Source organism: Saimiri boliviensis, chromosome 4 (assembly GCF_048565385.1).
Source record: "Saimiri boliviensis isolate mSaiBol1 chromosome 4, mSaiBol1.pri, whole genome shotgun sequence".
In the NCBI taxonomy this organism is placed as follows: Eukaryota; Metazoa; Chordata; class Mammalia; order Primates; family Cebidae; genus Saimiri; species Saimiri boliviensis.
In genome coordinates, this window is record NC_133452.1 from 47,827,825 (window position 1) to 47,899,913 (window position 72,089).

A 72,089-nucleotide genomic window follows, 5' to 3' on the forward strand; every position below is an offset into this window, starting at 1 on the left:
CCTCAGAAATCAAGATGTTTAATTGATATTTATTTAGTTTTATGATCCACACCTGCAAATCCTACAGATATCAGCTATTAATTCTAACATTTTGAAGGGTTTTTGTTTTTTGTGGGGTTTACTTAGAAGTAGGCAAGCAATTATGAAGATAGAAACTCTAGTCACAAAAATCTTGAAAATACACTTCTTTCTTATCATTCATCTGGCTCAGAACTTGAAAGCGTTTTCAAAAGATGCTTTCCTGCCCATGAGTTGATGTTAGAGTCTGATAATGATATTCTGGTTTCATTATGGAGGATTGTTTTTCCAATGGACTCCCTTAGAAGAAACTATATTCTTTTGGGGCACATTTGTGAAAGACAGAAACATGCACAGTATCACCAAGTCCTCAGAATCTTTCCACTGAATATGAAAGCAGAAGATGGTTTCTTAGTTCCTCAAGGGATGTTACAGAAATGTCTGGTTCTCAGTGAGAGGTAAACTGTGTCTTGCTCTTATCAGTGAAGGACATTGAATAAGAAATATTGTATACCTGTGCTAGTTACTAACAGATATAAGTTTTGTATGAGGTAGCCACTTGCTCTGCAATATACCTAGTAATTGTATTTCACCATGTGTTTCCAGATGCCAAGCAACTGTTGCTTATTTTATTATAGATTCACTCCCTGCCAGTTTATTGTGTTTCAAACAATAGATGATGCAGACCATGGGAACTTCAGTTAAAATGTATTCCCTAACCGTGTCCGGATGTCACACGTAGATTTTTGGTGGGAAAACAAGGTAGATAAAGTAGTATCATTGACCATGACAAATAATATTTAAAGGTACTGAATTAGTATGAGGAAGTTTATGCTAAATTAAGATGTTTGGTTGGGGTAGGAAATGCTATGTATTTTAACATGGAAAGAACAAATAATTTCTTCTCTCTGGGGATTTAATGGAGAAAAATGTTCAGGTCTGCCAGGTGTTTGTCAGAGTTAAATTGGTTTTTCATTAAGTTTCCATCCTTCTATTCTAATCATGTTCATTTTATTTTGTTTCATTCTAAGAATACAACTTTTATTTTTTTTTTTAATGTCCAGAACCTTTTTGTGTTACAAGAGGTGGTAGTTAAAGGTATGTTTCCACCAGACTATTTTTCAAAGGAACACCAAAGTAAATAAAAAGCAGCACCTTATCAAATCATTAAAAAGGAGGATCTTTTTAAAGAAGGATTGTCATTTAATAATTTATTAAAAGTAGAAGAATATCATATAGTTTAATTTCTTTATTGTGACAGAACACTGGTCAGGTATATATAGCTAATATTAATACAAAAAATTAAAATTCTTCCTTACATCTGAGAAAAAGTAAATGATTTATGTCATATTAATGTTTCAGCATTAAAGGTGATTAAAATAAATATTTCAGAAATTATCGATGTAAGTAAAACTTTCAGGAGATAACATTTAGCTTTAAGAGTATGTAGTGCTGCTTAAAATGACCTCTCCTTATTTTTTATATTGCTTGCTGCCTCAAATTTTTATGTAATATAAAATCATACTCACTTTTCATTAGTTACTCTATGTCAGTATACTCTCCATACTCAAAATAAATGCAAGCCAGCTGAGCTAATTCACGTGCTCACTTCACTGAATGTCAGGAAAACAGCTACCAAATCCACTGGGATTTAGTTCATATTCAAAGGAAGGTAACAACTTCCCTAGTCTGACTGAATCTGTCTCACCGCAACCAATTTCTTTAAGGCATTGAGAAACATCGCACTTCTATTTAGCTTGCCAAGGGCTAGGTATTGTAGGTCATATTTGAGCCAAATAACATTTCTCGTGTGACCCAATGCATACATTTAAGTATATGTAACTAGAATGCATTTCAATTACACAGTCAATTTAAACAAGTGACCTACCTTTAAAAGTTACTGTACTTTAATAGAAAGAAATGCATTTAGTGGCTATTTAGTTTAAAAATTTCTTATAATTTTTTAAAAAGAAAAAGGCTTAAAATGCTAAAACCTACATTTTAAACCTATAATATTAGGATATGGGAATGCACAGATGAGTGGAGGGATAAATTAATGGATGGAGTCAATAGTGTATTTATAAAAGAAATCTCACCTTTTGCAGTGATTCTTTTTTGGTCTCAATAGTTTGACCAATTCAAACTTCTTAACTAGATGGGAATGAAGCAAACAGAAGATTTTAAGCTGAAGAATTAAAACTCATTGTTCTATTAAAGAACTTCAAAAAAATAAAATAAAACATCTCCAATAATTACAATGTAATCAATACAATTATGGCTTACTTGTCTAAAAAGTCAAGTTTTATTTGAATTTTTGGGAACCTAGGTATAAATAAGCCCGTGAGAAATACATGATACCTATCTGAAGAGGAAGCACCTGCTTTTATTTAATATCCAACTTTTATTTATAAAGTAAAAATGGGCAGGTGATATGAACTATTGGAAAGTTCTTATGATGGGCTAGGGAGTTGATTAATACAATTTTATTTTGTCTACCCCCAAAATTTATGAGATGCAATTATTACCTCCATTTTATGGTTTTGGAAACCTTAAATAGCTATGACTTTATGATATAACAAAGAAATAAGGAGCTTTCTCATGCCATGCAGCATTCTGTTTGTTACCATTATTGTCAAGCTGATAGAAACTTTCCCATATGGTTGTTCGAATCAATGGTTTCTGAACATTCAGTTTTTATAGCTCTGTGGAAATAATTCAAGCAAGTAATCAAAAAATATTTTGAACACTGGCTTAATTTTTTATTGGCAAAGTCAAACCATTTTAAAAATTGTAATCTACTATCACAATTCCATTTTAAAATGTGAAAAAAGGTAAAAGACTAGAACCTCAAAATAAAAGACAGACTGTAAACTGATAAATGTAGTTTTAAGAAAATCAATTACATTGCATTGTCCGATGCAGTCTCATTTCAATTGGACTGGTAAAAACCTGTTCTGGTCCTCAAATTGGCACCAGAAAAAAATACTGCTTTGGACTATATATTAGGAAAAAAAAAAATCTAACATCTGACATTCAAACTGCTGCATTTTATAAGGAAAAAGGACCAAGTTATGCTACATATCCAAAACTGATTTTAATAATCTTAACCTTGAACTGCTTAAAAGCAGTTTTTCAACATTCATGAAGAAAATAGAAGCTCTTCCTGGATTGAGTAAGGGGCTAGAAAGAGTCAAAGAAAATGTAGCATGCGTGCTAACCAGTTCTGCAAAAAGCAGAGGCCTGGAAGAACCACCCACAAATATTTGAGTTAAATAACAAATGGCATGGAGTGAGGACATCATCTCAGAGACCCAGACACTGATGCCCAACAGCCAAGCTCAGGTGCACTAGCCAGTCCTTGTACAGACGTTAACCTAGACCAGTAGATGGCACAAAGACCAGAGCCCTCTCTCAATACTAGCATTATATGTCCATGACCATAGATATTAGATAACCCAAGGAGAAGAGCAGGAACTGATATTTCATGACATTTTTTCTCTAGAACTATCTTAGATACTTAGAGGAACAGAGGAGAGCAAATGCTTTCTCAAAGGCAAACTATTCAATTATAGAAATATGAAGTTATAATTTAGGATATCTAAGGTAGGGCCAACATTTGTAAACCACTCACAAATATTTGAGTTAAATCAATTATTAGAAAGAAGAATTGGAACATGATATCTTGCTTTTCCTATTCTGAAGAAATGTTTATGGTGAGATCAGTAAATACCATAGCAGTTTGGCTGGAAGTTAAAAAAGACTCAGAGAATTAGCTAATTATTCAGATCACTTATTTTAGTCCCTTACAAACATCAACCAATAGTAGCAGCAAATTTTTAGTATCTTTTCTCTGTCTTAAGAAAATTTTGGAAGAAAAATGGTAGTTTCAATTTCTTATAGGTTCTATTCAGAGAAGGGCATGAAAAACCTTAACCTATTTCTCACCAGAAGGAGAAAGGAAAGAAGAAAATTAAGTGCTGTTTGTTCATCTTTTGTAGTTCAGAATATTGGTTAGTTTAAAAATTCTACTTGATATTTCTCTTGCCTGATTATTCTTCTGCCTAGGACAAAGGAGGCTTTTTAAAAAGATATCATCATCTGAGAAAAATCTGGGTTAAGGTAAATTGAATGTTGATCCTTAGTTTAGTTTTTGAATTGTTAAGTTTTAAAAACAGAGTAATTCCAAGCCCCAAAAAAAAAAAAATGTTTCTAAAGGACAAAATTTTTTCTTAATGATAAAAGGGCCTTGAATGATGTATTAGTTTGTTCTCAAGCTGCTAATAAGATATAACTGAGACTGAAAAATTTACGAAAGAGAGAGGTTTAATGGGTTCACAGCTCCACATGGCTGGGGAGGTCTCACAATCATGGCAGAAGGTGAAAGGCACATCTCACAAGGCAGTGGACAAAAGAAGAGAACTTAGCAGGGAAGCTCCCCTTTATAAAACCATCAGATCTCATGAGACTTGTTCACTATCACGAGACCAGCACACGAAAGACCTGCTCATGATTCAATCACCTTCCAGTGGTTCCTTCCCACAACAGGTGGGAATCGTGGGAGCTATAATTGAAGAGGAGATGTGAGCCAAACCATATCAAATGTTTAGTCTCTAACTTCTCTTTTTCCCTCTTCTGAAATGCTATACTTACTTCAAGGCAAGCACTGATAGACTGTGCTACATGGTTGTGTAAGAAAGAGCATGGGCTCTCAAGGCACAGAATCCTAAGGTAAAATCACTTCTCTATTGGCCAAGCATAGCAAATAAAATACTTAGTCTTCTAGACTTGATTTTACACATTTATTCTCAACATTATCATAGATGACCCTTCATTCTGCCCCTGAGTTCCCACCGACAAGATGGAAAAGACAAAAACAAACGCAGTCCACAGTGTTTACAACTCTTGCCCAGCAAATTCTGTGTATTAGTTAGATACTGCTGTATAACAAATCATTTCAAAACTTAGTGGCTTAAAACAGCAACCCTTTATTATAGTTCACAAATCACGGGAAAGCTGAGTGGCCCTGTAAGTCTTCGCTGGGCTCCCTCATGTGTCTTTCATCAACGAAGTATTGACTATGCGTCAGCTTTGCTGATCTTGTATGCTCTATCCAATGTGCTTCTGTATCTGATGTGTTTATGGCTTTGCTTGGAACAACTGAGGTGGCTTGGCTCTGATCCACCGACTCTCTCATTCTCCATCAGGTTAGCCTGGGCTTATTTATATGCAAGAGGCAGAGATTCCAAGAGACAAGAGGAGAGTGACATTTATGTTATGTTCTATTAGTTAAAGCAAGTCACAGGGCCAGCTGGGGAGAAGCCATAAAGTTTCATTTCAAAATACATGGATATAAGAGAGCCAGGCGTGGTGGGTCACGCCTGTAATCCCAGAACTTTGGGAGGCTGAGGCAGGCGGATCACAAGGTCAAGAGATCAAGAACATCCTGGCCAACATGGTGAAACCCCGTCCCTTAAAAAAAAAAAGAAAAAAAAAAGAAAAAAAAAAAAGAAAAAGGATATAAGAAAGGGTAGATAATTGTAATCATTTTTATCATCAACTATAGCATGTGTTTAATATTTAGGAGAAAGGAGCAAAACAATACTCGTGCTGATACTATTAGCCATTGTGCAATGAATACATACCAGGTGTATGTGATTATGCTTCAAAAATTCTATGAAGTAAGTTTTATTACTCTTATTTTACCAATACGGAAACTAAGGCAATGCAAGATGATATTTGTGTTGGACAAAAAGTAACCTTGGACTATTATGAGTCCTCAGAATCAATTGTTAGAAAAAACAGGAAGAGGTATCTCCCCACTTTGATTCTAATACTCAAAATAGAAATTCTGTCACCTCTTTCTGGCTCTCAAATAATTGTCTTTGTTTTAATAGGCTATTAAACTGTTGAGCAGCAATATTCATACCTAGGTGTCTTCTTGTCTACATAAGTGCTACAGCAAATTTCTACCCATGTACTGTCTTTCATAGATTTTGCCAGAACGTTTTGAGTGAGATTGAACAATGGTACCATTTGCCAGCACCTATTTTTGTTTTTGTGCAAAGTACATTTGCATCAAATATCTATTTTTAACTGTTCTTATACTGATTGACTCACTTAGCTGCCATCAGTTCATATGCCAGAGGAATGAGAGAAGAAGGGAGGAGGCACAAAGTTACTGAAAGTTGAGTGGGTGATATATTAAGCTAAGAATGCTGTAAACTTGCATAATCATAAAATATAGACAGTACCATGAAAAGAATTTATCACTGTGTTATTTAGTAAGAACAAGATTAATTTTTTAGTAGATTACCTAGTTTGTCTTAAAATTCCATTGTTTGGCACACATGTTTAATTTTACCCTAAGGTTCGTGGACACTAAGAATTAGAGAGATTGAGTGAAAATATCCTTAATTAGAAGTCAGAAGACGATTCTGAACCTGATTCTCCATGACAAACCGTGTGATTTTTTACAAGCTAACGAATCTTTGAGAGTCTCATTTTCCTCATTTATTATATTGAAATAATGCTACCTGCCCTCCCATCCTAACTGCATTTTTGCAAATTTGAAAGTTGATAATGTGGGGATAGGCCTTTTTCAACTGAAAAGCACTAAACAGATATAAGGCATGGCTGCTGTAACAATGTGACATACTTAAAGTCACCCCTGCTGCACATGTCTCCATTATGAAAGTTTAGGAGGATGCCTTCTTCAAATGTGCCCGTAACCTTGTTCCAATTTAGACAGTGTTCTATCATGTTCATGGTAATAATATAGAGGAACAGATCAAAACATCTATATCATTAGACAATAATAAAAGTAGAGCCTCCATTTGTATAGGTCTGTGCTATAGAAATGGAAAGTTATGAATCACAAATAGATATATAGATATATATCTGCAAATTTCTCTCTTCTTTTGCAACAGTTTGATGAAGGGACATCATGGCAGAATTTATGACCTTCTAAGCAAGGTAGAATATAAGTAATTTGATAAAAACAGAAAATACAGCATGTGATAAATCTAAGAGAGGCAGTTTTGCCTGGAAAATCATCTGAAGTTTTAGGGGTCTTGCTTGGTGGAAGGGAATGTAAGTTTGAGCTAAGAAAATGTAATCCATCATTGATGATAATATCAGTAGCAGCTGTTGTGTATGAAGCGTGTCCTCTGTATTATCTCTTTACATGTACTGTCCTGTTTTTTCTTAATATCAGTATGGAGTATTCTCCCTTTACAAATAAAAAAAAAACAGACTTGTAGAGTTTATATATCCTGACCAATGCCATGCAGCTATTCAGCGACAGGACTTCACCTGTTGCTGAATAGTCACGTGGGATTGGTCAGAATATGTAACCTCTATAAGTCTGTTACAGTCTGAGATAGTAACTCATCTCTACACAAAGATTCAAGGCATATTGAGAATATATCTATCTTATATTTCCTTTACCAATTCATTCTGATGTTATAATACATAGAATGATTACATGTCTTATATCTGTATAGTGCTTTTCAGCTACGTAGTTCAGTGAAAAGAAAATTCTTCCTCCCGTCTGGAGAAGTTTGCCTATGAAGAAAATTAAATGTTTTCAAGTGTGAGTGTTGAAGACTGTTCCTTACTCCAATTAAGTTTGCACATGATCAGTAATAATGTTTAAGATGTTCTAGAGCCACTATTCAGTGCCTTTGCCAGGCACTATAGAGAAAAGAAAAGGAATTATATTAATTACTCATTTTTGAGGAAGTATGGCTTTCTTGGTAAGAACACACACACACACAAATAATAGCAATGCAAGGCGATGTTTACTAAAAGCCAAAAAGAGAAAGGAAATTTCTAATGAGAGGTCAGAGAAAAGAATCAAGTAGGGAAAGAATGGATTCTAAAGGCTTGGCTGTTTCAACAGCATTACAGCTGACATTTCATGGATGAAGATGGAGGGAAATTATTCCTGGCAAAAAGATGTACTTGGGTTATAGAGACAATAAATGGTGGAGCATCCTCATTTTTCAGGTGGAGGAGTAGCAACCAGTAAAGTTGAAGAGATAGTAGAGGTTCTTAAAGGCTGTGATAAGAAATTTCAGTTATATTAGTGTACAATGATAGAGTCCGAATGAGAATCTAAAAAGAATAGAACGATGTTTTCTAAGAACTCACCTGCTGGTATGCATGAAGGATAAAAGACTGATATGAGAGGCCTAAGAAATAATTTTTTTGAGGGATCCAGCAGGCATTGAATATTTGGGATTTGCCTCTCAGCATAATTGGAGTTCACTAACATGGATTTGGAAGTTACACGTAAAATTGACTTTTTAAAGTCTTGGAAGAAAATAATGAAGAAGATAGAAAGGAAATGAAGATGAAAGAGGAAACTATTTGAAATGCTTGCATATCGTTGTGAGAAGAAAGAGTAGAGGCCATGAAGGAAAAAAGAAGAACTGTTTTTAAAATTCAAAGCACAGGATTTTACATTCTAAGGACTAAGGTAGAAGACTGTATTAATTGTTGTAAAGTGCAGCAGAAGTGCCATACAAATCAGACTAGAAACTGGATTCTACTTTTGGACTGGTAGTCTTTGAGGGGATATTTACAGTGCAGCATCGGAGCCAAATTTACTTATTAAAGGATGTGCAGAGAGAAGAAAAGAAGGACTTTATATAAAGAGAGCCAATCCAGCTAATTTGATTTACTAATTAGACATTTTGGGAAGGCTGAAAGATTGAGCACAAGTTATACTTTGCTAAAATCAAATAAATAATTTCCAAGACTTCTTTCCTTTAAGCCATGCACATGCAGCCAAAGAGTTCAAGCCTGACTCAGAATCAGATTTGAATTAATAAAAATGCTTATCCAGTGAAACGTTAGACATAAACTTGTGGTCTTTCAACATAGGAACAAAAGAATAAAGAAACCAATCGAGTTCCAAAACTTGCCCTTTTTAATGCTGTTCCACAGAAAGGAAACAAAGAATAAGCCAGTTTTCCAAAGTAGAAATAAAGGTGGAAGGACTTGCCCTAGGATGGATGTCACAGGAAGTCCAACATAAATATGGTAGAAGTTATTGAAGGGAGAAATAAAGACTATAACCTAGTGATTATTACGGATCATAAGTATAACATTTATTTAAAAAAAAAATTGTAAGGAATTCGTCTTTGCTCATTTGAAGTGCAAAGCCCATAGGAAATTATAGAAAATTGGGGAAATTGCAGGCAACTGCCATTTGTGGTCTTTAACTGACACTGTTGACCCTCTATAAAGGAATACCCAAATGTAAACGAAGAGAAGCAACTTGCCAATGTTTCTTGTCCTTTTAAAGACAGTAGAGGGAGGCTGCGTGCACTATTGCTTAAGTCCCTAAAATAGACTTGCAAATTATCCAAGAAATTCACAGTGTAAAACAGTTAAGTGAAGCATCAAAAGCACCAGTGTGGTATTCCTTCCATGGCATAAAGACTGGAACCAAGCATCTGCTTGTTAGGAGTGTCATACCCTACCTACATGTGACTCTTCACCTGTTTATGCTTCTCAGTTACATGAAATTACAAAATCACACCACTGATTGAAAACACACACACACACATGCACACGACACACGCGCACGTGCGCGCGCGCGCGCGCACACACACACACACACACACACACACAGTTTCCTTGATGGTTAAATCGATTATGTGAATAAAGAAAATTATTTTTCGCAAATGAGCATTCATTTCTCTGCCAACTGAGTCATATTTCTTTGTGTCGTAAGTACGTGATAGAACACCTAAATCACACTGACTTAAGTATAAATCAAATCTAGTCATTAGTAATTTAAAAATCCAGGTACACATATTTAATTCCATGTGAGATTTTATCCAGTGGCTCAAATGGTAGGCCCATTCTTTTCCATCTCTCTCCTCTGCCTTTTGTGGTAATGATTTTTATCTTTAGGCTTCAAAATCAGTCTCACTAGCAGTTTTAGTTTCTCTTCGTAGAGAAGGTAGCATAGCTTCTGCAGGTCCTGACTTCACCTGCTCATACATGCCTCTTAGAGGAAGAAATGGAGACATTTTCTACTGACTGGCCTCACCAAATGTCCTCATATATCATCAACTCTGATGGACCTATTTGTCAATCCAAGGTTTGGATATGCCAATGGCTTAACCAAGATCACTGGAATAGAGAATGGAGTAGATAGTGAAATCAATTTCACCACCATCACTTATCATAAAAATAGAAAAGAGTGATTCCCCGGAGAACCAACATAGTGTTATTTTACCTCTTTTTCTTTCGAACAAAAAACAAAAAATGAAAAAGAGGGCATGAAATAATACTAAGTGACAAAAACGCAATGTGTTCACTACAATCTCTCTTAGATTATTTAGTTGAGGGATGGTCAATGTAAGAGTTTATCCCTGACCAGAGACAATTACTTACTCATGTTATACAATGTAAAGATCACAGCAAATTTCAGGCTCACTTAATCTATCACTCAGATAGTAATAGTGAATCAGAAGAAAAGAAGAGAGTTTGGAAGATGGAGTATTGTTTTCTTGGCATTCGCCTAAAAAGAAAGTTTCTACGAGCCAGAATAATGCTCTAGTAGGTTTATCTCCCAAGCCAGATACATTTTTTTTTTCTGTTTCTGTATGCTTTTCAGTACATCCCCGTCATATTACAGTATTTAGTATATTAGTATACCTTTCAGACCGTGTTTAATTTTTATATATGAGCTAGATGTCCCTAGCAAGAAAATATTTTTTATAGCATTGGTTATTAAATTAGTTGTCTGGAAAAAGTCAATATCTGGAAAAAGTGACTGGCCTAGGTTTTTACCTGGCCCAATCAACCCTTTACAATCAATAAACAAACAGACAGTATTACTGAATACTTGCTATGACTTGGCTGCCCACCTGATTTTAAAATCTGTATTGCTGTGAGGCTGGCCTATGTGAAACTCAAATGAAAGAAAAGACATGAAGCCTCTTCTGACTTTTAACCTGTATGCAGCACTCCTATAAGAAATGTTCTACCTCTACAGTAAGCAGTATGCTGAAAACTTTAGGAAATAGAAGAGCTTATATTTCTAACCAAAACTTTCTCAGACACTTATGAATTCAGCAAAGATTCATGAGGAGGAGGAAAGGATGTTTGATAAGTGATGGTAACACCATTCCAAAGTAAAATTAATCTTTAAATATTGATTTTAATTTTAAATAATGCTACAGGGAAATTGGGGAGGACAACTAATCTCTCTACTATTATAGTAACCTGAGCAGAACACTCATTTTGAAAACTCAGTCTCATAAATATTGATTCTTATAAATCATGGGTTCTAGATTTCCTGGAGGAGTATAGAGTTGTTTTATGTCTTCAGTGGTTGAAAAAAATTAGTACTAATTCTAATACCTGTTACCGTTCCTTGAAGATGATACAGTAACGGAAATAGCTTTCTGATATATGTACAAAGTTTAACTATACATAATTCAAATGAGTAATATTTAATGGTAAAAATAGAACAGTACTAATATTCCAAGGTAATTCTTAAAAACCTTAAATAAAGTTAATAATTTTAGCACTTACTGTTTTCAACTTAAATAATATTTAATTTGATACAAGTGGTAGGCAAGAGAGGCTCGGCTATATTTTGATGAGGTCTTTGCAGAGAAGACCAAAAAAAAATTTTTTTTTCTATTATAATAAAAAATAAAGGTTTGTATATAACTGGCAAGATCTCCATGTCTTAAAAACAGTGTTTAGTTTTTTTTCTTTATTATCAACCATGGTGGCTGTTGTTTTTAACTCTGCTTATGTCATATCTTTCCAGGACATGCTTCACTTTTCAGTTAGTTTTAGCATCATTTTCTACTTGCACATGCATGTTTATAGCAGCATAATTTTCAATTACAGAAATATGAAACCAGACCAAATGCCCAACAATCAATGAGTAGATAAAGAAAATGTGATATATTTATACCATGTAATAAAACTCAGCCATAAAAAGGAAGAAAATAATGACATTTGCAGCAACCTGAATGGATTTGGAGACCATTATTCTTTTTTTATTATCATTATATTTAAGTTCTGGGGTACATGTGCCCCAGAACGTGCGGGTTTGTTACATAAGTTTACACATGCCATGGTAGTTTGCTGCATCCATAACCCTGTCATCTACATTAGGTATTTCTCCTAATGCTAATCCTCTCCTAGGCTTCCCAACTAAAAAAAATTCATAAAAAACAATGTTCTATCACAAGATCTTACAAGATTTTTTTAATTTGTATCCCCTGATGAAAGATCTGTGTTTTCCTAATGATTAATGATGTTGAACATCTTTCCATCCGTATATGTTTTGGGGAGGTAATGTCAGTTCAAATTTTTTCTCAATTGTTAATTGGGTTATATTTTTATTATTATGTAAGTTCTTTTTATATTCTGGACACCAGTCTCTTACCAGATATATGGTTTACCAATAATTGTTTCCCATTCTGTGTGTTGTCTTTTTGTTTTTGTTTTAACAGCAAACTGTAGATAGAATTTTTTTGGTTGCCTCATATATCCAAAAATCTGAATAGTGCAATTAACTATAAATAACTTCAATCTTCTCATTCAAGGAGTTGCACATAAACTTTAAATACAAACTTTAAATTGCTCTGGGTTTACATTTTTAAGGACACTCTTTGATTTATTGAGAGAGCATATTGAAAACCAGATCTAAAATGTTAAGGTATAAATTTTAATTATTAGATCTACTCTTCTGCCCCTTAAAAGCCAGTTCTGCATGACAGGATAGCTCATTTCACTCCAACCTACAGCTAAATAATGAAGTAAAACAGATACACTAAATCTTGTGTTAAGTACTGAAAGAAGCGTTGCAATAATTTAGGGTGAAAAAGTTATCTGTGTCAATATCCTACATAATTCCACTCCTTCCTTCGAGAGAAGCAATTCAGTGGCTTAGCTCTTTACCCAAGGTTTAAAATGCATTGCAATCCACCTCTCTGCCTGCAAGTCCTTCTTCCAGGAAAATGTAAAACTAATTATTTCCATGATGGCCGCTGGCTAGGCACAGGAGATCTGTGGCTGTCCCTGGGCTCCAGGAGCCTGGGAAAACAAAGAGGATTTCCAGCCATAGTCCTCTGTAACACTGAGCATCACCTCCACCACTATAATTTTCTTGATGGTATCATTTGCAGCATGCAAGTTCTTAATCTTGATGCAATCCAATTTATCTATTAGTTTTTTTTTTCTTTTGTCACTTGTACCTTCATTTCATATCTAAGAAACCATTGCCTAACCCAAGTAAATTAAAATGTACTCCTACATTTTCTTCTAAGAATCCTGTAGTTTAATCTTTTATATTTTGGTCTGTGATTGATTTTGAATGTTCTCATGTGTTGTTTAAGGGAAGAGTCCAGCTTCATTCTTCGACATGTGAATATTCAGTTGTTTCCAGCATCATTTGTTAATAAGACTATTCTTCCCCTCATGAATTGTCTTGACATCCTTGTCAAAAATGAATTGATTATAAATGTAAGAGTTTGTTTCTGGACTCTCAATTATACTCCATTGACCTATACGTATATTTGTATGCTAGTATATGTTGCCTTGATTACTGCAGCTGTGTACAGTAATAAGTTTTGAAATCAAGAAGTGTGAACTCTCCAACCTTGTTCTTTTTCAAGAATTTGTGTGTGTGTATGGCTATTGTGGGTCCTTTGCATTTCAATGTTAACTTTATCTTGTCAATTTCTACAAAAAAAGTCAGTGGGGCTTTTGATAGAAATTGCATTTCATTATTTCTTCAACAATATTGTGTAATTTTCAGTGTACACATCTTGAACTGAGTTTGTTAAATTTATTCAGAGGAGTAGTATGTTTTTGATGCTAATGTTAGTGGAATTGTATTCTTAATTTTGTTTGCAGATTGTCATTGCTAGTGGATAGAAGTACAACTGGTTTTTGCTTATTTATCTTGTATCCCACAACCTTGATAAACTCACTTATTAGACCTTCTTCACAGAGCTCTAACAGTTTTTAAATGAATTTCTTAAGGTTTTCTGTAGACAAGATCATACCTATTATGAATGCAGATAGTTTTACTCCTTCCTTTCCAATTTGGGAACATTTTATATCTTTTATTTGCCCAATTGTCTTAATTGGTACAATGTTGACTGAAAATGATGAGAGAAGATATTTTGGCTTTATTTCTTAACTTAAAGTGAAAGCATTTGATCTTTTTATCCTTAATTATGATGTTAGCTGTGGGTTTTTTTTTTCTTTTTTAGACATTCTTTATCAGGTTAGGAAAGTTTTCTTGTAATTTTAGTTTGTTGAGTGTGTTTTATCATGAAAGTGGGTTGAATTTGTTGAAATGTTTTTTCTGCATCTATTGAGATTATCATGTGGTTTTGCCCTTTATTCTATTAATATAACATATCAGATTGATTGATTTCTATATGCTAATTCAACCTTGTATTCATGGGATAAATCCTATTTGGCCATGTTGTACAATCCCTTTTTTCTGCTGCTAGATTAAACTTCCTAGAATTTTGTTAATGATTTTTTAATCTATATTTATAAAGCATATTGGTCTACAATTTTATTTTGATGTCTTTGCCTGCCAGCAGTGTCAGAGTAATGAGTAACTCCTGAAATAAATTTGGAAATGTTCCCTTTTCTTTTTTTGTTTCAAAGAGTTTGTGAAGGATTGGCATTAATTCTATATATATTTGGCAATTTTCACTAGTTGAATATGTAGATTAATGTTTTTCATCAAATTTAAGTTCTCAGCCATTGTTTCTTTAAAAATTTTCTGTCTTTCTCTTTTTTTAATCTGGTACTTCTATTATGTCTTTGTTGATGTGCTTAATGGTATCAAATATTTCTTTGCCAAACTGTTCATTTTTCTTCATTCCTTTTTCTCTTTGTTCTTTCAAATTGCATAATATCTAATACTAGAATTAGATATTAATTATTCCTTGTATTTCTTTCTTCTGCCAGCTCAAATCTATTGTTGAGTACCTGTTGTCCATTTTTTATTTGGTTGTTTTACTTTTTAGGTCCAGAATTTCCATTTGGGCTTTTTAAAGTACACAATTTTTATCTTTTTACTTCTATTTTGTAACATTGTCATTACAACTTTCTTTAATACCTTATGCATGGTCTCCTCTTGTTCTTTGCATATGTTTATAATGGCTATTTTCAAGTCTTACCTATTAAGTTCCACATCTAGACCCCTTCAAAAGGCTGCCTGCTTTTCTTCTGGTGTATGGGTTACCTTTTTTTTTTTTTTTTTTTTTTGCATATCTAATGATTTTTGGCAGAAAAGTTTAAATGATATGTTGTAACAGCTTCTGGATACCGATTCCCACCACACACAAAGTACCACCACCATAGGTTGATTTTGCTGCCGTTTGCTTAGTGCTTTATTTATTTGTTTAATAAGTTGACTGAACTGGTCCTGCGAACATCTATATTCCCTCTATGTACAGCATCTGATGTCCCTATCAGATATTCTAAGTCTATCTTCTATCCTGGCTGCCTAGAGGCTGCCTCTGAGACAGTATGAGCCATTTATTATTAAAAGCTGTGCTTAGGTTCCTTTGGCCAGTTAGATTTTTACACCTTACCATTGTATAATTGTGGCTTGGAGGCCACTATCATAGTTTAAGTTTATGTCTCTGCCCCATGTTCCACCAAGGATTAGTAGCTTTGATTTTACCCCTCTGATAATTCCTGAGAAGGCACAGTTTGGGGCATGCAAATAGTCTACACTGCAAAGAATGAGTATTATTTTATTGTTCAAACTGGCTTCTTAGGAGTTACCCCTAGGTAAGTGTATCTTATAATTCAGTCAGTGGTTGCTCAGGTTGTGCTTAAGCACTATTGTCACTGAGGTTCTGCTCTTCATTGATTGATTTGTGTGCTGCCTGAGAATCATTTCCAAGTCTGCTTCACTCCCTGCTCTATTGCTTTTAAATGTGTGATGTCTAGAGTTTTCATACAGCACTTTTTTTTTATTGCATTTTAGGTTTTGGGGTACATGTGAAGAACATGCAAGATTGTTGGATAGGTACACACATGGCAGTGTGATTTGATGCCTTCCTCCCCATCACCTATGTCTGGGGTTTCTCCCCATGCTATCTCTCCCCAACTCCCCACCCCCCACCATCCCTCCCCCATTTTCCCCCAACTGACCCCAGTGTGTAGCGCTCCCCTCCCTGTATCCATGTGTTCTCATTGTTCAACACCCGCCTATGAGTGAGAACATGCGGTGTTTGATTTTCTACTCTTGTATCAATTTGCTGAGAATGATGGTTTCCGGGTTCATCCATGTCCCTACAAAGGACACAAACTCATCGTTTTTTATGGCTGCATAATATTCCATGGTGTATATGTGCCACAAATTGCCCTCTGGAGGCAGAGACAGTGGCCTGCACCTACAGAGTGACATTTCTGGTGTGCAAGTGAATATGACGCACTCACTGAGGGCATGATATAATGGTCCCTAGTCATCTTGACTTGCCACTCCCGGGTGGATTCTCTACCTTAGAAGTGAGCTGGAGCCAGAGATATTGAAGCATTGTTGTATGATTGGCCTGGTGTGCGTGAGTACAGCTGCTGTCCTATGAATGAGGCTTGAGAAGGGGAATAGAAGCCTGGTCCTGTCAGCCACACTTGCCTAGAATAAAGTTTCTATATCATAAGGCTAAGGAAGATGAGAAAAAGCTGGCAGCCTACTCCTCACAAGGCCAAAAGATGATGGGAGCTCTCTATCCTCACAGGTCCCAGAATTAGGGCTACTGGGGGCAGTTTTCATAAGATGGAAGGGGTGAGAAGAGGAAGGGAGTATGTTGTGGTTCAAATGTCACAGACTCTTCGGCCCTTACCAAGATTTAGTAGATTTTTTTGAATGAATATTTCTCCATTCTCTGTATGCCCTTGGACAATATCCAAATACTTCATGTGATTGTTTTTCTAATTTTCCCCAGTTAAATTGTTGTTTGTTGGGGAGACAGTATGCCTTGCCACTCACTCCTCCATTTCAGACTGAGCTTACAAAATACTTTCGATGTTGAAAGTTGAGAACATAAATATTCTAGTAAAAATGTTTTAAAAGAACATTGGTGAGCCTGTTTGGAAAAAAATGATTTATTACAGGTCATAAACCAGAGTTTTCTCTGGCTGTTTGAGTAGAGTTATGCTTTGTTTTAGAACAACACGTCGAATGCCTCTAAAGCATGCTTTTGGTCACTGAAAGTCAGAGGGAAGAGGGACTGGGCAAACTTCACTCTTTCTAACGTTACTCCTATGTTCAGCACCATGATATTAAAGACAAGGGAACAATATAACATCCATTTGATCCTTAAGGAAGGGTCTCATCTAGACTTGGTAAGGCTAAACACAGACTGTCAAATAACAGGGACCACTGTGTGTGAAACTGCTTAAGCATCCTGAATGAGTTCTGCCCATGCTCTGCAATTTCATTCCAATAACTGGTAACCTTATGGCATCTGATTATCTCGAAAATTTGCTGCTATTTCAATACTAGAAATCAAACTATTGTGGGAGAGGGTGGGGCTTCATTTTATTGCCCAAGCTGAGTGCGGGGGTATGATCACAGCTCACTACAGCCTCAATCTCCTAGGCTCAAACTATCTCCACTCCAGTGTCCTGAGTAGCTGGGATTACAGGCACATACCAAAACACCTAGCTAATTTTTTAATTTTTTGTGGAGACAGGATCTTGATATGTTGGCTAGGCTCGTCTTGAACTGCTGGATGCAAGCAATCCTACGGCCTTGACTTTCCGAAGTGCTGGGATCACAGGCATGAGCCATCACGCCTGACCAAAAATCAAACTGTTGAGGTGATCATCTCTCGCTAAGGCCTGATTGCGAAGAACAATCAGTGTCATATGCATTCAGTGGTTCAGAGTCAGGTAGAATTTTTAGGGAATGCTAATAGGATGCCATAAATTATGGCAAACTTCAGGCCCACTTACCTCCCTGGAACCTGTCTCATTCCTTCATAACAAGTCAGGCTTAAGACATTATCTCATAGATTCACAGGACAGAAAAACTAAAAATTAGTTGAAATGATGTAGTGGACACAAAAATAGCCCCACAAAAATGTCCGTATCTCAATCCCTAGAAACTATAAATATGTTACATTACATAGCAAAGAGGAACTAAATCTGCAGGTGGATTTAATGTGCTAATTAACTGGCCTTAAAATCATGAACTATCTGGATTATCTAGATGTCCCCAATGTAATCAAAATGGTCCTTAAAAGGAGAGAGAGGAGGCAGAAGAGTTTCAAAGTGATATAACATGAAATAGACTTGACAAAGGGTGCAAAATTTCAGTTAAACAGGAGGAATTCAAGATCTCTACTGTATATCATGGTGATTATACTTAATAACAATATCGTATACTTGAAAATTGCTAGGAGAGTAGATTTCAAGTGTTCTCACCACAAAAGAAAATGATATGTGAGGTAATACATGTGATTAGGCATTCCACAATATATACGTGTTTCAGAACATCATGTGTTCCGAATACAATTTTCACTTGTCAATTTAAAAACAAAATATACTTTAAAAAAGAAAAGAATGGCTTTGAAGATAGAGGGAAGCCATAATACAAAGAATGAAGTAGGTTTTAGAAGCCAGAAAAGCAATTTCTGGTCAGAGGCTCCAGAAAGAATGTGGCCCTGCTGACACCTCGATTTTAGCCTATTGAGACTCATGTTGGACTTCTGACTTTTAGACCAGAAGATAATAAATTTATGTTGTTTTAAGCCACGAAGTTTGTGGTAATGTGTTATAACAGCAATAGAAAACAAAATAAAGTCACTGAATTCTAAACTCTCATTTTACAAATGAGGATACAGAAGAGGGAAGAGACTGCAAAAAATCCCACAGGTAGTGGGATTTGCCCAACACAAATAAGTTTATACACTCCATACACTGTAATTATCTATGTATTTTTTTCATTTCTCCGCAGACCAGTGAAAACTTCTTTAAGGGTTGGCACGTGTCTTTGGAACTATTTAGTAACCACTGTTGTAATTGGTCTAATTATGTCCAACATCCTAGATATACATTTGTTTATCCATTCAAATATGGATTAAGCAGTTCGATAACACATTTTATGTTTTCTCCATTCTCTGGGATATGATATATCAAGGAGGGAGAACTTGAAACACTTCAAGGCCATCATGTTTACAAATTTCTCACCCATATTGTGTTTTAGTTTCCCTTTTCAACATTTACTTTACCTTTAATGCAAAAGCCTTCTTCGTTGATAGTGAAGATAGAGGCAAAATAGTACCATATGGCCTCATCTGTATACATCACATACATGTCTGTAAAACACATAGGCCCTAGATCACTTTAATTTACTAAATTATTATAGATGAGAGGGACCTGTTAATCTACTAAACAAAGGTACTACTCTGGATTGAAAAGATGAAACCTACGGTTTCTGCACTTCAGTATTTATAGGCTGCATTGGCACACTGTAACTCTTAAAAATTAAGAGATTTCACATTTGCAGCTCATTTTGAGAACGTGGAGGATCCTTCATTACCAGGACTCAGATTCTGTAGGGTAATACTGATATTGTTGAGTAACTGCCCCACCTTCTGATGGGACAGGCTCTCTCCAGTTTGTCTCAGTCCCTGATGTTCCCGAGGGTGGCTAGACAGTGAGGCTGTGTCAGTTGCCTCCCACATGCAATATCTCTACAGCACTACCAGAAACTGAGAATGGTAATCTTGACTGACTTTCTTAAAACTGGCCTCCTTGCATTCACTTATGTTACTGATATAGATCAGCAGCATACTACATACAGGAGGTATACCCATCTCAAAGAGCCACAGCTTTCAGTTTAGTTCAGTGTAGCTGTGTTTACGAGTCCAAGAGATGCTGTGAATTCTATTAAATAAGTTGCCTGGTAAACTGGTTTCTGGCCATGGCTGCAATGTCAGCTAAACTGTAGTCTTTTCCACAGTGAAACAAGGGTGTGCTTTGTCCCACCCAGGGACTGAATATTTCAAGGGTCATGGATTTGCTTCTCACAGGTGCTAGTTTCAGTCTTCTTGGTGTATGTCATATTCTGGAGGGAGGTTCTGAATGAAAATTTTCAAGGCTGAAAATAGAGCCTAGAAAAACATGAAAACAATGTGCCCTTGTAGATTCGGATTTCTTCTTCTGGAAAGAATTCTAACATTTCTACCACATTCCCAGCAGGAAAGACTTCTTTTCTTCCTCTTTTTTTCTGCTTACTAACATGGAATGTCAAGCATTCCAGGGAACTGCCAATTTCAGAATCATGATAATTTGTAGTTTCCTTGGTTGGTGAGGTGGGATTGACTAGGATGCCAAAAGAGAAAATAATTCCCTTTGGACTTTGCATTTTTCTCACATGCTTTAAGGAAACACAGGTGCAAAGACTTTGCAGTCAGAAAAAAACACCATTTATATATGTCTGAAGCCAAGACCACCTTCTTTGAAGTAAGGTTACATTATCTGAGGTATGAACTAACTTACATGTGGATAGAACAAAACTGAGACCCTTGTATTTTTTGTGAGTCATAGCTAACAGTCAAAAGTTCTCTCTCAGTCACAGCCCTTGCCTAAGGCCTCTGCAGATAACAGAAATGTTAGCTACTTAGAGCGCGTCTATTAATCACATGCCCATCAACTAAGCAGAGGAGGGGCTCTCACTCCTTTGTGCAGGTCCTCCTTTGCTAAGTTTAGATCTTTTATCCGACTGCAACTAACAACTGAATAAGATGAAACAGGCATGTGTGAAGATTGTGTAAACAACCCTAGACTTTCTCCCTAAGTTTCAGTTTCAGCACAGTGTCCTTTCTGTTTCCCTGCAGGTTCCAGCTCTTAAAATAGTCACACACCAATTCTGATTAACTCATTCAAATGTAAGGTATCCTAGCCTAGAGTCAGAGGTTATGTTATGGTCTTTCATGGGCATCCTCACTTGACAAATATTGTAGATTTTCAAGGAGATTATCTTGTTTTCATCACAATGTTTCTTGCACTTACTTTTCCTTAAGATACATAGATCTTCCGATCAGCATGATCTCCACTCTCTGTGCCTCACACCTAACCTCTAATCATTGTCCTCAGAAACAACTTATACTTCATGGTCTTCAATATATGGTGCTGGCTTTCTTGGTTTTCCCTTTGGTGAAAAACTCAAAATAGGTTGTAAATTTGTAGTCTTCTAAGTTTTCATATTTATCAATTCTTTATCCCTTTCCCATTAATGAACACACCTTAATTAGTAAGTTTAATAAAACTAAGAACTCATTTGCAGAAATTCTTCCAGCCTCATACTAGATAGAGCCTTGCATAATAAGGAGAATTACATAAAATTACACAAAAGATTAATCTCTTCTTGCCTAATCTTCTCTTTTATCTTTTTTTTTTTTTTTTTTTTTTTTTTTTTTTTTTTTTTTTTTTTTTTTTTGTGACAGCCTGACTCTATAGCCTAAGCTGAGTATGTATCACTGAGTATTACGGTAGTATGATCTCAGCTCATTGTGACCTCCACCTCTGGGACTTAAGTGATCCTCCCAGTGATCCTCCAACCGCAGTCTCCCCAGTAGTTGAGACTATAGACATATCACTATGCCCAGCTAATTTTTGTAAATATACAATTTTGCCATGTTGAGAAGGCTGGACTTGAACTCCTAGGCTTAAGTAATCTGCATGTCTCAGTCTCCCAAAGTGCTAGGTTTACAGATGTGAGCCACCTCTCCTGGCCTCTAAATGATGATATTATGATACTTTGTCATGTACCTTTAAACCCAGTTGACTGTTAATAAATTTCAAATTATACAAGATCTTTAGGTGTGACTGTAAACCAAGTACCTGGAGAGATAGAAGAAATAATTGTGGTAATGGGGCTGAATTTTTAACTAAAACATTGGTTATCATAAGCTTGTGAGATCATATAATTATATACATTATTTTTATGGAAACTACATTTATAGTTTTGGAATATTCTACCTGAGAGAAGATATTTGCAAACAGAGCAAATGGAAGTGTAATTATCTTGCCCAATGGGTATATAATAATTTATAGGTACACATTGGTAGGATATAAGGATATAAAGATAAGGAAGAAAAATTCCTGCCATGAAAAAGCAATTGAAAGGAGATGCAGAATATCAAGAGGTATAGAAATAAAATATGTCTTGCACTTTCTTTATGCAAAGGATTGTCCCAGTTACATGATACCTACCATAAAGGTGAAAAGGTCAATAGAAAATCTGTATCAAGCAAAATTAGAAAGAATAGAATTTCGTATTCTTTGTGCTTTTGAAAAACTGGAGCAAACAGTTATTAAGATGAAACATAGCAACTGTTCTTTGATTGAGGAATCGTGTAACTAAATTAAGCAATTTGTTTTACCTCTCTTACCTACCCATCTCCAACACACAAACACACACACATCATTTCCAACTATGTGTGGAATGGATATTTGGAGTTCTTTGCCTCAAAATATTATGCAATCTCAGGGTTTAGGTCTTAAAAATATCAGAAGTTGTTTTCTCTCTCTCTCTCTCTCTTTTTTTTTTTTTCCTCCTATGCTTGCATTTGACTCTTTGCAGCTTATCTTAAGAATTCTAAGACGTTGGTAAAATTTCAAATAAAAAATGATGGTTGCCTAGGAAATGTCCATGAGCTACATAGGTATCTCATTTCAGCTAATTTGATAACAGAATAAACAGCAAGGAGTGCAGATGTATGATTTGTTCTGTTTTCGTTCTCTTGCCTTTGTGATAATGGCAGTCAGTTTATGTGTGTACATGGAGCAGCATTTTTCTTTCCCCCTTTCTTTTCGTTTAACAAAGACAGTGAGATACTAGAGTAATTCTGAAAATGTACAGTCCAAGTGATTGTTGAAATTCTCTTGATACATAACCAAGTTTTGAACATTATCTGGCATAAAGACTAACAATATTATATGTGTGGGCATTGTAAGGCAAGTATAATGACAGAACTATTTACTTTGCCTTTGATAGATCATTGTAACAATCAGAATAAAATGCTTGGAAAATATATTAACTTTTCTCTCCGGAGTCATTCATGCTCAAGTTATTAACCTTCAATGGCAGAGTGGCAAATGTAATGCTCTCTTATGCTACATAACATAATATCTGCTTGTTTACTGCTTGCATATTCTAATCTACATTTGAAATCATCCTTCCTGGACTATATTTCTACAGCTGCTAGTATACAGAAAGGCACAAATGCCAAGTCCAAAGGCCTTTTGTGATCATGATAATGTCTCTGAAGCTGTGTGTATTATATCCTTTCTCTTTCTCATCACAGCTCAGATGCCCACAATCATTTTACTCTAGCTATTTGCACTTAAATGAGGATAGCCTATGGAATGTGAAATATTATTCTTCCCAAATCTGGACATTCCCACCTCAATTTCTGAAAGATGAGTCATTACTTTAACCCTGAGACAGTGATTACTTTTCATCGTCAGAGGATATGCCAAAATCACAAAGGTAATTTAGTTGATTTACTCTTGTTTATCCTGTCAAGTAAAGGCTCCTTATCAGCCTTGGACGAACACACCACTCTGATATCATAACTCTACTCATGTAACCATGAGTCCCTTCTAAAAACACCTGATGTAAAAGTCTTCATTCTTTCTGGTACCTGTTTTCCTATTGGTCATTACTGAGAGGTCCAGAGCCATTTTCTATCTATAGTTTGTGGTTTCCATCAATCATTAGAAAATAATTTTAAAATTTGATTCAAAGTTGTTTATGTTTCTGTTCAAGACTTTTAAACAATTCTAAGTTACCATATAGGTAACCAAGTAGAATATCTTAATTTGTTCCTGTCCACAGAGGGTTTGTAGTTATTAACCATAATATACTGACACCTTTCACTGTTTAAAAACAGAGAATAACAAATATAAGACATGGTCACCACCTTGATGAAACTCAAGATCTAGTTTGAGCATATACAAATTTTTGTAAGGTAAATCAAGCATATATAGATTTTAGTATCTATATTACACAAGTTAGTCATATATTGACAATAGGATTGTCTACCAAAAGATTGACATTAAAGTATAAGTCACAAGAATCAGAAAATAAAAGAAAGGAGAAAAGGAAGAGGCAACAAGAGCTGGAATGGACCAGTGACATTTAATGGAAGATGCAGAACTCATGGCTGACAGTAAAAAGTGGGTTGGGCTTAGATGTGTCAAGTGGGGCGTTAAAGGCATATACCTTAAATATAACAACATAAGTTAAATGAGTTTGTAGAAAAGTAGACTATTATTTTCAGTATATTTTTCAGTCAAGTATAGGTTACAATGATAATTGCTGGAAAATGTGTATGTGTGTGTTAAATGGTATCTTAATGATAGACTGTAGCAAAATACGATACTAAGTGCTAAGAGAGAAAAAAATACACAGTGTGTTTATGCAGGACATTTACAATTTGTGTGAGCTTATAGCCAACAGCATAAAAACAATGGGCAAACTAATAGCATTATCCTGGAAAAAAAACAAAATGGACACAAATTTAAAACTATTTTTGATTATATGAGGCATCTCTAGCCACTTTGTGGTCAGAAAATAGAAAATGCAGAGAGAAAGCAACCAGAAATGCACTATGCTTTCCCTGTTCGCCGCTTTAGCCAGTGTATGTGTTTAGAAGTAGAAAAAGGGAGATGAGGAAGGGAAAGTAATGGGACAGGTAAGGAGAGAACAGAACTAAAGGACTCTGGGGCCATGGTAACAGGATTGGCAGCAGCACCAGAAAATTTCACACCAAGATTAAGATAGGTTGTTTCTGCGACTGCCTGAAGATTTTTAATTTTATACTCACTTTTGGTTGATTTCCAATGAGCCTGTATATAATTTTATTCCAGTTTTTTTAAATTAAATCTTCTTAGGTACATTCTAATCAAAGGAAATATATATCCATAAATATCTAAGCTCAAAAGTTATTAAGCAATTTGTTCAACAAAATAATAAATCAAGGACATAACGATAAATATGTTTCTTAGGGATAAACGAATTTCCTAAAACTTACAATAAGCATTTATTTTCACCGTATTTTAGGTGAAAGCAAGAAGTTTTTTCAGAAGAAAAATGAGTCCATCAGAAATGCATTAAAGGTTTTAATCAATAATCTAAATCTATGGAGAAGTAATACAGTCTTCTTAGATAAAATTTGAACTTGCACATAGATTTTTTCAAAACGTTAATAATTTCATTTTTCCCATACATTGCAAATCTTGTAAATGTTCATTGGTCAAATTAAAACAAAATAAAACCAAGAAAAACATGCAAATGTGCTTTGAAATAGTAGCATCAAAGAGTGAAGAAAAAAAAAACCTTTCTCTTTGTGTTCATGCACCTCCCCCACGCATTTTCATCTGTCATACTGAAATAAATAAGAGAGCAATAGTTTCTTTTTCCTCCAGTGCTGTTTGTGGTTAAGGAAACAATAAAGGATATTGTTACAAATAGGTGGGCAATATAATGAGAAAAAGAAGTGGCCTGTGGTCATAGTTGCAGCTGTGCAGGCAAGACATAAAGTTTTTAAGGGTGTAAGAAAGCAGCTAGAAATACCCATTAAAGAATAAAGAGGTTTTTTGACTGTTGTACAATAAGATTATTTGGAACATATTAGCTACCTCTAAGCTTAAAGTTCTGGTTCTAGTCTTTAAAGTTTATGAGAAATTTTTTGATTTACTTTTTTCTGGAGAGTTTTTGCTTTAGTGTTTTTCTTCTTTGCACCTTTCAATTTTTCTTCAGAAACTGTGTATTTTTTATGGACAGCTTAATGGGGAAAGCATGAATGCATAATATTCGCACAGTATGACCTACGCATAGGGTAGTGGGACATGTACCAGTGCAGGGTGGTAGGACAGTGGCCGTCACAACCCCCAAATGACTGCAGAATTCAACATTTCAGTCTTGGATTAAGGAATTTAACACATGATCATGAGAATCAATTAAAATGGACTCAACTTAGAATTTGTAGCCATGGTAGTGGTTGATTGTGTGACATTCTGAAATCAAGAATCAGCAGCATCTAGGCTAGGTTTCATAGGGAATAGCATTGTAACAAAAATAGTCAATCATCATTGGCCATATGACTAGAGTCTCAGAAGACAGAATGATTTACTGAGCTGCTTCATGAATGACTTCTTGATCACTTGAGTCAGGAGATAAAGGAATGCATATTGTTTTAAAAGTGTGCAACCTAGCAGGGGTCCCAATTTCCAGTCTGCAGAACAACACCTGTCTGTGCCTGTTAGGCACTGGGCCACACAGCAGTAGGTGAGTGCCAGGTGAGTGAACATTACCACCTAAGCTCTGCCTCCTGTCAAATCAGTGGCAACGTTAGATTCTCATAGGAGTGCAAACCCTATTGTGAACTTCACATGGGAGGGATCTAGGTTACACATTCTTTCTGAGAATCTAACTAATGCCTGATGATCTGAGGTAGAACAGTTTCATCCCAAAACCATCCCTGCAACCTCTGTCCCTCCCATTCGTGGAAAAACTATCTCCCATGAAACCAGTCCCTGGTGACAAAAATGTTGAGGACCACTGCAACCTAGAATAAGATGCCGGTATCTTGGAACAGATGGCAGCTGCTAACCCTGGAGGAATAACTTAACCCTATACTTTGAATTCTTACTTGTAAAAGGAGCCAGCAATGCTACTTGTACCATAGGCTTGTTTTAAGGATTAAATAAATGAATAATTTTTGGCAGGGGGGTGGGGGATGGAGTCTCACTCTGTCGCCAGGAGTGCAGTGGCATAATCTTGGCATTTAATCTTCTTTCTTCAGCCCAGGTTGGTCTCCATTCTCTATAGTCATCACAAGAAATATGATCAAAGAAGTGTTTAGTTTTGATCATATTTGTACTCTCTTACAAATAGTAATGTAACAGAGTAACTATAGGGGAAACAGGGTTAGAGGTATATGAGAACTTTCAGATGTGTACATCCCAATGTATACAAGAAATGACTTGACCTTAGTTTTGACACGTTTGTCAAAACTAAGAAACCAACAATGATACGTTACAATTAACCAAACTCCAGATTTTATTGAAATTTTATCTATTTTTCCCCTAATACTCCTTTTCCATTTCAAGATTCAATCAAGGATTCTACATTGCATTTATGAAATGTATATTTTATTTTTTGAGACATTTAGAACTGTGTCTGGCATACAGTAAGCACCTGTGAAATGTCATTTTATCCTATTAGATGATTTTCAAATGAGATGGACTGTTTCTAACAATGTCATATATTAACAAGAATTTATTCCCAATTACTTAAACTGAATCTGTTGCAAAGAAATGAATTGATTTAAAATAAGGGATCATTTATCTTTGTAATAAAATCAACCATAGGCTAATTGCTCTCAAAAAAGGGAGTTCATCTCTAAAAAACGGAGAATATCTTCTAAAGGTAAGAAAAACAAACCATGTCTTAGTCATTTAACTCCATTAACTGACTTCTTTATTCAACAAAATTTTTTGAGTGCCTACAATACACCAGGCAGTGTGCCATGGGGTGAGGTACAGGGATGAACAAATGAGTCATAGTCCTTTTTTCACGTGAAATTTATATATTTTTCATAATCTTAATTAAGCAATTGATGTAGAATCCAATTCACCCCACCATGAAGCATAAAAGCCTTGAATCCCTCACTAAACACAACCTTAGATGTTCACTCAGAAGCAGTGATTGAAGTTAGCTGAAAGAGGGAGATATCCACAGTTCACTCTGGCTACTATTGCTCACATATACATGATCCAAGGACTTAGATGAAGGTGAGCCTTCAAGGAAAACCCGTGCATGGCTGCAGACACGTCCATCCCAATCGCTCTCGGGTTTCTTCCTTGCTGATAACTTAATGATGTTATGCTAGGCATTGTGTTCTTAGCTTCACATATATTAATTCAAGGAAATCTCACAACCACCATATAAAGCAGATAATATTATTTCCCAATTTATAGATGAGAAGATGATGCAGAGTGATCTGATGCAAAAAAAAAAAAAAAAAATAAGAAGACACAAAAAATCCTTTTGTATTTTCGCAACATTCTGAATACCAAGGCAGACATTACCTTGATCATAGACAATAACATCAGCATTTCTGTTGTTGCTGCTTCTGTTTTCTTTTTCTGACTTTAAAATAATTATTCTTTAAAAATCTGGTTGCTTTTTATGTGACTATACAAAGTTCCTACTGTTTCTTTGGCAATGGAATTTTACAACTATATAAAAAAGTTACCTTTGCCTCAGAAACAGTATTTACTGTGTGTACCTAGTTGACTGAAAATTCTCTGCCATCCAGTACCCTAATTGATGAAATAAGCCACCTCATATTGTAGGATTCCCCAAAAGAAAGGAGAAAGATGCACACATGCACACACACACCACTTTCTGTGACACCAAACACAGTCTCACAGCCCTATCTGCAGGCAACCTGCAATTGCCAATATGATTTAGTTATTAAAAAAATATACTTTCAGTGATAAAAAAAAAAACTTGTAAGTCCCACTGAAGTACTGCTTTAATTTAACTGTAATAAGAAATGACTTAGCCTTCTGCTGTTCTGAATATATTTTATGTTCATTACTTAAGATTAGTCTTTCTCCCAACCAAAAAGTAACTGTATTTATCTTTGAAATTGAGCAGGAAAACAAACAAAAAACAAAACCCAGTGCTGATGACAAATGTACAGCAAATTCACCTCTCCACACTTCACAAAAACTGAAATCAATTTTTAGAACCATGAAGAGCTGGAAATTCACCTATTTTCAAAGACTTGTTTGTAGATTATGCAACAACTTTGTTGTCTTTCCTATATTCGAAATCCGAAAACTCCCTTACCTCTGTGACCTCCTCTGAATCCACTGAAAAATCCTTGAGAGATGCTGAAAGTACCACATCTGCCACCAACATGCCCTCTGCCACCCAGAAACCAAGGATTCCTCTGCCTCTGCATCTCCCACGGTCACAGTTTGGACAAATTGGAATTCCAAATGTTTTAGCATTTAATTTTCTTTCTTCAGCCCAGGTTAGTCTCCATTCTCAAAAGTCTTCACAAGAAACATGATCAAAGAAGGATTTAGTTTTGTCCTACTAGCATTTAGGTCCAAGCGGATCTTCTTCATCAGCATTTCCTTCACTGTTTTGGGTATCAACTCCTAAGTCACCTTTATCTTCACCGTTTACAGGCTTCTCTTCATACACACACACACACACACACACACACACACACACACACACACACAGACACATGTGTTTGTTTGTTTGTTTGTTTGTTTGTTTGTTTATTTATTTATTTGACAGAGTTTTGCTCTTGTTAGCCAGCCTGAAGTGCAATGGCACGATCTCAGCTCACCCCAACCTCTGCCTCCCACGTTCAAGCAATTATCCTGCCTCAGCCTCCTGAGTAGCTGGGATTACAGGCATGCACTGCCACACCCAGCTAATTTTGTATTTTTAGTAGAGAAAAGGTTTCTCCATATTGGTCAGGCTGGTCTTGAACTCCCAACCTCAAGTGATCCACCCACCTCAGCCTCCCAAAGTACTGAGATTACAGACGTGAGCCACCTCGCCTGGCCAAGTTTATCTTCTTTTATTATGAAACTCTTTGTCAATCTCTTCCTTGTTGAATTGTGCATTTGTACTTTCAAAGGCAAAGTCTTTCTCAAATTTCATTGGCCCATCTTGCAGATTACCAAATCTTCCCCTGCTACCCTGCTAAATCCCACACCCTATCCTTGGAGCTGAAGGAGCACCTGGAGATACTTTTCTCTTACTATCATTTCTGAGTCGTTCATTTACTGGTCTAGAAACATTGTGTACTTCAACTCACCTGTGCTCTTGATACTCTGTTGCTTTTTAGCTGGTAGATGGCAAAGGCCTGGTTGATACAGGGCTCCTTCTCCCAACAGGTGCTGGAGCAGGTAAATGGGCCAAGACAGTCTTCACTGCTTGTTCCATGTCTGGGCTTTTCTCAAAGGGCCTAACTGAGGGCTTGAGCAACCTTGAGATAAATGGGTTTTTAGAGATCTTGCAACCTGTACAAAGCACATTACCTTGGGGTAAGATATCACTGTTTGATGTTTCTGTTCCAAAGGATGTCAAAGATCTTTCAGCAACACCAGCAGCACCAAACCAAACTGCTGCCCAACTGAGGAACTTGGACTGAACTGACCGTATGTGGGAATCCTGCCGAAAGGCCCACGAGAACCACATGCTGGAATGAAGTTGATGAGCCTAGTGAGGACTGCAGGTTAGCTGGATCTTGAGGCAAAGAACACTGTAGTTTTGGTGGCTCACAAACAGTGAGGTCTTTAATGTCGCTCCTATAGAATACAATGTATTCCAGTACTTCATCTCGAGGTGGTATTGGACGATCTATCTTCTGTACCAGAGGATTGAACTTTGGCAAGGGCTACCGTGGGGCTCTCGGTGTTGATGGTGCAGAGGATGCCCTCGTAGCAGATTTCTGCCTCGGAGATGCGGCTGATCTTACTGCAGAGGGAAGGTGCTCATTTTTTATAAATCAGCTGCGAGCTCCGGGTGCTCGCAGAGAGGTGGATTCCACAGATTCCACGAGGCTGTGAAGCGATCCACAGCCTCTGTCCTGCCTGGGGCAGCCGCTCACACCTAACATGGTGTCTCCACTGTATCAGCTTTATTTTCACTTCATTTAAAAAAGAAATTAAAAACTTCAGAAAACCGTCTTGACTTCTAAAATCTGAAAAACGATATCTCTTAGGACTTAAATCTTGGATTGTTTTCTAAGGTGCCTTAAACAACTGCTGAGCAAACTTAGGTCTAAATGTACATATACTAAATAGTATTGCTGTCTTCACAACTCAGCAAAACCAATAGTAATTAAAGCATCTATTACTGCTTAGGCCCCTGAGGTGGGCTACATCAAAGACAAATACGAATAAGCCAGTCCTTCCCTCAGAGACCTTACACTGTATAATAGGTGCATTTCATTTTATTTTACATATGAGTAACTAAAAATGTATTGAAATGTATTGAATTAAAATAAACACATCCTCAAATAGCTAAAGTGCAAAGTGGAACAAGGTTGGTACCACTGGAAACATACAAGCACAATGCTATGGAGAGATAAAGATAAAAGAAACAGAAGGAATTGTGCCTAGCTAGAAATTGAAGGAAGTCTTCATGTGTAAAGTAGCATTTGAAAATTAAGTAGTGTGTTAACAAGTTGAAGCAGATGATAGGGTAGGAAAGTTCTCATAAAAGAAAAAGCATTGATGAAGATAAAAAAGTTAGGAAATCACAAAGTTAGTCCTAGGAATACTAACCACACCAGTTTGGCTGAGATTCACTTTACTGCGGGAGGGTGAAAGCATGGTAGGCACATATTTGGATGGACTTGTGTGCCAGGATGAGAATATTGTACTTTATGCAGAAGAAAATGGCAAACTCGTAAGGATTTTTGGTAGAGAATTGACATAGCTAATCCTGTATTTTGGGAAGACTGATTTGTAGGTGTTACCACAGAATTCAGGGTGAGAAAGACAAGAGGTAGGGACATCAATTACATTTCATTATATTATTCAAGGGAAAAATGACTGCCTAAAACAATGGCAAGAAAGAAGAAATAGAAGAGAGAAGATAGATGCAATCATGGGGTGATTGACCTAGGAACTAGAAGAAAATAAGAGACATTTGAGATGCTTAAAGAGACAGTATGACTGAGGAAATGGTTCTATTACTAACAGCGTCTGGAAACTCGTGGGAAAAAAAGCAGGATGCTTTTGAAGAACACGTGATGAGTTTGTTTTTGAACACATCAGGAAGAAATACAAAGGGCCATGGCTTAGAAGAGAGGCTGAGCCTGGGCACCTGGCAGTAAAGTATGAAAGACTGAAAACAAAGACCGAACCCTGAGAGGAAGACTTATGTTTAGAAATTAGGAAGAAAATGAGGACAAAAGAGATCAAACAAACAAACAAACAAAAAGGTGAAGACCAGAGAGGAAGCAGGATAACCAAGAACAATGTTGTGTTGTGAAAAACAAGATAGCTAGAATTTCAAAAAAGCAAAATTAATCCATTGTATAAGAAGTTTTAGGAGTATGAAAGCCAGTTGCCTTATTTAAAATGTCAACTTGTTTTGTTCCACTATGGTTTGCGGAATACTGATTCATTTAAACAATTTCCCAGGCAAAATTAAAGAAAAAAATCATTTTGAAAATCTAAAAATAAATTCATTAAAAAACTTTCAGCTGATCTGTGAAACTGTTAAGCAATGATTTGATAAAGGTAAATATCACATATGTATTTGAAAGCTTCTGGTTATTGATAAAATATTTTGTTGGAAAAATCATTTATTCTCTTAGGGATCTGGAGAAAGTATGTTTGCAATTATTCCATTAAAGGCCTAACTGCAATTTTTCTTCTTCCTGGGGGCTGGAAGGAATAATTTTTGAATTAGAACTTATTTTGATTTCAGCATGGTTCTTTGGTGGCCTTCTATTTCTCTCATCTTAAACTTTTAAAATGCAAGGGGTTGCCAAATTAAGCCTTCCTGCCACCAGAAACTTAATAGTCAAAAGAAAATTGAAATTACTCTGAGGGATGAAGTTTCTTCAGACCTGAAGCAATTAGCATTTCTTTGAAAGACTCACAATCTAAGCATAAACAATACAGATTTTAAAAAATGAATTAATTAGAAGGATGAATGAGACTGAGAGCTACCAATTTAAAGCTTTCTATATTGTGCTACAGTTTACTTCCAAATGCCAATTCATTCCAATTTAGAATACCTAAGTAACCACTTATCTAGCAATTTACTTTTTGTTATAAAAATAGATACGGCAAACAGACGCAGATGGGAATTTCTTCATCTTCAATGTTCATCCCACCACACCCAACCTCTTGAACTGTTGATATGACCAGGAGTTAGAGAACAAAAAAAGATGTGTCCCTATATCTTGAGTTGAAACTAGAAATGCATTTTTTATAAATCAGCTGTAGATTTTAAAAAAGCATTATAAATATTCCTTTTCATAGACACTTTGGATTTAAAAAGATTTTAAGTACTAAGTAATATTGAGAGTCAAACAGGCTATAAAATTTTATCTATTAAAATATACCTTGAATTCAAACTGATAGAACTGCAAGGAACCTCCTAAAATATAATATAGTTGTCCTTTTATATCTTTGGGGAATTGGTTTCAGGATATCCCTGCCAATACCAAAATCCATAAATGCTCAAGTTCATAATGTAAAATGGTGTACTTTATGCATATAACGTACACAATCCTTCTACATACTTTAAATCATCTCTAGATTACTTATAATACCTAATATAAAATAGTTGGCATACTGTATTGCTTAGAAAATAATGACATGAAAACCTCTGTGACCATCCATTGTTTTTCCAAACATTTTCAACCTGCAGTTATTTGAATGCATCGGTGCAGAACCCACAGATATGGACAGCAGACTGTATGTTCTTGAATTAAAGAATATGACCTGAATATTTATAGACATGTATAGGTTAGTACATACATATGTGGAAAATTGATCATTGTTTTTATATTAGAAAGTAGCATATTTTTTTAATTATTTATTTTTTGGAGACAGAGTCTTGCTCTGTCGCCCAGGCTAGAGTGCAGTGGCACAATCTTGGCTCAACTTCTACCTCCTGACTTCAAGCAATTCTCCTGCCTCACACCTGGCTAATTTTTGTATTTTTAGTAGAGATGGGGTGTTACCAAGTTGGCCAGGCTGGTCTTGAACTCCTGACCTTGAGTGATTCACGTGCCTTGACCTCCCAAAGTGCTGTGATTACAGGCATGAGCCCCTGTGCCTGGCCAGAAAATAGCATATTTTCTTATATCTTTTCTTACATCACTGTGAAAATTAGTACTTATAAAAGAAGTGTATTTTATGAAATTGATACAATAGGATAAATTTCCTGGAGACTAATACATAATATGAAAATCTTTGGAAAAATTAGAAATATTGTATCTCAGAAGATTATAAATCTTGGGAAACAATGAATTGATTGTGGCAACCAAGGCAAATCTGGTATATGTCCTTTTGCTTTATAGTCATTGAAACCAAGGAAGAGAGGGGTAATTTAGTTTTAATTTGTACATACAGTAGCTTTAAAAAGATAAAAAGAAATTTTTTCTACTACTCGAAGTCTTCTGTATTCTGAAACTCATTTGTCAGTGACCTCCAACTCTATTTGACTCATGCTTTTGTCTCATTATTACATTGAGTTCTTTGGAACACTGTCAACACTTGTTACTAAGACATTCCTCTGCTTACTCATAGTACTGATAAATATCGTAAGAGAAAATTCAAGAAATAAGAACCGGGTTCTTCTAGAATCCCTTCTTGACACTCTGGACTGTTCTTTGAGGTAAGATATTTTCTCACAGAACATGAGATATGGCATTTAGTTAAGCAGGTCTTATTAAGCTATTAAAAGTGTATTAGAGAAACAATTCTTTCCATTCAACAGAACCAAAAAACCTCTTGTGTGACAAGTCGAGACTTAACGATAAACACTTATTTTAATGGCTTCTTGTTATTATATACTATCCCGCTAAGACAAGCGGCCGAGTGGTACTGATCATAGACTACTAACAGAATACAGCTTAAGCTGGTAGCTGCCACAATCACTGTATTTCCTTAAGAGAGTGGGATGGAATTCATTTGTAAGGATTTTTCCAGATCACATAAATCATACTTCATTAAACCACATATCCTTAGAAACATACACACACGCGCGCACACACACACACACACACACAGGATTTTACTAACAGTGGTCTGTTTAAAATGAACTATAATTTAAAGCTGCATTATGTAATCTCTACATTTATTTCACATGTTCAGACCATGCCCCCCTGGTCTGTGATCCAAAGCAGGAGGGTGGTTGATGACTATGGAATCCATTAGCCTTTCTGATTCCATGTGCTTACACTGCAGATTAGCTATGGTTCTGAAACTTCCCGTTTTAATGGAAACCTCTGGAGTGTGTGTGTGTGTGTGTGTGTGTGTGTGTGTGTGTGTACAGGGGAACGGAGCAGGATATTTCAGAGAAAATTTCATCAGCTCTTGTTGGAATTGGCTAAAAACAGTGGGACTTTTCCATCTTTTCTTTGTCTTTCATGTTTCCCCATATCACAGTTTCTCTCTGCACTACTGTAGGCCTTCTCTCTTCCCCATGATGCTTTGCAATAATACTCCCAAATGTATCTACCCTTGGAAATTCAAGAAAGTTCCTGCTTTTTTACTGAGTTCATTCTATAACATGGATGAAAAATAAAAGGAGATCAATTTAAGCTAACTAATTTATACTATCAAGTGGCTTCTCTTCTTATTACAAGCTAAGTTTAATAAAAAGGAAGTTTGTAACTAATAACCATTAAACAGAGTTTCTAAGAGTCACCTTTATTTCTCTAAATTATGTGTGTTCCCTAATTAAAAGGAAAATATGTTGGCCCATGGTACCTCTTTTCATAGGCACTGATTCAAAACAGTTCTAAAGCTGATTCAAGGAACTTTCAAGGATAAGCATGTAGTAAATTTAGAAGCAATATACTACAATTTGTCTTATACTCCTTCAAATTCTCATCTTCACAGTGATTTGTGAGAGGGCTTAATAGCACACATTCCAGAGCAGACTTTTCCTGAGATGATGTTCTGATCACCAAAGATTTAAGCCCCATTTTACAGTCATTAATTTGTAAACTTTTGCAATGAATCCATAGTAAATCTAACAAATCTCTTGTTTTGAAACCTTTCCATGGTATCTTTCACAAGTTAAACACATCCATCTTCATTTAAAAGAAGGAAAAAGAATCAAGGAATATCTTCTCTTTTTACATTCATTGTTCCTCCCAGAAATGTTAGTTTCACTCTGACATTTGTGCGTTTTGCTCTGAGTCTTATCCTTCACATGGAGAAGAGTAGTCCTTTCCGCTCCATCACAGCCACGTGTCTTGGTCAGACATAAAGCGAGATTTGGTCAGAAGAGTGGGAAGACAGATGAAACTGGAAAGTAACTGGTAAAATGTAAGTGTTCACTTCAAGGAGAAAAATTAACTACAGAGGAAAGCTAACAAAAAATCAGAAAATGGTTCAAAAAAATGAAAGCCAACACTACACTCAGTAATTTCATGCATTTGCCACACAATCTATAAAACAGAGGCAGGGCTTTTGTTATTTCCTTGTTGAAGAGAAAACTTTCATAGGTAAGGCTTGTGGAGGGATGGGGCAAAAGGGGAAATTAAGCTTTCAAAACTGAGCTAAAACTGAAATATAAATATGTGAAATCAATGGTGTAAATTGTTAAAATTATGTTATGGTTTTTGTTTGTTCCACAAGTGTAAAGCTCACAAATTTTTCAAGTGGGTTTTCAAACATTTAAACCCTATACCTTTTTTTCCTCACAAAAACATTTTACTCAGAATTATAAAAATTAGAACCAGTTGCAGATAGGACTACCTTAGCACATCCAAACCCACCCCTGTCTTGTCACCCTCACTTACAAAGACTTCTTAAGATCCCTAACGTTTTCTAGGAGAATCATGTTAATTCTTTATAACATGATTCAAAATAAAATCAGAGCAAGCCCTGGAATATTGCTTTAGCAAAGCATGACATATCAATTGCACTACGTCGGGAGAAACCTATGTGGTCATATACATGAAATCTATTCTCTCTGTTTCAATTGAACTCCCACAACTAACTTCATCCCAATATTTTAGTCACACTAAGACTATGGGAACGAGCATTCAGAAATGCAGGGTTGTTAGCCAATTTGCATAATGTTAATTCAATAGGTTTAAAATTATTTAACATTTATTTAGAGAAGAAGTTGTGAGTCTCGTGGGGGCAGGGTAGGGAATGTTAAAGCCAGGGATGGGGCCTCAGCTTTGCTCTGCACAACCTACTTAACAAATTAAAGCTCCTCTTTTAAGTTGAACCTACCCTCTGAGGGAGGCAGTTTAATGACCATCTGTTTTTATTCAAAATACTCCTTGGGGGAAGGAGGCAACTCACCTCACACTCCAAGCGGCTTACCAAAGTATTTCCTTCCAACCAAAGACAAACATGTTCCCTGAGAAGAGAGCTGGTAGATATTTTCTTTCTTCATTTTTTCACGTGTCCTGGAATGGTTCAGCAACTAAATAGTTTTATCAATCCTCGTGAACACTTCTCTCACATCTTGGCCTTGATTAAGATTTAGGAGAAGACGTGGTATATTCAGTATTCTCTGCTTAATGTTCCTGCAAAATCTGACTTGGTTAATCTCAATTTGCTAGTCTGCAAAATAGGAGCCATGAACCCTTTTTATAGATGAGGAAACTGAGTTTCAGAAGTCAGGATACTAAAGTTTAGGATAATTCTTAAATTACACAGCCTAGATTCAAAATCATGGTTTGAAATAGCACCATTTGCCCATGACCTTTCCCCTATATGCTGCAAAAACAACCAACCAACCATACTCCACAATACTGTCCCCAGTTCTAATATGAAAGAAACAAAGCCAGCTTAAGGATGCAAAGCAAAGAGATTTGGATTGTATGGACAGAGGGATCATGAAGCTCTTTTGCTTTATTTTGTTTCTTGTTTGTTTTTTGTTTTTCCTAACTGGAATAAGGCGTATAGTGTGGAGAGATTAAAGAAGGAGGGAAATGAGAAGGCTTAGGCTCATTTTTGAAAAACTGAAATACTAAACATTTATTTTGCTATTGTTATCTAACATGTATTCAACATTTACTTACACAACCTTGATCTAGTACTATTTTAATCACCGTTTCTAAGGCTTCTGGAACCACATGGACCTACACATCAGATATTCCTCATCTGAGTCCTTAGATATGACGGGATGAGCTCCCAGAGGTCCGAAAACATAGAAATTGGAGGCAGAGTTTTACCTGTGAGTGCCTTTCTCTGGGAAGAGGTTCAAGAGTTCTTTCAGATCATGGAGAGGATCCATGAGATAAAAGTAGTTAAGGAAAGCAAAACTTCTATAGCTTCATATTGCAGTCCTAAGGAATCTTGCCCTTTCTCGTGACTTGTATAACCTCAAGCCTACACTCTCTTTAGGACTTACACATAAAATTTAATCTCCTAATGAATATCCAACTTAAGAGGTCCTATAGCTTTGCAAACTCAGCATATAAAAATGTGTGCATGTGAATGCGCTGCATGCGCATTCTCCTCTTCATCTCTTACCCCATGTGGTGACAATACCACCCTCTTCTCATCCATCCAGGAAAGCTGGTACTCATTATTCCCTCTCTGCTTCTTTCAATCAAACACCAAACACTGCTAATTATATACCTCCTAAGAAACTGTTGAATCCATTCTCTCTTTTGTAGTTCTACATTGGCTTTTACAACCTCCTTCTTCTGTGATCTCTTTTGTCTGCTCCACTTACTTTAAGTGGCTCTTCAAAGATGTTGATACTTCTCATGGCACACAATGTCTACAACAGTTTTTCAGCTTTCCCAGAATTTTGCCTATACAGCTAATATTCCCTTTTCATAACTACATCTTTTGTAGAACAAATTCCCTCCATATTTTTACTTAAATGCCTTCTCTTTGTATTGCACCCATTCTGATTGTAATCGGGTCATGAGATACAAGGGAGAGCAAAGAGAGGTCCCAAAGTCGCTCCCAATTCCCTGATCGGAAGGGAGGGGGATGCACTCAGCTCCCTCCCCATCTGATTCCACCTCCTCCTCTCCCCCGCCCCATATGTCCGAGGTTCTTGGGCTCCCCGGCCCCAGGAATGAGGAAGAGGCCCTGGTGGGGGGTGGGGGGGGGGTCAGCTTATCAGTCAAGTAAATATTGGACCCAAAGAGTTCTGCAGACAGTAATTTATTAGGCAGAGAAAGAAAGAGTAGAGAGAGCTCCCACATTGCCATGAGAGAGGAATCTGAAGGGGATATCTGCACAGGCAGAGAGAGAAAGACAGCTCCCACTTAGCTGTGAGAGTGGAATCTGAGAGAAGGAAATCCCCGCTGGTAAGGTGCAGTGGAGTTTTACCTTTGAAGTTATTCCTGCCCCATTCATGTTTTTGTCCAATGAGAGGACATCTTTCAAACTTCCTCTGGAGTGATTGATCTTTGACTCTGATCCCAGATTGGTTACTTGAGCCCACAACAAGACCCCTCCTTCCAGGGCTTTTTTACCTAGCTGGCAGGAGGAAAAGTTAGACAAAGAACTCTAGGTTCCCGGACGGGGTGGTGGACAGAGGCATGACACTGGGAAGTACCTTGCCTTTGAAACCACGCCCCTTGTGGACCCGGGAAAAGTAGTTAACATAGTCCATCACAATCTTCCTTTCATCCCCCACAAATTTCTATCAAAATTAATGACTCTTTTTTGAAGCCTCCCTGACTGCCCAAGGATGAATTAAATGCCCCTTCTCTGTGTTTCTATCTAGAGCAGTAGTTCTCAAACTTTCGTTGCAAAAGAATCACCTAGAGGACTTGTTAAAATATAAATTGCTGATTCAAGCTCTGATTCAGCCGATCTTGAGGTGGAGCCTGAACAGCTGACCAGGTCAAACAGCTATCATCGAGGACTTAGCTCCACACCCACTGAACTGGGTCAACTCCAGGGTCACTCTGGTTCATACAGATCTCTAGCCAAGATGATGGCTCAACAGGTTACTAAGTAGCAATCTCTGCATAAGGTTTGTTCCGTACCATCAGCCACTCTTCTCAGAAGGGGTCCTAGAACTTGGACAGCATGTAGGGCTATGAATCACTGCCTACCAAGCACACCTGCCCCAGAGCTATTGCTTCATATGACTTTTTTTTTTTTTAACCGAAGTACTGGCATTTCATCTCCTGCAGCAAAATTCACTACTCATAGAAATACCTTTACTGACTCGATCTCCAAATTTTTCAATTGACTGACTTTTAGGAGAGAATTATCAAAGCTATTAGAGTTGTAACATCTCTGAACTAAAATGATCTGGACATTTTTATTTTCTGGCTTTCAGAAGCAGCAACAAACTGAACAATTATTTGATTCTGCAAGTAATTATGAGTGACAGCGAAGAAAAAATAGTTTTACAGTTATTTGGAAAACTAATTCATATTTGCAAAGATAAAACCATCCTTTCAAGCTGTTGAAAAATGTGGCTGTATAAAAAGAAATGATTCAAGATTTTCTTCTTCCATTACTGAATAAACATATCTAAGAATAGTCAGGCATTTTACTTATTTGAAAAACAAATGTGCTAGCAGATTTCTTAAGAAGAACCTCTTCCATGGTGCTGACTTTACTATGGTCATGATGCACTTCACATTATGTAGTTGGAAACAAACAGCAGTAGAACTCATTGTATCTTAATACCTGATTCTCTGTTTTGAAATTCTTTGAAGGTCATTTTTCTGTTTCAGTTTAAGAAGTCAGAGGAAAAATTTATATTGCATATCTTTAAAAGATAACTTTTCCGTGACCCTAGAGAAACATAGGAACACAAAGGAAGATATGTCTTCTTCCTCTACCCCTCCCCCATTTGAAGATACTCCTTTTTGTTAGCATTTATTAAATCAAACATTCTTTCAAAAACTGTCTTCAACATGTTTCAAATTATGTAGCATGTTTAAGACATTACCTACTTCATTAACATGAATAAATATGCATCTCTTACATGATCTGTTCAGTATCTAGTGCCTAATGAATGTTAAACATCCTGGACTCTGCGTTTCCCCTTTGAATCAAAGGGGGTGCTTGTCATCTGCTCTCTCAAACATGGGTTAGAAAAAGAGCCTCAACAGCCCCTTTTCTAGCAGTCAGTTTCTGCCAGATCTCTTAATCTGAGCCAGAGTCTGTAACTGGCAGTCTCACTGGATGCCTAAAGGTCCTTCTAACTCTATGGGGTATAGTAACTTCTTTCCTGAACCCCCTCATACTTTAGGCAAACTGGAACCAGCAGGCTTCCATGGACTTCCTAGATGTAACAATGCCTTTATCAAAATCACCTATAATTATGCCCTTGAAGCAGGACATTTCTGTTTAGTTTTCTTTGTATAGTGCCACACACAGATGTTTACTCAATGCTTTCTAGTGACCCAAATCAGCCTGGTAATCTACATTTTTTCAAACTATATTGATGCCAGCATAGATGGTTTTAATTCATGTTTACCTATTGAGGGAATGACCCAAGATTCTCAATAGTGCATCTTTTAAAATGAATTCTTATCCCCAACCTCCCAACCACCTCTACATAGAAAGCTAGTACGCAGCACCTCACTGCAACAGTCAGGGAAAGAAAAAGTATCAGAAGATAAAGTCTACTATACCTGGGTAGTATATATCCTTGGTTTCTACCCAACTTTATACTGTGATTTTCATCATCAGACTTTTGGCAGTTATGTGACAGAAAAAAAAAAAAACTTACTGCTTTACCTACTATCAATGTATTTCTTCCCTACAAATACTCATTATACTTCTGTAAGTCAGGGTTTAAAATGATCTGCATTTACTCTTAAATTTACTTCATAAATAAAATCTCTTATTTTGTTTTTCATGTTAATATCTCCTAATCATGATTTCTTTTCAAAATTCTTTGTTCTAGTTTTTTCAAGACTTCAGAATTAAAAGAAGGATGATATCTCTCAAAGCAATAAAGAAATGTATCTTACAGAAGGTTGTTAAAGAAATATAACTATTTGACTTTATCATCATGGAGATAAAATATTAAATGTTTTCACTGAATTATATTCTTGACAATCTGCTGAATTAGAATCAAGAAAAGTTAAGGGGACTTTAGGCTATTAGTCTCATTTTCTAACTCTTATGGACATGCAAAACAATGCCCAATATTTTTACAATTATTAATTTATTATCCCCAATAACACTGTTAGGTAGGTATTATTATTTGTAAGTTTCAGACAAGAAACTAACGCTCAGAGATGGTAAGTGCTTATCCAAGGTGTTACAGTAATGTTGCGAATAGGAGTATAGATTACATAGGAATCAATGTCATCATTGTGGTGATACTGTTAATGCAATATATTCTAGGAAATAAGTTAATATGCCAAAGGGTGTAAAACCTGAAAGTAGGTCATTTTTACAATTAATAAATTTCTTAATTTCTTCCTGTTTCTGCCTTTATTAAATTTAAGGTCATCCTCCAAGGACTCATACACTAGAGTCAAAAGTTTGATGTCGTATCACAAAGGAGTCAATTTTTCTAAGTATGAATTTCCCATTTATATGTGTGCATAAGAAGAAAAGAACACTGTCAGCATTTAAGAGATGTTTTTGAAAAGAAAAAAAATTATTCTTCACAGAATAGAGCACAGCAGACATAGTGTTTCTGACCATCATAAATTACTTCCTAACAAGGAAGCACTTGTTCTTCCTTTGTTCTTTTATTTTTTCTTTTATTTTTTTTTTCCTGTAGTAAAGTCAATTCAGAGTATGTTGAGTCATTTCATAGCATTCTTTTTTATCTGGGTATTGCTCACCTTACAAGTAGTAACTTCTCCCAGCTACCTTGTTGACTATTTTCTATGTGCCTGCTATCATATAAGGTGCTCCTGTCTTCACAAAAATTTCATAAGGTCAGTATTATTATCCACCCATTCTCACTGCAGCAACAACTAATGAAGCAACTGAAATATAAAAGGATCCCCAGTAAGGAAGAATCCTAGGATTTGAACCCAGCCTTCTAAGGTTTACGATTTCAAGTCTGAAAAATTCAGGCAGCCTTCTGTAGCTGACCAAATAGAAGACTTTAATACCATTATTTTACATGCTGAGAATTCAAAAGGAAAGAAATACCTTGTAAATTGTATCAAGGACAAATTGATTAGAAGTAATAATCATTAGTTGGAAACTGTCCCCCAAGCAGAAGGTAGCTGGATATAAATAATGCTGTATTGCTTATACCAACCCAGATTTCATGCACCCATCCTTCTTGCCACCATGTTTTCACTCTCTTCCTATTCCTAATCCCCTCATTTAACTTATATTTTCATATATCAGCTATGCATTTTTCTCTAGATATTAATTATCTTTATCTTATTTCTCTTGTCACAAAATAAACTTATATAGGTTTTTTGAACCCCTAATATCTGAGACAGGTCTCAGTTAATTTAGAAAGTTTGTTTTGCTAAGGTTGAGGGTGTGCACCCATGACATAGCCTCAGGAGGTTCTGATGATATGTGCCCAAAGTGGTTGGGGCACAGCTTGGTTTCATACTTTACAGTGAGACATGAGACATCAATCAATACATGTAAGATGTACATTGGTTCCATTCAGAAAGGCTAGACAACTAGAAGCAGGGAGGGGACTTTCAGGTCACAGGGAGGTGAGAGTCAAATGGTTGTATTCTTCTGAGTTCCCGATTAGCCTTTCCAAAGGAGGCAATCAGATACACATTTATCTCAGTCAGCAGAAGGATGACTTTGAATAGAATAAGTCAACAATCAAAAGCTATTGGCCCCAATTCAGTCAAGAAAACTTTTCTTTTGAGCTACTGACAGCTTTTGGCAATTAAAATATACTCCTGTGAGCAATATTTGGAGGATATTTGTTTCTCTCTATGTGATTTCTCCAAAATTTTGAAACAATTGTGAGCATTCTTAATTTATGGCAATATAGTTATTTGCATAAGAGTCTGTTTCCATTTGAACAAAATTTGGTTCACAGGAGTGTACTTTACTTAATTGCTAAAGCTGTTAATAGCTTAAAAGAAAAGTTTCCTCGACCCTAAGCAGTTCCCAGCTTGACTTTTCCCATCAGCTTAGAGATTTGGGGACCCCAATGTTCATTTTTCTTTCACATTTCCCTGCTTTTGTTTTTAAAATCTTTTGAGGAAAGCATTTTAAAAGAAAATGAATTTCTTGTCTCAGCCTTTGCCTGATCTCTCATGGCTAGGATGGTTTATTTCTAGACAGATAGGTTCTGAGTTACTAGGAAAGCTCATTTCTGGCAGGTTGTAAACTCTCATATCCTATGAAAACAAAATAGAGGAAGGAAAGGAGAAAAACAACAACAAACAAAAGAACAATCCTGGAAAATTAATATAGGCCACATTTCTCTGAAGTCCATACATCAGTAGGCAGGTATGAAAATGGCTTATGTATGTAAATAGGTTGCTGTTATTTTCTTCTAAATTTTAAGTTGTCTAGCTTCAGTTCACAGAGCATTAATAAAGCACAGCTTAATTTTTAGTGATTTTAAGTTAGAAAAACTGGAGGAAAAAAAGAAAAAGAAAGAAGAAAATAATTGTAAACAATGTTTTGAAGATATGTAGCCAGGAAAAATTAGAATTTAGTTCAAACTATAGAAAATAATAAAATTTGAAAAACATTAGACAAGACTAGAATCTAACAACAGGTGTGCTATAATCTTTGAAACATATTTTTTCTGCCTCCAGTTTCCCATTTTTGCTAAAGATAAATTATGTTAGGACCAATTTGCTTTGTTATACTTGGTCAGATTATTTGTATAAAGTGCAGCAAGAATAATTATTTTTCACATAGGGTTTTTAAATTGGCTTTGATGCAACTTTGTTCCATAGAAGGAATCTCAGATGAGACTTTTTTAAAGTGGAGCCCAGCCATTGATTTGTACCATAAAACACCTATGAGTTGGGTGAATTTCGCTCCTCCTGAGGCCCCAAGATAACTTGGGCCTCCTATATCTGTCAGAAAGTGACATTCTTTACTTGCCACAGTTCAGGAACCCTGTACAGGAACTGTGTAGACAAGCTATGAGGCCAATTTTCTCACAGGGCTTTTATTGGATGTATAAGTCGAGTTTGATTTCTTAAAGGAAAAAACATCATTTTATTCAAAGCCTTGGTAAAATAAGCAGTTTCTCCAGCTGTGTCTTGTTACAAATGAAAACAGACTCTTATTGTCCTTATGAACCTAACTACATTACCATAATTTAAGACTAATCACAAATAGTTTCTAAGTTCTAGAGAAATCAGGTAGACAGAAACAAATATGCTCCAACTTTTGTTCACAGAAGTATAGTTTACTTAATTGTTAAAAGTTGTAAATAGGACAAAGTTTCCTTGACTCTGAAAAACAAAACAAAGAATCAGAAGCATTTCAAGCAAAAGGTCGAAAAGGTTACCTTAGTCTTCTATTACTTCAGTACATGTAGTTAATTCCAGTTTTACTTGATATTTATGAACATGTGAGCTATGCATGAGTCCTGAAAGTTTTTTTCTCTATTCTAATGTTACAATCTCCAAAGTTATCAGAAACCTACAATCAAGAACACCTGTTAGAGTTTTATAGCTGCTTATAAAACCCCCTTCTAAAGAGGACCAAAATAAGACAACAATTATGTATGGATGACAAAAAGTTTTAGAGCAGCCACAGCCAAAGACATTATTGATGAGGAAATTTGTTACCTCTGTGGCACACAATAATTTAATATAATAATTATTATTACTGATAACATTCAGTAATTCATATCAGAATTATAGGAATTTCCCATTATTTTGGAACACATACCAATAACATATTTATACAAATATAGCTCAAAGAAAGCCAACTACCATTTCATATTTGACAATGCTTCCTATATAATTCATGTAACAGATTAACTAAATGTATCATTTTAAACCTTAGGGAATTTAAAATTTTAAAGGATTAATTAGGTGAAAAAGGACATAATTTATAATTTGATTTTGGAAGTTTGTCAAATGTCAAAGGTTTAAAAGACTTGCAACTCCACAGCTTCTGCACAGCAAAAGAAACAGTCATTAGAGTGAATAGGCAACTGACAGAATGGAAAAAATTTTTTGCAATTTACCCATCTGACAAAGGGCTGATATCCAGAATCTACAAAGAACTAAAACAGATTTACAAGAAAAAAACAAACAACCCCATTCAAAAGTGGGCAAAGAATATGAACAGACACTTTACAAAAGGAGACATACATGAGGCCAACAAACATATGAAAAAATGCTCATCATCACTGGTCATTAGAGAAATGCAAATCAAAACTACATTGAGATACCATCTCATGCCAGTTAGAATGGCAATCATTAAAAAATCAGGAGATGACCGATGCTGGAGAGGATGTGGAGAAATAGGAACTTTACACTGCTCGTGGGAGTGTAAATTAGTTCAACCACTATGGAAGACAGTGTGGTGATTCCTCAAGGACCTAGAAACAGAAATTCCATTTGGCCCAGCAATCCCATTAGTGGGTATATATCCAAAGGATTATAAATCGTTCTACTATAAGGACACATGCACATGATTGTTCACTGCAGCACTGTTCACAATAGCAGAGACCTGGAACCAACCCAAATGCTCATCAATGATAGACTAGACAGGGCAATTTGTGGCACATATACACTGTGGAATATTATGCAGCCATCAAAAACGATAAGTTCGTGTCCTTTGTAGGGACATAGATGAACCTGGAAACCATCATTCTCAGCAAACTGATACAAGAACAGAAAATCAAACACCGCCTGTTCTCACTCATAGTGGGTGTTGAACAGTGAGAACACATGGACACAGGGAGGGGAGCATCACACATTAGGGTCTGTTGAGGGGGAAATAGGGGAGGGACAGTGGGGGGTGGGGAGTTGGGGAGAGATAGCATGGGGAGAAATGCCAGCTATAGGTGATGGGGATGAAGGCATCAAATCACACTGCCATGTGTGTACCTATGCAACAATCTTGCATGTTCTTCACATGTACCCCAAAACCTAAAATGCAATAAAATAAATAAAAATAAAACACTTGCTATCACAAAATAGAATCAGAGGTCATTGTCAAATAAGTCATCCATTTAACCAAAGTAGTTACACAAGGATTAAAAAAAAAAAAAAAGGCTTCATTCTTTGAGCTAGGAGACTTAATTTTTCAAAAAATAAATCCTAATATAAAACAGCATGAGGCCAATTAAATTTGTTTTTCAAAATTTTATATAACTAATTTATAAAATTTTAATCTTGACCATAAGATATAACTTTCATAAGCCCTTTAAAACCTTTATAAGCTTTATTAAGGTGTTGGTTAATGCTTCATAAAATCCTTATTAATCTGACACAGGACCCATAAGTTGGTCTTGCATCAGTGTGCCTTTGACATTAATGGTTAAATTTGTAGAGAAACTGAACTTATTTTATCTCTCAAAATCAGCCTTTACAATCTCATCTGCCTACTTCTTCTGTGATACTTCCTGGGCCTTGAGGAGTTGAATAGCTTTAATTTCAAGCCCTATATCTCAGGAATACTGTCTATTTTGATTGGTATATTCTACTGAGCCTGAAGATGAGGCTTTAATTGCTGTCAGTGTTTAAGATTTAGCAAGATTTAATGTGCTTTTTAGACCCGTGAGTCAAAGCCCTCTAATTCAATGTCACAGGATGTTAAAAGCACATAAAGAAAAATACATGGATGTAATAACCTTAATTTGAGAATTAAAAAAAATTGGCTTTTTTCTAAGCAAACCAAAGTCGATCCATTCTGTAGACACAATTCAGGCTCTTTCACCAGCCACACCTGTCATTACCCAATGAGCCTATGAACAAAGTGACCTCGGTGGCAGGGATGGAGGTTACACATGGGCTTAGCAACATGAAATTCCACTCACCAGGGTTTACCTGGCTATGGCCATGACTGAGTGCCCAATTAGCCAGCAGCAGAGACCAATATCAAACCCTTGATATGGCACTATTACTTGAGGTGATCAGCCAGCTACCTGGTGGCAGGTTCATTGTATTCAACCTCCTCCATCCTGGAAAGGGCAGAGGTTTGTTCTCACTGTAGTAGACACTTACTCTAGATACGGGTTTGCCTATCCTGCATGCAATGCTTCTGCCAAGACTACCATCTGTGAACTCATGAAATACCTTATCCACCATCATGGTATTCCACACAGCATTGTCTCTGACCAAGACAATTACTTTACAGGTGAAGAAGTGCAGCAGTGGGTTCATGGTCATGGAATTCACTGATCTTATCATGTTTCCCAAGATCCTGAGGCAGCTGGATTGATAGAATGGTGGAATGACCCTGTGAAGTCACAATTACAATGCCAACTAGGTGACAATACTTTGCAGGGCTGGGGAAAAGTTCTCCAAAAGGCCACATATGCTCTGAATCAGTGTCCAATATATGGTACTGTTTTTCTCAAAGTAGGATTCACAGGTCCAGAAATCAAAGGGTGTAAGTGGAGTGGGAGCACTCACCATCACCCCTAGTGATCTTCTAGCAAAATTTTTGCTTCTTGTTCCCATGACATTACATTCTGCTGGCCTAAAGGTCTTAGTTCCAGAGGAAAGAATACTGCCACTCTGAGACACAACAACAATTCTATTAAAGTAGAAGTATAGATTGCCACCTGAACACTTTGGGTTCCTCCTACCTTTAAGTCAACAGGCTAAGAAGGGAGTTACAATGTTGGCTGGGGTGACTGACCCAGACTGTCAAGATAAAATCATTCTACTACTCCATAGCAGAGGTAAAGAAGAGTATGCACGGAATACAAGAGATCTGTTAGGGCATCTTTTACTATTACCATGCCCTGTGATTAAGGTCAATGGGAAACTGCAACAGCCCAATCCAGGAAGGACTACAAATGGCCCAAACCCCTCAGTAATGAAAGTTTGGGGTCAATCCACCAGGAAAAAAAAAAATTACCTGCTGAGGTACTTGCTAATGACAAAGGGAATACAGAATGGGTAGTAGAAGAAGGTAATCATCAATACTGGCTGCGTGGCCAGCTGCCAAAATAAGTACTGCAGTTGTCATGAGTTTTTCCTCCTTCTTTTGTTAAAAACGTTTTTGTACATTGTACAAAGAAATATCTTCATGTGCTAAGAAATTATTTTAATTTTGTTAACTTTTCCTTCAACATGTGACACAAGATTTATTGACTTCGTATCAGCATTTAAGTATTGTTAACTTTATTTGACAGTATTTGGGTTGGGGATTGGTGCATTCCAGTTGTATGAAGAATAATTGTATTGTGTTAGGTGTAATTATGACCTTATTATTGTCTTTATTTGAAGATTATATATGATCTCAGGAGATGTGTATAGGTACAAGTTGACAAGGGGTGGACTTGTGATGGCTAATACTGAGTGTCAACTTGATTGAATTGAAGGATACAGTATTGATCTTGTGTGTGTCTGTGAGGGTGTTGCCAAAGGAGATTAACATTTGAGTCAGTGCGCTGGGGAAGGCAGACCCACTCTTAATCGAGTGGGCACCATCTAACCAGCCACCAGCCAATATAAAACAGGCAGAAAAAGGTTAAGTGATAAGATGGGCCTAGCCTCCCAGCCTACATCTTTCTCTTGTGCTGGATGCTCTCTGTCCTCCAACATCGGACTCCAAGTTCTTCTGTTTTGGTATTCAAGACTGGCTTTCCTTGCAGTAAGCTGAAGACTCAGGAGAGTTGAGTTGGAACTCTCAATTTTACTTCTAGGAACACTGTGATTAATTAGACAATGCCGGAGTGCTACACGAGTCAGACTATTCTGATTGCTGCTTCACCACTGCTGTCCATTGCAAGAGCTATGTTCACCTTGCCTTTGATGGTTGAATGCCATCACTTGGCCCCTGTTACCTCTAGATTCAATTATTCCCATTGTATTTAAATTTTGTAGTTGAGTGACTGCAGTTTTCATCATTAGATCTGACATACAGAGATGAGCAAACACAGGGCTCTTCAAAGATGCAGGTGCTGCCCTCACAAATTTATTTCAGACGACATTGGTCAAGGTTGTATCTTCTGGACCCTCCCAGCTGGGATGAGTAGGTCTAAAGTGACTAATCCACTCCACCATCCCAATCTCACTATGTCTTTGGATCCCTTCCTCTACATTAAACTAAGGGAGATTAGGCATTTCCAGCTTGCTCACAGTTGGCCATCTTTTAATCCATATTTTAGCTAACCAGGCAAATAAACTATTAGAACTTTTTTCATTCCCTGAGCTGCAACATTAAATGCAGAGTCCCTACTTAGTAGGCCCAAATCAGTAAATTCAGCCTGATCCAACTCTGTTTTTTCCACCATTATCCCATACGTTTAATACCTATTCCCATGCTTGCTCTCCAGATTACTGTTTATAAAAATTACAGAACTCAAACAGTTCTTTCTGAATGTAGCACTTTTCCTCATCCATCACATTCTCAACCTCACCTCTAGGGGCGCACCAGGACTTTAGCATAGTTATAGATTTAGAAGCAAACAGAGAAAAAAAACAAACAAACAGACAAACCAAAAAGAAGCAAACAAAGGTGTTAGGGGTGGCTTCTGAGGAGAATCAACATTATCTTGCCTGGCAACTGCCTCAGGGGAGGCCATCACTGTTGCTGAAAAGGCTGATGGCAGCATGGGTCTGGGAGGGGATGTTGCCACTACTGGGGATGGGGAAGCTGTTAATTCTGCCAAAAAAAAAAAAAAAAAAAAAAAAAAAGTCCATCTGAGTTTACAAACTCAGGTTCCCCAGCTTCATCAGGGTCTTCCCACATGTCCCCATTCCAAGTTGCAGGGCCCCATTCTTTTCTAATCAATGCCCTCACTTTAATAGTAGACTGGTAAGGCTGTACATGAATGTTTTGTTGCAGATCAGCCACTCACATGATAAGAGCTTCTGTCTGTTTTCCACAATTTTAACTCTTTCTCTACAGTAGATAAGACTCTCACTCAGGGCAATCTTAGCAGGTTTGAGGCTCAGTATCTGCTTTTGAAGCTGGGATACAGTATCCCTGAGTTCATCATTTTCTTTCATCAGTTTGTCCACTGAACTTAGGAGCAACCACCAGCTTCATTATGTTATTGGTTCTCCATATATGATCAAAGATATTATGTGAAGAGTCACTAAATTCCTTGCCTCTCATGAGCAGTGAATCAGGAGTGTCAAATGCATCAATTTTGCCTAACTCTTTAAACACTTCATGCCAAAGACTATCAGTGTTCTCCATACTATTAGAGGTACAGTCCTTAGCACTCTTGGGTGTAACCATATTAAGTAGCCAATTCCTGAAACTCCAAAACAATGAAAGAATTCCATCCATAATATTCTGTTCCTCTAGAACCACTCTTGGTACCAAAATCTGTATGAGTCAGAGTTCTCTTAGAGGGACAGAATTAATAGGATATATATATATATATATATATATATATATATATATGTTATTAGTTAATAACTAATGCACTCTCATATATATATATTATATATATATATATATAATATATATATATATATATGTATATGGCATACATATAAGTAGCTATATTTTAGAGATGAGGTCTCACTTTATTATTGCCCACAATGGTCTCAAACTTTGGGCTTCAAGTTATCTCCCTATAGTGGCTTCCAAAAGTGCTGGTGTTATAGGCATGAGCCACCATGCCAGGCCCAGCATCCATTCTTCTTTTTCTTCCTTTCTTTTTGTTTTTGTTTTTTTTTTTTTAATTTTTCTTACGTATAGTCATTCCCAACCAGCATGCATTCTTAACAGAACAAGAAATCATGTCAGTTTATAGAGTCAAAGAGAGACTTCTAAAAGAAGAACGTTGTTATTGAGGCAGATGACTGGAGGAAACATTTTAAAAAGCCATCCAGGAGAATGCCACGGTATCCCTGGGTGACTGCATTCCTGGTACCTTAACAGCTTCTGATATTTATTTTCACTGAAAATAAAAATGTAAATGAGAATATCACCTAAAATAAAAGAAAGACCCCACTAAATTCCTTGTACCTTAACAGTTTCTGATGTTTATTTTCACCTAAAATAAAAATGTAAATGAGAATCTCAACTAAAATAAAAGGCCCCAAAATAGGCTGTCTGCAAGCTGAGGAGCAAGGAGAGGCAGTCTGAGTCCCAAAACTGAAGAACTTGGAGTCCCATGCTCAAAGGCAGGAAGCAGCCAGCGTAGGAGAAAGATGTAAGCTGGGAAGCTAGGCCTGTCTCGTTGCTTTACATTTTTCTGCCCACTCTATATTGGCTTGCAGCTGATTAGATGGTGCCCACCTGATTAAAGGTAGATCTGCCTTTCCTACCCACTGACTCAAATGTTAGTTTCCTTTGGCAACACCTTCACAGTTTGAGACCATCCTGGATGATAATAAACACCTTCACAGACACACCCAGGATCAATATTACATCCTTCAATTCAATCAAGTTGACAGTCAGTATTAACCATGGAAACAGGACTAATATATATAGCAATCCTTATATGAAGTGCTTGGAAGCAGAAATGTTGAATATTTTGGCTTTTTTCAAGTTTTGGAATATTTGCATATCCATAGTGAGATATTTTAGAAATGGAACCCAAGTCTAAACATAAAATTTATTTATGTTTTATATGTACTTATACACAAAGCTTAAAAGTAATTTTCCACAATATTTTTAATAATTTTACACATGAAACAAAATCTGTGCACACTAAACCTGTTTAGCACCAGTGTCACTATCTCAGTCACTCATAGACAATCTGTGGTTCTTTGGCATCACCATCATTCCTGAAGCTGAATTTATATGCTACTAATAAGCAATTATTTTCTTATATTTATTCACACACAATTAGTTAACAGTGAAAAATATGATGTACTATTAACATAATGAAAAAATAATGTGTTTAGTGAAACTAAGCAGCACAGAGGCATCAGCAGAATACCTGTATCCGCTATTAAGCAGCAACAGCCAACAAAGGCAGGCCTTCAGTGTCCATCCATGATGCTGTCTTATTATTAAAAGCTTACTGCATTTAAGGTTAATCTTGTTATGTGTGAATTTGATCTTGCCATTATGATACTAGCTGGTTATTTTGCCTGTTAGTTGATGCAGTTTCTTTATAGCATTGTTGGTCTTTACAATTTGATGTTTTTGAAGTGGCTGGCACCAATTCTTCTTTTCCATGTTTAGTGCTTCCTTCAAGAGCTCTTGAAAGGCAGGCCTGGTGGTAACAAAATCTCTCAGCCTTTGCTTCTCTGTAAAGGATTTTATTTCTCCTTCACTTATAAAGCTTAGTTTGGCTGGATATGAAATTCTGGGCTGAAAATTCTTTTCTTTAAGAATGTTGAATATTGGCGCCTACTCTCCTCCGGCTTGCAAGGTTGCAGCCAAAAGATCTGCTATTAGTCTAATGGGCTTCCTTTTGTGGATAACCTGATCTTTTCCTGGCTGCTCCTAGCATTTTTTCCTTCATTTCAACCTTGGTAAAGCCGATGATTGTGTGTCCAGCAGTTGCTCTTCTCAAGGAGTATTGTTAATGGGCTAAATGCCCCAATTAAAAGACACAGACTGGCAAAGTGGATAAAGAGTCAAAACCCGAGGGCTGGGCATGGTGGCTCAAGCCTGTAATCCCAGCACTATGGGAGGCCGAGACAGGTGGATCACAGTCAAGAGATCGAGACCATCCTGGTCAACATGGTGAAACCCCATCTCTACTAAAAATACAAAAAACTAGCTGGGCATGGTGGCACGTGCCTGTAAGCCCAGCTACTGAGGAGGCTGAGGCAGGAGAATTGCCTGAACCCAGGAGGCAGAGAAAACAGACTTTAAACCAACAAAGATCAAAAGATACAAAGAAAGGCATTACATAATGGTAAAGGAATCAATGCAACAAGAAGAGCTAGCTATCTTAAATATATGCACACAATACAGGAGCACCCAGATTCATAAATCAAGTTCTAACAGACAAAAAGACTTGGACTCCCACACAATAATAGTGGAAGACTTTAACACTCACTATCAATATTAGACAGATCAATGAGACAGAAAATTAACCAGGATATTGAGGACTTGAAGTCAGCTCTGGACCAAGTGGACCTAAGAGACATCTACAGAACTCTCCACCCCAAAAACCACAGAATATACATTCTTCTCAGCACCACATCACACTTATTCTAAAACTGACCACATAATTGGAAGTAAAATACTCCTCAGCAAATGCAAAAGAAGGAAAATAATAACCAACAGTCTCTCAGACCACAATGCAATCAAACTAGAACTCAGGATTAAGAAACTCACTCAAAACTGTGCAGCTACATGGAAACTAAACAATCTGCTCCTGAATTACTACAGAATAAACAACAAAATAAAGGCAGAAATAAAGATGTTCTTTGAAATCAATGAGAACGAAGACACAACATACCAGAATCTCTGGGACACATTTAAAGCAGTGTCTGGAGGAAATTTATAGCACTAAATGCCCACAAAATTTGTAGCACTAAACCAAAAAAAATCCAAAATCGACACCCTAACATCACAAATAAGAGAACTAGAGAAGCAAGAGCAAACAAAATCAAAGCTAGCGGAAGACAAAAAATAACTAACATCAGAGCAGAACTGAAGGAGACAGAGACATAAAAATCCTTCAAAAAAAATCAATGAAGCCAGGAGCTGCTTTTTGAAAAGATCAATGAAATGGATAGACCTCTAGACAGACTAATAAAGAAGAAAAGAGAGAGGAATAAAATAGACACAATGAAAGATAATAAAGGGGATATCACCACCGATCCCACAGAAATACAAACTATCATCAGAGAATACTATAAACACCTCTATGCAAATAAATCAGAAAATATAGAAGAGATGGATAAATTCAGGACACCTACACCCTCCCAAGACTAAACCAGAAAGAAGCTGAATCCCTGAATAGACCAGTAACATGTTCTAAAATTGAGGCAGCAATTAATAGCCTACCAATCAAAAAAAGTCGAGGACCAGATGGTTTCACAGCCGAATTCTACCAGAGGTAGAAAGAAAAGCTAGTACCATTCATTCTGAAAGTATTCCAAACAATGGAAAAAGAGGCAATCCTCGTTAACTCATTTTATGAGGCCAACATCATCCTGATACCAAAACCTGGCAGAAACACAACAAAAAAAGAAAATTTGAGGCCATTATCCGTGATGAATATCAATGTGAAAATCCTCAATAAAATACTGGCAAATCAAATCTTGCAGCACATCAAAAAGCTTATCCACCACGATCAAGTCAGCTTCATCCCTGGGATGCAAGGCTGGTTCAATATATGCAAATCAATAAACATAATCCATCACATAAACAGAACCAAAGATAAAAACCACATGATTATCTCAATAGATGCAGAGAAGGCCTTCAACAAAATTCAACAGCACTTTATGCTAATAACTCTCAATAAACTAAGTATTGATGGAATGTATCTCAAAATAATAAGAGCTATTTATGACAAACTCACAGCCAATATCATACTGAATTAACAAAAACTGGAAGCATTCTTTTTGAAAACCAGCACAAGACCAAGATGCTCTCTCTCACCACTCCTATTCAACATAGTATTGAAATTTCTGGTCAGGGCAAACAGGCAAGAGAAAGAAATAAAGCGTAATCAAATAGGAAGAGAGGAAGTCAAATTGTCTCTGTTTGCAGATGACATGATTGTATATTGAGGTGACCCAATATTCTCAGCCCCAAATCTCCTTACGCTGATAAGCAACTTCAGCAAAGTCTCAGGATACAAAATTAATGTGCAAAAACTACAAGTATTCCTATACACCAATACCAGACAAACAGAAAGCCAAATCATGAGTGAACTTTCATGCTCAATTGCTAAAGAGATAATGAATTACCTAGGAATACAACTTACAAGGGATGTGAAGAACATCTTCAAGGAGAACTATAAACTACTGCTCAAGAAAATAAGAACACAAACAAATGGAAAAACATTCTATGCTCATGGTTAAGAGGAATCAATATCGTGAAGATGATCATGCTGCCCAAAGTAATTTATAGATTCAGTGCTATCCCCATCAAGCTACCATTGACTTTCTTCACAGAATTGGAAAAACCTACTTTAAATTTCATATGGAACCAAAAAAGAGCCCACATAGCTAAGACAATCCTAATCAAAAAGAACAAGCTGGAGGCATCACGCTACCTGACTTCAAACTATAAGGCTACAGTAATCAAAACAGCACGTTATTGTACCAAAACAGATATATAGAGCAATGAAAAAGAATGGAGTCCTCAGAAATAATGCCACACAACTAAAATCATCTGATCTTTGACAAACCTGACAAATTAATAAATAATGTTGGGAAAACTGGCTTAGCCATATGCAGAAAACTAAAACTGGATCCCTTCCTTACATCTTATACAGAAATTAACTCAAGATGGATTAAAGACTTAAACAAAAGACCTAAAACCATAAAAACTCTAGAAGAAAACCTAAGCAATACCATTCAAGACATAGGCATGGGCAAAGATTTCATTAGTAAAACACGAAAAGCAATGGCAACAAAAACCAAAATAGACAAATGAGACCTAATTAAACTAAAGAACTTCTGCACAGCAAAAGAAACTATCATCAGAGTGAAGAGGCAATCAACAGAATGGGAAAAAATTTTTGTGATCTACCCATCTGAATATTCACAGTCTACAAAGAACTTAAAAAATTTATGAGAAAAAAAAACCTCATCAAAAAGTGGACAAAGGATATGAACAGACATTTCTCAAAAGGAGACATTCATGCAACCAACAAACTTGAGAAAAAAAGCTCATCATCACTGGTCATTAGAGAAATGCAAGTCAAAACCACTGTGAGATATCATCTCACACCAGTCTGAATGGTGATCATTAGAGTCAGGAGACAACAGATGCTGGAGAGGATGTGGAGAAATAGGAATGGTTTTACACCGTTGATGGGAGTGTAAATTAGTTTAACCATTGTGGAAGACAGTGTAGTTATTCCTCAAGAATCTAGAACCAGAAATACCATTTGACCCAGCAATCCCATTACTGATTATATGCCCAAAGGATTGTAAATTACTATAAAGACACATGCACACGTATGTTTATTGCAGCACTATTCACAATAGCAAAGACTTGGAATCAGTGCCAATCATTAATAGACTAGATAAAGAAAATGTGGCACATATACACCATGGAATACTATGCAGCCATAAAAAAGGTTGAGTTTGTGTCCTTTGCAGGGGCATGGATGAAGCTGGAAACCATCACTCTTAGCAAACTTATACAAGAACAGAAAACCAAACACCTCATGTTTTTACTCATAAGTAGGAGTTGAACAATGAGAACACATGGACACAGCTAGGAAAACATCCACACTGGTGCCTGTCAGGGGGTGGGGGCCTAGGGGAGGGATAGCATTAGGAGAAATACCTGATGCAGATGGCGAGGTGATGGATACAGCAAACTACTATGGCATATGTGTACCTATGTAACAAACCGGCATATTCTGCCCACGTATCCCAGAAGTCAAAATATAATAATTTTTAAAAGGCTAAAAAAAATGTTACTGCACACTGGCTTTTATTTTTTAGGTGGAAATAAACATCAGAAGCTGTTAAGGTACCAGGAATGTAGTCACCCAGGCATACCGAGGCATTTTTCTGGATGGCTTTTTAAAATGTTTCTCCAGTCATCTGCCTCAGTAACAACGTTCTTGTTTTAGAAGTCTCTCTTTGACTTTATAAACTGACATGATGATTTCTTGTTCTGTTAAGAATGCATGCTGGTTGGGAATGACTATGTGGGAAAATTTTTTAAAAAGAAAAGGGAGAAAAAGCAGAATGCATGCTGGGCCTGGTGTGGTGGCCCATGCCTGAAATACCAGCAATTTGGGAAGCCACGACAGTGGAATCACTTGAGGCCCAAAGGGTGAGACCAGCCTGGTCAATAATAAAGCAAGACCTCATCTCTACAAATATAAATATAAAAAAAAAAAATAAAATAATAACAAAGAAGGCACACTGCTCTAGTCTTTCAATAAGCTCATAACATGTTTACCACATCACCTACAGGCATTTTTTCTACGGTGTTAACGTCATCCTCGTCATCACTATTATCATAATCATATTGAGTCAGAACCGTTAGGTTATTTCACCACCACTCAGTGAATGAACAACTGAAGCCTCATTTCCAATGTTAAAAACTTCAATATTCACTTCTTCCAGCTTACTGATGAACTCTGAAGGTGTATTTTTTTTCTATATGTAAAGAGGTCAGACATTATTTCCTTCTCATTTGACATATGGAATCCTTCAAAGTCATCACCTTGTTTATCATCATCCCTGAACGTGAGTTGCAGGCCAGAGATTGTGCCAGGCATGCACAACTGTGTCTTTGGTCACTGCGAGGCAAGAACTGGCCATAGAATATAAGGCATCTTTTATGTTATTATTTTTTTTTCTAAATCTTTCACATCCATGCCACTGTTCACTGCAACTCGAATGCTGTTCAATAAACTGATTTTATATTTACTCTTTATAAATCTAATGATACCTTAATTACATAGCTAAATTAATGAAGTCATAGTTGGGAAGAAGTACATGGCATAAACATTATTTTTATGAGAATTTCAGCTGTAGGATGAGCAGAATGGTTGTCAAAAAATAACAAAATCTTGCAGTCATCATCCAGTTCAGCTTCCCTGTAGTAAGCACAAGTTGCTGGAACAAATTTTTGGTAAAACTAATCATAAAACATGTCCCTGTTGATTCATGCTTTCAACCATTGTGGAAGACAGTGTGGTGATAATAAATTTCCTCTTTGAAAACAGTGAGGCCGTAAGTTTTGCCTGTTGTAGAAAATTTATACTTATGTGTGCCTACTGCATTAGTGCATCCCAGCACCATTTTTCTGTCCTTGGCATCCTTAGTTCTGCAGGGGCTCTCATCAGCTGTAGTGAGTGCCTTTCTGGGGCAGCAATACCAGAACAATGATTTTTTTCTTAATTTGTTAATTGTTTATCAAGAGAAACTATTTCTTAACCCACATGTTTGTTTTATGATTCAGGAACACAGGTCAGTGACAAACTTCTAGGTAATTCAACCCAAAGAATTACCCTTCTGAGAAATTCAGCACCCCCACTTTTCTTTTTGAGACAGGGTTTTATTCTGCTGCCCAGGCTGAAGTGCAGTAGTGCAATCACAGCACACTATAGACTTGACTTCCCAGACTCAAGCGATCCTCTCAGCTTACATCACAAGTCGTTGGGATCACAGGTACACACCTCTATGCCTGGCTAATTTTTAAATTTTTTTTAGAGACAGGGTCTCCTTATGTTACCCAGGCTGGTCTTTTTCTCCTGGACTAAAGTGATTCTCCTGCTTCGGGCTCTCAAACTGTTGGGATTATAGGTGTGAGCCATTGTGCCTGATCCGTATATACATATTTTAGTTTTTGTGGAGATGTGGTGTCACTACGCTGCCCAGGCTTATCTCAAACTCTTGAGCTCAAGCAATCCTCCCACTTCAACCTTACAAAATGTTGGGATTACAGGTGTGAGCTACCACAACCGGCAAGAAATTCTTTATATTCCAATATCATCTTGTACTCTGAAAAATACCAGCCTTTCTCACCTCCTCAAAATCTTTCATGGAATCATTATTTCTGTGGAAATCTGCACTTGTCTTCTGTCTTGGTTCAGCCACAGCTGCAAGCCTAAGGAATACAACAAATGCTCCAACAATATGAAATCACAGATGCTTGGCCGGAATACCATGCATCTGAAGTTTCGTCAGAGCACTGAAAGCTATGGTGGTTACTGTTTTTCATTAATTCAACACGAGCATCCTTCCAGGCTCATGAAGAAATGAACCAGAACAGTCATTTATGATCAGCATTATAAACTTACTCTGGCATCAGATTTTTACCAGTGATGACATTGGCAAATTTGTCATTGAATTCATCCACTGCTTCATGATCAATAGATGCTTTCTTACCACAAATCTTCAAAAATTGAATGTCATGTCTTTTGTTAAATTTCTGCAACCAGCCTGTTGCATATTCATAGTTCCCCTCAATTTTCAGTTCATCATGGTAAATCTGCCTGTTTTATGATCTGTATACCAGTAAGTGACATGTGTTCATTGCAATGCTGATGCATGCGTACTTTCAATGCACAACTGAGATCATCATTTTTAGCTTTTATGCAGTGTTTCTCTACTTTTTCACTACTATTCATCATTGTCACCACAGAACTTCAAAAGTCTCTCCTTCTGTTTCTTCAGGTCACATATGGTGATCCTTTCCACTCCACACTCTTCTGTAAGACATTTCACACTTATGCCACTGTCCAGTTTTGCCAACAAATGAACCTTCTATGTTATAGATGAACATAAATGCTTGCTTCCTTGTTTCTTACCACTATTACTCATAGGGGTATCTGCAGGCCTTTTTGACATTTATCAAAATAATTTTATAGTGCAGAGCAGAGAATAAGCAAAAAACAAACAAACAAAAACCCACAGTGAGTAATGCATGTAAGTCTTGGCCCCAAGCAGAGCATTGTAGAGAACCTGCCTTTGGTGTGTCCAGTCTGCATATGCAGCATTTTATCACTCTTTGTGTGTGTGATTACATAGAGGAATTTCATCATGTGTAGAAAAAACATGGCAGCCAAAGGGGACTGGGAGGGTCTTTTTTCCCTTGAGGATGCTGAATCCGTACATTTTGACTATGATCCATCACATAATGTCAAGTGTGAATTTTCCACTTGTAGCATTGTCAGAAATCAAAAAGTTTCAGATTTTGGAACATTTCAAATTTCAGCTCTTCAGATTAAGAATGTTGAACCTAAAAATATATAGATTATATAGACATTAAACAGATGTTTTTTAAAATTCCATGATTTTATTAAATCAGTAAGACTTCAGAGGAGATATATATACATACATACATACACCCCCCCACACACACATATGCACACATATATATATCTCCTCTGAAGAAACCTAACACAGTATTATATGCATAATTACTATTTGGTGAACTGAGGAGATCTTTCAAAACGGAAAGGCTTTTTAATAACACTTATCAACTTTGTCTTTGCCCTGTTGCCTTTTGAAACACAAAAGATTTTTGACATTTAATATGTCCCCAAATAAGTCACATCAGATCCTATTGTAGAATAGATTTAAATGAGCAAAATATCTTTTCAATTCTCTAAGAGTTCTTTAAGAGAGACAATTCTTGATGGATTTTGAACATTCACCTTAGAATAGGTTTAGAGTTTCAAATTGAACTTCTGTCTTTGATCCTCAAATCAGCTTCTGATGGAAAAATGCAACTCTGGTTTTGACTGGAGTAAGCTAAAATATCAAAATAAAATTTAGGACATTTAACCGCTGTTTTTTTAAAATTCTGTGATTTTATTATAAGTCAGTAAGACACATGTGGATTAAATTTTCTTATAATATACAAGGTTTGAATAATTAAGAAAACCTGGTTTGGGTTTGATTAACTGAAAAACATTCACAACCCAATGCCTATCTTCTTTCTCCACATCTTTTCCTGAAAATTTTCTTGAAAACTGCTTTCCCCTCATGAACTCAACATATAGAAGAGTGATGCTATGAATATGAAAGAGGTTGAAATCAGCCCTAGGAGAAGTTGATTCTGAGTTTAATGAACCTTGGACTAATCACAATGCCCAATTTCTGAAAGTCTCCTATCTGAGAACTTCATACAACCAAAAAATATTAGGCTGTTTTTCAATTACTTGTAAGGGCTGTAGTAACCAAAGCAGCATGGTACTGGTGCCAAAACAGATATATATGCCAATATAAATGAACAGAGACCTCAGAAATAATGTCACATATCTACAACCATATCTTTGACAAACCTGACAAAAATAAGCAATAGGGGAAAGGATTCCCTATTTAATAAATGGTGTTGGAAAAACTGGCTAGCCATATGCAGAAAACCGATACTGAACCCCTTCCTTACACCTTATACAAAAATTAACTCAAAGTAGATTAAAGACTTAAACATAAGACCTAAAACCATAAAAACCCTAGAAGAAAACATAGGCAATACCATTCAGGACATAGGCATGGGCAAAGACTTTATGACTAAAACACCAAAAGCAATGGCAACAAAAGCCAAAATAGACAAATGGGACCTAACTAAATTTAAGAACTTCTGTACAGCAAAAGAAACCGTCATCAAAGTGAGCAGACAACCTACAGAATGGGAGGAAATTTTGGCACTCTGTCCATCTGACAAAGGGCTAATATCCAGAATTTACAAGGAACTTAAACAAATTTACAAGAAAAAAAAAAAAAAAACTCATCAAAAAGTGGGCAAAGGATATGAACAGACACTCTCAAAAGAAGTCATTTATGCGGCCAAAAAATAAATGAAAAAAGCTCATCATCACTGGTCCTTAGAGAAATGCAAGTCAAAACTACTGTGAGATACCATTTCACACTAGTTAGAATGGTGATCCTTAAAAAGTCAGGAAACAACAGATGCTGGAGAGAATGTGGAGAAATAGGAACGCTTTTACAGTGTTGGTGGGTGTGTAAATTAGTTCAACCATTGTGGAAGACAGTGTAGTGATTCCTGAAGAATCTAGAACCAGAGATACCATCGGACCCAGCAATCCCATTACTGTGTATATATGCAGAGAATTATAAATTATTCTACTATAAAGACACATGCACACATATGTTTATTGCAGCACTATTCACAATAGCAAAGATTTGGAACCAACTCAAATGCTCATCAATAATAGACTGGATAAGGAAAATGTGGCACATTTATACCGTGGAATACTATGCAGCCTAAAAATGGATGAGTTCTTGTCCTTTGCAGGGACATGAATAAGCGGGAAACCATCATTCTCAGCAAACTAACACCAGAACCAAAAACCAAATGCCGCATGTTCTCATTCATAAGTGAGAGTTGAACAATAAGAACACATGGACACAGGGAGGTGAACATCACACACCCGAGCCTGTCAGGGGGTGGGAAACTAGGGGAGGGATAGCATTAGGAAAAATACCTAATGTAGATGATGGGTTGATGGGTGCAGCAAACCACTGTGGCACATGTAGACCTATGTAACAAGCCTGCACATTCTGCACCTGTATCTCAGAACTTAAAGTATAATAATAAAAAATAAAATAGTTTCTAAAAATGCAAAAGGAAAAAAATTTGCTTTCTGAAATGAAGGTTGGATCTTTATTTCTAAATGTAATATTATTCCTAGATTTATAAACCATTTGATTATTTATTTTGAGGGTATTTTACTCCATGAGAAAGAACTTCTACAGTTTCTTTCAAGCATAGGTTATTTTCTAGGAGAGAAAAAAAGTACTGTTGTTAAATCCCAGTAAATGCAGCAAATGTGAACTCTGATTTGGAAAAAAGAGCTCATCAGGTCTTGACTTTTGAGACAAGATTCACACTACAAACATTTAATGTATGCTTTTTCTCATTTTTATTTACGTAAATTATACATCTCTGTGAAACTAAAATTGTTAAATATGAGAGTTTTTGGTGGGGGTGGGGGTATATGTTATCTATTACATTTCTTTTAAGGGCCTAGAAATTAGTAAAAGTGAAGACATAATTTCACCCATGATCAAGTCAGCAATGAATTGGTGATAGGTCACACAGGGTAACTGAGAGATTTAGAGGGTCCCAAGGTACACATGACTATGCAAGCTCACCACCAGACCACTGTGGCTTGCTTGTTGCAGAAACATCCTGTGGTTAGCTGAGTCAATAATTGAAGTTCCCAAAACTCTTTTCCCAACAAAAATAATGAGCTTTAATAAAATTGTACTTACTGTTATGTAAAGAATGAAACAGAAAAAGAGAATCAATGGAAAGGAGTGCATTGTTAGACTTACCACTGCACTGCCATCAACAACAAAAAATTGGAGTACCTATTATGTGAAGGGTCCTTTGGATACAGAGGATACGGTGTAACTCATACCTGTACAGAACTTTCACTTTTGTCTAGGAGATGATAATATATTTTTTTCTGTTCTTCTCTCTTATTTTGTCATTCTCGATCTCTCTTTTCTTTTCTTTTTTAAATTTTCTTTCTTTCTTTCCTTCTTTTTTTTTTTTTTTTTTTTTTTTTTTTTGTTATGGAATCTCCCTCTGTAGCCCAGGCTGGAGTGCAGTGGCACAATCTTGGCTCACTGCAAACACCACCTCCCGGGTCCCGGTTCAAGCCCCTACCACAGCCTCCCAAGTAGCTGGGATTACAGGCACGCGCCACCATGCCCAGCTGATTTTTATATTTGTTAATAGAGATGGGGTTTCACCATGTTAGCTAGTCTGGTCTTTAACTCCTGACCTCGTGATCCGCCCACCTCAGCCTCCCAAAGTGCTGGGATTACAGGCATGAGCCACCGAGCCCAGCCTTTCTCTCTTTCTCTTTTCTACGTATATATAGAGAGAGACATATACACAAATATACATGTATACATATAAAAAATATACACATATTGAAAACCTGACAATTTAAAGCAGCTTATAAGAAATACTCTAAAGTTGTATAAGCAATAACCATTCCATAATTTTACAGAAGGGTCTGTGCTGTTGTCGTTGTTTTTGGAATAGATCTAGAAGAGAAACAAAAGACATGAGGAGAAAGAGAAACAAAAGGAAGAAATTCCCCAGGATCATACGTTTTTCAGATGTCAGTGGTATAGGTGATTAGGGTGTAAACTGAGATATAACTGTGAAAATAAGCACAGAAGGGCATGAATTTTTGAGACATTTTGGAAATACAAAACTACAGTTTCCATGATTTTAATGTTCCTTCCCTAGAGCGCTTTTCCCAGCCACCCATCTAGAGAATTGCTTCTCAGTTGACAAGGACTAGATTAATTTTTTCCCCAATTCATCATGGGCGAAGAGTTTTATAAAATACAGTAAAAGTAAATTAGTAGAAACATCAAATAAAAATACTTCCAAAATAAAGCCCTGATTTTTCATTATCAAATTCATCAAGCTTAAGGTTACCTTTTCAGTAAATATAAGAACAAGTCTAACCTGGGTTAAAGAATAAATAAATAAATGGTAAATGTTGTTCATGAAAAGTGTGCATACAGGCAATAAATACGGAAAGTTGCTACTCTACTCATAACTTTCTGATTTGCTATCATGATTAAATAAAAATTCTTAGTATAATGGTGACTCCCAACAATAAAAGCCTTGAAACACACTTTAAACAAACATAATGTATATTGATACTTAAAGTTTTTAGCACGACAAATGAGCTGCTTTTTGCCTGTTAGTTGATAACCTAGCTTGAATTGATGACAACTCTGCTTGCCGAAGATAATATATATTTGAACTGCTTCTATTGTTTTATTGGTATTACATTAGTAGTAGAGATAGCATCTTAAAGGTATGCTGATATAAATGAAAAAAGTCCTTCAGTACATATAGAAATTTTCATTTTTAACAGATCCAAAATGAAACAAGGGACAGACACTATTTTTAAAATTCATAATTACTTTTTCATTAGTAACCACTTTCAGTAATATTTTCTGTAGAGTTACGGTTAAATTTGAATTAGCTTTTAATGAAAGAAATGAATTTTGGATTTTGTACACATTTGGCTTACAGTTGACAAATCAAAATAACCCAAGTTGGAACATGGTTCTATTGTGCATAGGACTTCTAAGTAGCCCACACCACCAGCAGCAGGAGTGTGATGATCTCTACTCTTTTCACCTACTTATCTAACACACACATGAAAATTATTACAGCCAAGCCACACTGCTATAAAAGTTTCTAACACCTAATCTCAATGTCTGCATTTTTCCTTTTGTAGACAGGGAATAAACAGCATTTAGATGGCAGCATTCCACAGATCACAATCCTCAGCCCAAATCCTAGCTTCTGTTGGTCTCTGATTCAGCTTCCTATGTAATTTCTTTATAATCCTATCTTGTTTTGTCTTGTAATAATCATTTATTTGTTAATCTTTGCATATTACTTTTCTCGATTAACATATACCTCCATTAGGCTGGGCACAGTGGCTCACGCCTGTAATTCCAACACTTTGAGAGGCCAAGGTGGGAATGTTTCCAGGTTTTGGGGTACAGGGGAGCACTTAGCTCCAGGCTCTTGGTCTCTCACTCACCCAAGAATGGGAGAGGGGACCACAGCACAGTGCGATCATAAAGTAAGTATCAGACCCTAAAGACTTTTTGCAAAGAAGTGATTTATTTAGGCAGAAAAAGAGAAAAATGATAGAGAAAAAGATGAGAGAGAAAAAGCTTCCACGAAGAGTGTGGAAGGGGACCCAAGTATGGAATCTGAAGGGGTGTGGAAGAAGGAGACTTTTAACCTGGGAGGAATTCCCACCTTCTCCAAGCCTCCTGGCCAATGAGAAGAGTTCCTTTAAACTTCCACTGGAGTAATTGATTTTTGGTTCTCTCTCGTACTCGTGAAAGTTTAAACGAAGAATGTAAAGTCTCCCAGATGGAGAGAGGGGAAGGGGGCTTTGGGAAGTTCTTGCCCTTGAAACTACACCCCCTTATAGACCCAGGAAGAGAATCCATTACCTCAGGAGGATTGCTGGGGCTCAGGAGGTTGAGACTGTTGTGAGCCATGATTGCATCACTGCACCCTAGGCTGGTCAACAGAGTGAGACTCTGTCTCAAATTATTTTTACGTTTTTAAGTACCTTCCATAGAACAAAGGCAATGCCTATTTTGTCACAATTGTGTTTCTAGCACCTTGCATAGGTGTGTTTCAAGCACATGGAGGACTAATTGAATGCTGAATGAATTAATTAGGAATCAGTTTAAAGCCACAAACTCCGTCAACAAAGGATGGCAACGGTGTGGAAGCAGGGGTAAAGGGTGGAAACTAACATATATGAAGACTATCATATGCCAAGCATCACTTTCCTTTATCTTGTTACATCCCTGTCCTAAACCTGGGAAACAGATGTTATCATCCCTGTTTTACAGATAAGGGAATTAAGGTTCAGAGAGGTTAGAGAACTTTCATCAGGTCACATAGTAAATGACAGAATTGGAATTTGAAGCATTTGGCTTCAACCACTGACAGCATTTGATGAGTGATCATATGTGTATAATCTGGGAGTCTAAGAAAAGGAGTAATGAATCACACACTAAAAAAAAAAAAAAAAAAAAAAGTAGAAAACATGAAGGAGGAAGATTTTCAGATTAGGAAAGGAGAAAATATGAATTCAGTTTTGGCTGGTTGATTTTTTGATGAAACAATTTGCATAGAAACCTGAAATTGGAGTGAAGGTTCTGAGATAAAGATCCAGGAGTGGAGTTGCTATGATATTTACAATTGATTTTAAAACACTCCACATACACAGTGTGATATTTTATGTAGAATTAGATTAAGCTATAAGCTAGATGCTGCCCATCTCTAATCAAGCATGCACAGTCCAAGAGGAATCATTGACTCTCACTCAAACACCCTGTACTCCAGAGGCACTCCTATTAGTATAAGCAATTTTGTTGTCTGGATCTCTATCAAAACCAATTCTTTGCTGATTCTTATAGTAATTCTTAGAAACAGGTATTTATTGGTGTAGTGAGTGATTTTTAAATTATTGCTATGAAATGTGCTTCCAACGAAAGTTAAGCTATGACAATGCGTTAGAAACACTCCCTTTCTATCCCTTTGAGTGCTTAAACAGAGGATAAGAAACTAGCAAGACCAATAGCCTATACTCTTAGGGATGATGCCACCTGTGGGTGTCAGCTATGACACTGGGCAGACTCTGATTGTCAGATGCCAATGATAGAGGTGACAGAACCACTACCTCTGCAATCTTGGTATTTCCTCAGACCTGCAGAACAGGTTGCACAAATTGTTTCTTTTGTGATTATATTCTAATAAATATTTAGATAATAAATGTTTTATACATGTAGCAGAATTTGATCTGGGACTGACTTTCATAATCACCAGGTAATGATAATAGCGTATAGCTAACTCCTACTTTCCTCAAAACTTCTGTACCTATAGTAATCTACTGAAAAGAACCTATGAGTTGTGTTTGGGTCTACGTGCAACAAGAGTTGTCCACATACAGTTGATAAATGAAATAGTTCAGGAAGAGTATGAAGAATGACAAGACCAGGTGTGTGTGGTGGCCCACACCTGTAATGCCAGCACTTTGGGAGGCCGAGGTGGGCAGATTACAAGGTCAGGTGCTTGAGACCAGCCTGATCAACATAGTGAAACCCCATCTCTACTAAAAATATAAATTAAAAAAAAAAAACACTTTGGGAGGATGAGGCGGGTGGATCATGAGGTCAAGAGATCAAGACCATCCTGGCCAACATGGTGAAACCCTGTCTCTAATAAAAATACAAAAATTAGTTGGGCATGGTGGTGCACAACTGTAGTCCCAGCTACATGGGAGGCTGAGGCAAGAGAATTACTTGAACCCATGAGGCAGAAGTTGCAGTGAGCTGATAGCACACCACTGCACTCCAGCCTGGCGACAGAGCGAGACACCGTCTAAAAAAAAAAAAAAAAAAAAAAAAAAAATTACCCAGATATAGTGGCAGGTTCCTGTAGTCCCAGCTACTCTGGAGGCTGAGACAGGAGAATCGCTTGAACTTGAGAAGCAGAGGTTGCAGTGAGCCGAGATTGCGCCATTGCATTCCAGCCTGGATGGCAGAGCAAGACTCCATCTCAAAAAAAAAAAAAAAAAAGAATGAGAAGACCACAGGACAGATACCTAAAGACAGTCAGTATTTAGAAATCTGGGGAAAAGGAGAGTCTATAAAAAGACTGAAAACTAATCTGGAGAAAAGGAGGAGGGGGAAAGTCATAAGTAAGTTGTCAAACTAAAGGACTTAAAAACGTCAAGGGATCGGTAATGAGCAGTTTCAAATGCTCCGGAAAAGTCTAGTAACACCCAGACTGAAATTTTTTAAATGCATAATTTTAGCTATTAGTACTTGTGTGATGCCCTCAGTGATAGCTGAACCAAGGTAAAGGGCAGATGGAAGCACTGAAGCCAGGTTTCAGGACATTGCATACTGAACAGGCAGTAAGGAGATGAAAACAATGAGTGGGACTTGAGTAAGCAATGGAGGAAAAAGAAGTAAGGCAAAATAGAGCATAAATATAGAAGGGGCCAAAAATAGAGCATAAATATAGAAGGGGCTGCTACTTGCATTTTCTTTTAAGATAAGAGAATCTTGAATATAAGTTGAAGATGCATCTGAAAGAAAACCCAATACATGGAGCAGGAACTGAAAGCAGAAAGAAGACGGGCCAAGAAGACAGGTGGAGGAATCAACAGAGACTATGAATGGAGATTAGGTAAGACTGAGCTGGAGTGGAGTTACCAGTTCATCCTGACAGCTTTCAGTTTGACTGCAAGGAGGCAGGGCAGAGGGAGGTTTACTGTGCTAAAATGTAGACAAGAAAGAAGAAACACAAAATAGTAATAGGATTTGGGGTAATGGAGATGAGAAAGCATTTCTTTGAAAAGTTGGATTCCTTAATACCCTCATTGATTCATCACACTGATTCTGCCCTTTGAAAGAATGCAGAAACCACAGTTGATTTCTTTATTATTATTAATTTTGAAAGACAGAGTTTCACTCTGTTTCCCAAGCTGGAGTGCAGCATGCAATCTTGGTTCCCTGTGGCCTCAAACTCTCAGACTCAAGCAATCGTCACCTCTTAGCCTCCCAAGTATCTGGGACTACAGGCACATGCCACCGTGAGTGGCTACATTATTATTTATTATTAATAAGGACTTCATAGGGACAACTAATAAAGAACATGTTTACTGCCTGAATTGTCTTGTTTTAGATTTCCTGAGTATCCAGCTCCCAACCAAAAGCAATTATTAATGTGCTGTTTAGTTTGTATCTTTCCAAAAGTCATAAAAATCTCAATCCTTTTAAGATCAATGATTATAGCAATATAAACCCTATTATATAAAAATCATAAATATTTATACATAAATCATAAATATACCTTGTCATATTATTTAATAAATTTATATAATCTAATTTAGATGTCTATTTTTATTTATATCTAATTTATATATCTACATCTTTATATCTAATAGATATATATAATTTATATCTAATTATATAACATATTTATATAATTATATATTATTTAAAATAATATCTATATCTATCTAATTTTTATATATCTATATTTATTTATATCTAATCTATATATCTATATCTAATAGATATATGTAGATATATATCTATTTTACATAGATATATATAAAAATGTATTCCTATAAATTATTTTTATAGAGATGGGATTTTGCTAAATTGCCCAGATTGGTCTCAAACTCCTGGCCCCAAGTGATCCTCTCACCTCAGCTTCCTGAGTAGCTTGGTCTACACAACACCATGCCTGGCTAATTTTTGGGTTTTTTTTTTTTCAGTAGAGTTAGGGTCTTGCTATATTGCCCAGGGTGGTCCTGAACTCCTGGCCAAAAGAAGTCCTCTCACCTTGGCCTCCCAAAATGCTGGGATTCTAGATGTAAGTCAATGCACCCAGCCTATTCCTGTAAAATTAGCATACAGAAAAAAAAGAAACTTTGTATTTAAGTTAGTGAAAAGTTATTTATTTATTTATTTATTTATTTATTTTGATACAGTCTTGTTCTGCCACCTAGGCTAAAGTGCGGTGGCACGATCTCGGCTCACTGCACCCTCCACCTCCCAGAGTCAAGCAATTCTCCTGCCTCAGCCTCCTGAGTAGCTGGGATTACAGTGGCACACCATGACACCTAGCTTATTTTTGTATTTTTAGTAGAGACAGGTTTTCACCATGTTGGCCAGGCTGGTCTCTAACTCCTGACCTTGTGATCCACCAACCTCGGCCTTTCAAAGTGCTGGGATTACAGGCATCAGCCACAGCACGCTGCCAAGTTATTTCTATATGCAGCATAGAATTGTAAATTCTTACTACCTTTGATCTGAAGGGAATTCAGAAATAACCAGGCCAAATATCACTTTGTTTATTTTTTGTCATCCTAAAATAAGGCACTTCTTGGAAAATACTAATGTGTGTATTGTGCTTGAAATATTTGAAGGATATTATAGAGTTATATTGAAGTTTGTTGCCTATACCAGAATTTTACGTTTGGGACATATTTAGAACGTGTATACCGTCTTTGGAAAAGGATCTCAATATATGTTTCTTAGCTTTACTCAGGCAGAATACTGCCATAATACCTTCAGATCTTTCCTTTCTCTTGGAGAGGTGCTGTGTCCTTAGCTGCTACTTAGCATCCTGTTTATAGCTGACATCCTTATAAACCTGGAGGTATTGTGCTTCCCACATCACAGCGGCAGACATGTGTACAAGCCCTAACATCCTGTATGAAAAGCATTTGAGTTTCTAACATCACAACACTGTGTTCTGCAAATGTGTGGGAGAATTCTCTCACAGGAGTTCAAACAAATAGCCATCACACCTTTTTGAAGTTCATAAAAATCTTTTTGATTTTCAAAGACTTTCCCAATAAAGAAACAATAGAGGCTAGAATTTTCACACAAGCATTTGACCAGACTTTGTTAGATTTAAACAAACACAATAGCTGTTTTGCCATAAATTAACATTTACATCTTTACTGATGTACATTTTTTTTTGCCATAACATTTACATCTTTACTGATGTAAATGTTAATTTATGGCAAAACAGCTATTGGACAGTTGAAAAGAAGGCAAAAACAACAACAGAGGGACAGTGATCTAATTTTATTGTTTTTCATTTCCTTCAAGCTAAGTAGAAACCCCTACGTGCATTTAGGGGGAGGAAAACAAAGATGAATGTAAATGTCCTGGAAATGTTTTTCTAATACAAATTACAGAAATATCATCAACAACTACTATGCTATATCCACACACTTTCACAGATTTCCTGCACTGACTCCAATACAAGGATGAGTTGTTTCTAAACCGTACCTTTGACATACAAAAAAAGTAGTCAACTCCTTCAGTAAATTATAACTTATCTTGGGCTCCTTAAACCAAGAAACTAAATGAGATCGTGACTCTGATAATACTCCTTTACTAAAGCATTGTTCTTCAGTCTGTACAAAGTCCAGTTGCAACTTCTTCCCTCCCACTCTGGGGTCCTAGAAACATGAAACCACAGATTTGGAATGAGAGGAAATAAGTCATCGTTACTCTAAAATTAAAGTACCTATTCCTGCTTTACAGTTTATCAGATGTTTTGTCCGGATGCTGATTGTTTTAAAACTTTGTCTAAACATAGTGTATTTCCTAAAGGAATATTAGCAAACCAATTGCTCACTTCTA

The 72,089-nt window shown here is 36.5% G+C and overlaps 1 pseudogene; it reads right to left on the minus strand.

The window, feature by feature from the left end:
- Positions 1-28,864: 28,864 nt before the first annotated feature.
- LOC101053647 (protein LSM14 homolog A-like) lies at positions 28,865-59,998 on the minus strand (annotated as a pseudogene).
- Positions 59,999-72,089: the final 12,091 nt, after the last annotated feature.